At 41.6% G+C, this 63,475-nt stretch overlaps 6 protein-coding genes across 7 annotated transcripts; 2 read left to right on the forward strand and 4 right to left on the reverse strand.

Moving 5' to 3' along the window:
• Positions 1 to 15,621: 15,621 nt before the first annotated feature.
• mvk (mevalonate kinase) lies at positions 15,622 to 24,140 on the reverse strand. 2 transcript variants are annotated; one of them, XM_083978374.1, is made up of 10 exons: positions 23,822 to 24,140; positions 23,056 to 23,203; positions 22,750 to 22,894; positions 20,823 to 20,978; positions 19,651 to 19,754; positions 19,457 to 19,502; positions 19,197 to 19,287; positions 18,587 to 18,706; positions 18,271 to 18,424; positions 15,622 to 17,201 (listed from the first exon to the last, which is right to left on the reverse strand). In XM_083978374.1, exons 1-10 carry the CDS (start codon positions 23,897 to 23,899, stop codon positions 17,050 to 17,052), a joined length of 1,194 nt encoding a protein of 397 aa, XP_083834500.1. In that variant the 5' UTR covers positions 23,900 to 24,140; the 3' UTR covers positions 15,622 to 17,049. The 2 variants fall into 2 exon arrangements, with proteins under 2 accessions (XP_083834500.1, XP_083834499.1); XM_083978373.1 differs by having other exon boundaries at positions 22,750 to 22,897.
• A 183-nt stretch (positions 24,141 to 24,323) lies between these two features.
• mmab (metabolism of cobalamin associated B) lies at positions 24,324 to 26,029 on the forward strand. Its single transcript, XM_083979991.1, has 9 exons — positions 24,324 to 24,490; positions 24,689 to 24,747; positions 24,836 to 24,929; positions 25,032 to 25,089; positions 25,179 to 25,251; positions 25,355 to 25,452; positions 25,548 to 25,612; positions 25,727 to 25,786; positions 25,870 to 26,029. Exons 1-9 carry the CDS (start codon positions 24,387 to 24,389, stop codon positions 25,952 to 25,954), a joined length of 696 nt encoding a protein of 231 aa, XP_083836117.1. The 5' UTR covers positions 24,324 to 24,386; the 3' UTR covers positions 25,955 to 26,029.
• A 402-nt stretch (positions 26,030 to 26,431) lies between these two features.
• On the reverse strand, positions 26,432 to 29,741 carry aldh3b4 (aldehyde dehydrogenase 3 family, member B4; the record flags this gene model as incomplete). Its single annotated transcript, XM_083978513.1, has 10 exons — positions 26,432 to 26,624; positions 26,714 to 26,832; positions 26,933 to 27,099; positions 27,193 to 27,582; positions 27,675 to 27,756; positions 28,197 to 28,282; positions 28,400 to 28,520; positions 28,825 to 28,935; positions 29,051 to 29,246; positions 29,686 to 29,741. 10 exons carry the CDS (start codon positions 29,739 to 29,741, stop codon positions 26,432 to 26,434), a joined length of 1,521 nt encoding a protein of 506 aa, XP_083834639.1.
• A 2,198-nt stretch (positions 29,742 to 31,939) lies between these two features.
• ube3b (ubiquitin protein ligase E3B) lies at positions 31,940 to 40,186 on the reverse strand. The gene is made up of 28 exons (XM_083978864.1): positions 40,114 to 40,186; positions 39,794 to 39,925; positions 39,432 to 39,600; positions 39,156 to 39,273; positions 37,793 to 37,852; positions 37,600 to 37,704; positions 37,414 to 37,510; positions 37,240 to 37,325; positions 37,027 to 37,109; positions 36,782 to 36,887; positions 36,584 to 36,704; positions 36,301 to 36,478; positions 36,026 to 36,192; positions 35,725 to 35,892; positions 35,447 to 35,618; positions 35,232 to 35,350; positions 35,021 to 35,135; positions 34,803 to 34,902; positions 34,603 to 34,722; positions 34,332 to 34,508; positions 34,107 to 34,217; positions 33,874 to 34,011; positions 33,713 to 33,778; positions 33,562 to 33,620; positions 33,251 to 33,433; positions 32,880 to 32,991; positions 32,689 to 32,781; positions 31,940 to 32,581 (listed from the first exon to the last, which is right to left on the reverse strand). Exons 3-28 carry the CDS (start codon positions 39,590 to 39,592, stop codon positions 32,390 to 32,392), a joined length of 3,207 nt encoding a protein of 1,068 aa, XP_083834990.1. The 5' UTR covers positions 39,593 to 39,600; positions 39,794 to 39,925; positions 40,114 to 40,186; the 3' UTR covers positions 31,940 to 32,389.
• Positions 40,187 to 40,560: 374 nt separating this feature from the next.
• On the forward strand, positions 40,561 to 44,025 carry kctd10 (potassium channel tetramerization domain containing 10). The gene is made up of 7 exons (XM_083978748.1): positions 40,561 to 40,677; positions 41,478 to 41,691; positions 41,783 to 41,952; positions 42,066 to 42,152; positions 42,268 to 42,320; positions 42,444 to 42,639; positions 42,743 to 44,025. The coding sequence occupies exons 1-7, from the start codon at positions 40,675 to 40,677 to the stop codon at positions 42,959 to 42,961; spliced, it is 942 nt and encodes a 313-aa protein (XP_083834874.1). The 5' UTR covers positions 40,561 to 40,674; the 3' UTR covers positions 42,962 to 44,025.
• Positions 44,026 to 44,216: 191 nt separating this feature from the next.
• myo1ha (myosin IHa) lies at positions 44,217 to 53,016 on the reverse strand. The gene is made up of 31 exons (XM_083978743.1): positions 52,872 to 53,016; positions 52,671 to 52,786; positions 52,351 to 52,549; positions 52,170 to 52,250; positions 51,528 to 51,707; positions 51,343 to 51,441; positions 51,143 to 51,256; positions 50,981 to 51,052; positions 50,766 to 50,885; positions 50,588 to 50,655; positions 50,380 to 50,485; positions 50,217 to 50,297; positions 50,018 to 50,109; positions 49,670 to 49,764; positions 49,508 to 49,554; positions 49,297 to 49,377; positions 48,827 to 48,932; positions 48,612 to 48,729; positions 48,374 to 48,487; positions 48,216 to 48,292; positions 48,069 to 48,137; positions 47,877 to 47,961; positions 47,625 to 47,787; positions 47,450 to 47,533; positions 47,261 to 47,354; positions 46,998 to 47,053; positions 46,786 to 46,921; positions 46,622 to 46,692; positions 46,301 to 46,398; positions 46,111 to 46,210; positions 44,217 to 44,552 (listed from the first exon to the last, which is right to left on the reverse strand). Exons 1-31 carry the CDS (start codon positions 52,992 to 52,994, stop codon positions 44,526 to 44,528), a joined length of 3,072 nt encoding a protein of 1,023 aa, XP_083834869.1. The 5' UTR covers positions 52,995 to 53,016; the 3' UTR covers positions 44,217 to 44,525.
• Positions 53,017 to 63,475: the final 10,459 nt, after the last annotated feature.

Here is a 63,475-nt window from a genome sequence, read left to right on the forward strand (position 1 = left end):
TTTGCTCCTCCACAGATTACTGCCACTTCTCAAGCCTACAGGGGCTGAGTGTTTGACACTAAAAACATACATTGTGGGCAGATTATCACTTAAGTTTTCCATCAAATTCTTCACTGTTAATGCTTGAATTTTACAGGATTGTACCTAAGTAACTTGTCGCCTTATTAAAAGGCAAACCATGTGCTCTACATTTCCCCCTCTAGATACCATCTCATTGTCTGCTGAGGCACCACCAACCCTACGATTAGTGGACAACCCACTCTACCTCCTGAGCCATGGCCGCCCACTGAGTACATACATATATACACAGAGCCACGGGCAATGCACAGGGTGGCACATATCAGTTAAAGAGCTCCTTTCATTTCATGATATACAGTTTTCAGGCACCGTGAAGAGAAATGGAAAAACATGACCAAAAAGGGCTGGAAAAGTGGAGGATATGTTAAAAAAGAAAAGAAAATGCTGAAGTTAACATGCGAGGAAGGGGACACTGAATGAACATGAATTGCTCTTCTCCTTGTAGTCACCAGATCTCAACCCAAATGACCACCTATGGAAGATTTTAGAGTAACATGCACTCTCCACCATCCTATTGCCAAAAGAGGGAATATTTCTTGTGAGAATGGTATAAGTGGCTATGACTGGTAGGTATCAGCTGATGTGGAGCACACATACAACTGGATAGTCACTTGATTGTCAATGGACATTGGCGTCTCCAAAGATTTCTGAAGGATTAAAACTGTAGACAGAGCAACTAACACATAATAGGTTTCTTTCTCACTGACGACACTTTGACGTTACACAGTGGGAAATAAATTAAATGAATAAAAGCTGAATTCTACCCAGCTGCTACAGTTCCAAGGTCCTTATATTGTTCATGCAGGTTCACTGTCACGGTTTAATAAGTGTAAAGGATAATCTTCTTGTTAAGAGTCGTGTGGCTGTTGTGGTTAGTAACTCCAGAGATAATAGGACATGACGCTGCCCAAATATGGTGACTTATTCCTACTGGGGCTATCAGTGCTGAAACGCATACAGTGTACACTCGTGCCATTGTAAGCCACTTTTTTTTGGGGGGGGGGGGGGGGCATCGTTTTTGTGAAATGGTTTGCAGGGAGTGTCTCTCTACAGAAGATAGGGATGTGAGCGTTGACTAAACTAGTTCAGAGGGGACAGCTTGCATTGTCTTCTTTTACTGCCCATGATAAAGCAGTATTAGAATTCCCACTTCCTGCTCCTGTGTGCATGCCAAGGCTCTTTGTTAGACTGAATGCAGAGCCTATTCATCTCAGAGCGCACAACAGAACACAGTAATAACACAGTCATGAGTTTTGACTGATGTCAGTGAGGCGCAGGGCTGCTTCTGTAAGCAGGAAGCAGAGCTGCTATTCAGGCCCCCTTACCTTCTTCTCATTGCTCAGTTGACCACTGAGGCCCGCTGACCTCCGCGTGGCCTCACTCAAACTCCAACGCACGAAAGCTGCGTCTCCTACAGACACCAAAGACCCAACAATAACAGCCGCGTTGTTTAATGCCAAACTCAGGTTAACCTCCTGGCCCCACTTGGCGCCTGCCTTCTGTGGTCAAAAGGAGACTTGGGTTGATGTTTCTTGGAGTTGTTTTTCACAGCCAATCATGTGGAATAACATTGGTATTAGCAGTCGCGGTAAGCTTCAGCAAATTCATTTTTACATAGCAGGGTTGGTTGCTACACGCAAATAAAGAAATTACAGATGCCCCAGTTCCTCCTCATGTCCTCGGTGCTGCTGTGCATTGTCTTCTACTGTGTTTTGTTGCATAAATATGGTTGTATGGTAGCAGATGTTGCAAGCATCAAACAATACAGAATGGGTTAGGAGCTGTCATTACATGGGAACTAGGTCACCATTCAAACCCACTCGCTTGCATTGACTGTTTCGAGTGACTATTGATTTTCTGACTAAAGCAATGACTTCATTAATATCACCATTAGTCTGCCATCTGACACAAATGGGCAGCTTGGCTGCTGGGCCAGACAATAATTCAAGTGGATATGAATCAGGATGAATTAAACATACAGTGGATCTCACAGCAGATCTGAATTACACATTGTGAAATTGGAAAATGCTGTGGAGCACCTTCCACTCAACCGTGTTCAAACGAAATAACCAGAAAAAACAAAGTCAACGTTACCTCTGCCTTAGCACGCACAAGCATAAACAGACATTACCAGCAAATTCTCCTTTCATCGTTCAATTTAAACTTAATCTGTGAAAGATGAGAGAAAAATCAACAGATCGCTTTTCAGCAGGTTTTCAAAACAAAAACAACAATGAAAGAAGGATTATTTTCCCTTTAATCCGGGGGCACCAGCTTAGCTAAAACAAAAGCAAGACCATGGGAACGCATGGAGGCATGAGAAGGCTCGCTCTACCCACCAAACCCAGCTCTCCAGCAAACCACAAAAGAAGAACAATGAGTGTGTGTGTGTGTGTATGAGAGGAAGAGAGAAAGGGAAACGGGATTTGAGATCTATATTAAAACTGCAAATAGCTTTTAAAGATTAGTGACGGGCAGAAGGAGGTGACAGCAATGGGATATGTGAAAAGTGGATTGCCCCTCCCTACTGTGACTATTTTGATAGCAGTAGCGTTGACAAGCATCGACTTGATTGTGAGAAGGCAATGTGCACTGAAAAGCCTTGACAAGTTTCTTTGAGGCATGTACAGATCTTTTGGTGACTGAAAGGAACACAAATCAGGATTATGTATTACATAGCCATATTCAAACAGCTGGCATTAGGAGCTCTGAAGTGCCTGGCAAGACACTGTTGTTCAAGGATGTGCCTCCCTCTGTGTGTGTGTGCACTGTAATTACCCAGATCTGGGCTTTTAGAAAAACATTTCTTATGGATTCATGCAACCATGGCCTGAATAATCACATTCTGCACAACCTAAATGTTTCCCTGACCATTTCCTCAGCCAATTATACTCTAGATTCTCTCAAAAATTGAAGTCTGTGATTCAGGTTTTTTTTTTTATTATTATTATTTCTTTTTTTTTTTTTAATAATAAGATAGTCAAATTGTCATCACAGCACATGCAGCTTTTATGTCATGAATACATGAAAGTACGCCCTGTACTCTGCACTTATTTAAACCGATCACCATGGTCATCGCAGGCTGTGTAGTTGCTCTGTTGTCAGAGATGTGTCTCACTCTGCAGCATTTGTCAGGATTAGACAGGAGTAATCCCTAACCAAACTCCAGAGGATGTAATTTGGAGATATGTGCTGGAACTGAAACTGTGTCGGCTTACTCCCGCAAACCCCATCTTCCACCCCATCTGAGCCATCTAACTCCTTCTTGCCAGCCCTCAGACACATCCAATATTTTGAAATGGTAGAAAATGTGAAATATGGATATATAAAAAAAAAAGCTGGAGGAAGTGGAGCTGCCAAGTGCCCTTCAACTCACTTACTCATCCCACTCCTGAACAAACCCTCCTCCAGGCAGGTGGGGTGCTCGTGATGTCAGGCCCCATCGCTGATATCTGTTCTAATATCCCTCAACACTTGGCTGTCGCATCACCACCCACCATTAAGTCAATGCTTGTGTCCGACACAGGGGCTGATCTGTGTGCTCTGGCCCACTCCCAGCCCCTGTGCCTTTATCACACCCCAACCTCTCTGTGACAGACAGGACTGATCTCCCCTGCAGCAACCCTCCACCCTGCCAGTAAAAGGACAGCAGTGGAAAAAGCCCCCTAGGGCCCACTAAGGATGGACTCATGAATCAAACATGCGCCCGAAGCCTCCTTCTTATCACTGAGGTCAGCCCAGGCATTAATACGCCATGGCTCGGGGGAGCTACCTACTGTGACCTCCCCCAGTTCCCCTGAACAGAAGGGCACAGTCCTCAGGAGCTGGTCCAGTGAGAGAGGGCCTCCCTCCAACACAGTCACTTCACATTACGTCCACACACTGAGAGAGGGGGCGACAGAGAAAGATAGAGATGAGAGAGAACAAAAAGAGGTGCAGAAATGAAGCATGAAAGATCAAACAGACAAAGAAGGAGAGGAAAAGAAAAACAATATTCCTTGGTGCAATGTTGGGCAGGGAGTAACACGTGGGTAAAATCGACTGTGTATACAGACCCTTTCAAACACCACCAATCTTCATTGGCCAGACGGGGTGTGATATATGTGACTGTCTGCCAGCGTAAATTAGGCAGTCCAGCCCGCTGTGTGGTAAAGCATGACGGGGCCGGACAGTGCACTAACTCAGGCGGCCTGGTGCCATGCACACCAGCTTCTCCCTGCTTTGCCGTGCCATAAATCACCAGCTGGGGGAAATGAATCGCTGTCCGTCCGAGCTGGATGCACCAGCTGGCACCGCCATCACCTGACCAGCAGGAGCCCATGCCGACACTGAAGCGGCTGAAATCAAGAAAAATGAGGCATGGAGGCAGACGGAGCCATACCCCTGCGCTCTCTCATTAGTCTCCTCTGGGCTTCCTCCACACTGAGCTCGTCTGAAGTGAAAGGGCACACAAAATATATTTCAGAGTGTCACCTGAGGGGAGAAAAAAAGGGGGAAGAAATGATCACCCCTGGTCCCCTCACAAATCTATGTAGAACTGAACTGGCAGACAGTATTAGCGTTGCTGAACCCGGAGCTCCGAGAGACAGCAGGAGGGACTGCGGCTCGGGGGGAAAAGCAGGGGCTGCGTGTGGGGGACAGCTTTGTGTTCGCTTTTATTTAATGGAGTTATTTTACTGAAAGTAATGACTCAACCCAATTGGGGATTCCACTCTGCATTCAGATGTAGTTAACGGAAAAACATGTTGATGAATAGATTTTCACTTTTCAATATTGCTGAGTTGCTGGTGGAGAGCCCACTTATATGCTGACCGGTGCGATTATGAGAAGCTGTGTGGGCGTCAGAACTGAGGCACTCATCAGGAAAATGGGTTGAAACTACATCAATACAGCCGCACAGAGAGTTGGATATCTAAAATAATATGTAGGCCTACTTGATCCTCTGCTGTGGACATAGGGCTGCTGTTTACCTCGGCTGTCCCCCGAATTATGGATTCAAAACATTTGCTGCAGTAATCTCTACATCACATTAGAGAAAGCAACAATTTTGCAGTGAGAAGGCAATCAAAACCAGAGACAGATACATTTGTATTATGAAAATAGGGCAGAGTAAATGAACAGATGCGGGCTGGATTGACATTAATTTTGAGGCTGGTGGTACAACACTGGGTTGCTGTGTATGATTGGCAAGGCCAATTTCCTGTGAACCCCCACAGCAGTTTTAGCCTAATTTCATCAGTCCTGCAGCAGTCCTGTGGAGCAGCAAGTCTATCACTGTCTCAGATATAGAGGATCAGCTCCTCTTTCCTGCACAGATGAATTTGCCTGTCATGGCCTGGTGATGAATGGCAGGAAGGCTGAGGAAATGTACTGTGGGCTCATTGGAGGTGGCGAGGTGAAGTCTGGCCTGGCAGCCTGCCCCAGGCTTCCACTCCACCGCGGCTGTGACCCCCCGAAGATGTCCAGGTGTACGTTCACATATCTGCAGCCAGCTCATCAGTCGGCTGGCCGCTCAGTAATAGACCACAGCATCAGTTTGACATCTGTTTTGACAAGGAATCCGATTCCATCAGCGTGTATCAAGGTCCCTGGATAGAGCAGCCAGTGTCCACTGCTTCTCCTCCATCCATATGAAAAGGGTATGTTTAAAGGTCAGGCATAGTTTAAGCACCTGCACCTACCTCCGGCTCAGAGGAGGCACATTGGATCTTACGGTAGATAACAATCTACTGAAATTAAGCTCAGTTGAATCTGTTCTTTCATAAAAAAGTAATGAGGAGAAAAAAGGCTGCAAGTTATTGAAATGTAGTTACATCAAGGTCAGTTTTATTATACTTCTGCCTGGCATCAAGGTATCAGTTCTTTCTCATCAAAAAGATTCTCATCATGCCTCTGTGGATGTGGCTCGATGGCAAGAAAAACAACCGCTCTCCATTTCCTGTCTTCTTCTCTGCAGCTGTTACTGTCACCACCTTCCACCCCCAGCCCGACCCTCACCACACCTCCTCCATTTCAGCTGTAATCATGTGACCATGCAAATGCTCTGCACTGAGAGGTTCATGTTGCTCTCTCTGGGACATCATTCCCAGCTGCCTGAGCCCTTGAGTTGACCACTCAGGGGAGGGAGAAGAGGAAGTCATTACTGCTATCACAGTCAGGCACAGTCCCTACACTGCCAGACAGCCCCTCCAACTCATAAAGTCCTTGACGACTTCACTAAAACATCCAATTTCAGTCGGACTCTATTTATAATGACGAATAGAAATCAATCACTCCAACTGCTTCACACTCCTCCTGAATCTGTCTGCTTATTTGGCTGCCCAAAATGGCACAGAAAAAAAAGGAATCTTTTTTCCCCCTAACGCTGGTATCCCATCCACATCTCCGGGATATTCATAATTCATCATCTTCGATTCCTGACATCTGCCACTGATTGTGCCGACGGGCTGGCTGGAATTAGCCACTCCTGGGAGCGGCGTTAATGCGCTGGTGGGCCAGCACATGCACCCTCGGCTCGGGAGGGGTTGAGAGTTGGGTGGAGGATTGAGGCCGGAGCGGCAGGAGCCTTTCACACTCCTAATCTGTAATTAGGAGCCATTTTGGAGCGCTGCCTTCCTCCACCGAAATTAGCTGCCTTTTATTAATCAGGCAGGCCAGTTCAATGGCATGATGGGTCTCCCTGTAATCTAACACAAAATGTTGTTTTTTAATTACAGAAGGGGAAGAGACAGCAGAGAAAAGAGCTGCAGCTCCTGCATGCACGATCCCCTCGGGTTCAATTTCTGGACTGCAGAGTGAAAAGCAAATTGAACATGTACTGCAGAATGCCGGTCCACATGCTATAGCCAAATCAGTCAATATTTTGTCAATCATTCTTCAAACCTATAAGCATTGCAGGCTGCATGCCTTCTACAACGGATATATAGGCTACTGTACATCCCGCCAAGCACGCAGAGGGCAAAACTCTCACAGCTACACAGTCATGAAATCCATTTGCATTTGCCAAACACCAGCTCCACTTGAATGAGAGATCATACATATTATGTGATTACAAGCACTGGTCCTCCTTTAGAGAGTTAAGTGCTATGACCCTGACCACGCTCATCAGTGCTGATGCCCTCATGACTACAGATGAGGACTAAATAGTTTGGTGTTCATCCTCTGTGTCGTTTCACTTCATAACTAATGGAAAAGATCACAAGTACATGAAAAGCAATCCAGGCAGGGTGAGGTAATCATTGGATTTCTGTTATGTATGTAATATGTGATTGGTTAAGACATGAGACTTTAAAATGAATTCAGCAAGTGTTGAATCATTTTCTGCTTAAAGAAATCACTAATCTCTCGAATGATTAAAGTGATTTGAATTGATTATCACTTCCTCAAAATAGAACATGAATGTTTAACTGCAAAAACGCAAAGCAGTGAAACAAAACATGACATCTCAGTGCAGTCCATTAAAACATTTCTCTAGTATTGGAGGTGTAAATAAAAAAAGCTTTATCAGCAGCTTATGAATGTCATGATGTACATGGATGAATCCGAGGAGCATGCATGTACATCAGGTTAAAATAATCCATGTCTGATATCGTATACAGGAGCTGACTTTCCTATTTTGCTCTTTTATTTCTGATACAGCCGCCAGTACTAGAGAAATAATAATTTCTTTTTTTTTTAATTACAAAAAGATGGTAATTTATTTAATATTTGATGTTTACATTGTACTGTGTGTTACAGGATATTTGATTTAATCATAAATGATTCCATGCTTCCCGGACAACATCAGTATGAAATCATCCGAAATCAGATTTTGTGTTAACTGCATCCATTTAATTAACATTTTTTAATCACATTTAATCCATACACTATAATCCAAGTACACAATCTTATAGGCATCCTCCACACTGATAAACAGTTGCATTCCTGTTTTTTTCTGCACCAAAAGGTGTTTTTCTTCCACAACAGTCAAATTGCTTCCACCAGAATATTATCGCCCTGTATGTCTCTGTAATCATGCAGAATGGTCACTTCTCTGTTTCTAGTGTTAAACAAAACCCAATGCATATTTATGAATATTGTTGGAGTACCAGCTATCCCTATAATCTTCATGGGAAATGCATGGAATAAAAATGACAAAATCCTTAAAATGGCTACTTGACAAAAGTTTTGTTGCCAACAAAAGGACCCTAACAGCTGATTAACAAACAATCAGCACACTAGGAGAAGGCCCACCACTAATTTGGCGTGGATGATAAAGACCTCTCCTCGCCTCCTCATGGCACTGCAGCTGGACGATCACAAAACAGAGGTCATCTCTCACTGCAAGGCCGAGGCCGCTTTAGCATTCGACAGAGCGTTTGAATGAGAGGGTAGCCTGCCACTCAAGCTTTATTGATGGAATCCAGAGGAAAAAAAATCTTATGCGGGGTCAGTGAGTGAAGGTCCTGGCCTATCTCTGCTCAGCTTGAGACGGTGTCCAGTGGAACAGCAGCTGTCACAAAATGCTCACACAAGCATGGACAGTTCAGAGAAATGGGAAAATGTCAACACAATTTATGGATATGCAAGACCTGAAGGCCAGACTGTCACTGAATCATCATGCTCTAAACTTATGTAAACACAAACAGGAAGCCAGACTTAAAGGAAAATGCCAACTGAATTTAATAAGATCAAACAAAAATAACAAATCATTAAAATATCAAAACGTCATAAACCCAAATTAAGCTGTTATAATCCTCTATTCTTTCCAATTGGGCATCATTAAGGCTGGGTTATATGGTCAGAAATTATTATAGAAATATGAATAATAAACTGTAAGATGTTAAATAATCAAACTGATTTAGAGCAAAGAAGCATCATTAGTCTCATGATTCTTTTTCAAAGTTAAAAAATAAAAGAAAGGATCCCGAAAACAATACTTTAAATGTTGCCTAATTCACAGTAGTGTATCATTGACTGTGTTGGAGGCAGTGTACAATCACAACATAATTATGTTACTACTGTAAGAAGCATTTTAATTGAGGGGGAAACAATTTTACTAATTTATGGGCAGCTGGGTTTTAACAATGGGTCATATCTTATGAAATTATGTTGTTGTGATTTATCCAGAATGTTTATTTGCAAAGAAAATAGTGACTTTACCTGTAACAGGAGACTGTAACAATAAAAAAAAAGTAAAAAAGAAGTACATTTCCCTTTGAAATGTGGAGTTGAAGAATAAAGTAGAGGAAAATGCTGAAACGTAGGTAAACCAGCACTTAAACTCTGTATTTAACAGGGATTTTTTTTTTTACTTTATCACCTATTACTTATTACTTATATGAGACTAGAAGAAAATGTCACTGACTTATTTTGTTATTTTTTAGTGCAAACCTACATTCAACTAATCATTTGGACAAATAGATTTTTGGGGTTTTAAAACTTGCTTTTCTTTTAAAATTACACTCCAACTGGTGTTTTGGAATCAGCTTTAACATGCAGTCTAAAGACTGAACATGCACTAACTGAGGTTTTTGACAGCTTTGTCTCATCTAAGCTCTGCCTTTGGTCTTCTCAACCTCCTCTAGGAAGAATCTGTCTCTTTAGCTGCTTCACCAACTAAATGTGTCTGTCTGCTGCTGCTGGTCAGGTAGTCGTAAGTCCTTTTTTTCTCTTTTCAAGAAAAACTGCTACGTCATGAGGATGAGAGAAAAGCTAAAAGAGTGATAACAAACAAAACGGTAAGATCGCAGGCTGTAAAGCCACAACATTGAGCTTAGAGACATAACTTAAGCCACTGTTACCGGAAAAGCGTTGATCAGCTTTAACCTGTTAATCATCGGCTTTACCTACGGGGGTCTAAACAGCACAGTGTCAGTGCTCATCCGACCTAATGAACTTTCATTCTCTTATGCTGAAACCTTTTGACCTCCCTCAGCAGGATCAGCCATCACTCAATTTAGAAACATGTCCTCCTTCTTTATTTCTCAGACAGAAGCCACAGAAACAGTCACAATAGTGGGAGAAGTGTCACTGTAGCAGTTGGGGTGTTATTATAAGCATTCAGAGAGAAAGTGGCATCATGTGACTGTTGGCAGAGTTTCTAAGTTCTGGCCCAATGGACAGAGAGTAAACTCTACAGGGGATTCCCCGGGGAGCGAGATATGCTGGGTTATTGGACTGTGCCGTCTCTCTGACTGTAAGCCACTAGGGACCAGAGCAGAGGTGCCTGATGGTGCACTGAAGCCTGAGTGTGACACCTGGGCTGTCTGTCACGGCCACAAACACAGACAATGTGACACTTGACAGGATAGGAGCTGAGGCTGCAACACTAGAAGTCAAGACCCAGCTGACAGTGAGGATGAGGGGCGTGCAGTTCAACTCAATAATTTCCCTGACGCACTTAAATCGGAGCCTGTTTGTCTCCTTCTTCCTTTCTCCTTTCTTATCATTTCTTCCGCGCTCATGGCCCTTTAAATAAATCAGCGTCCTGAGGAGGCTGAACCCATCAATTAGTCGTCTGATGAGACTGTGTGTGTATTAATCAACAGTGTGAGGCGTGTGACAGGCAGAGAAGAGACAGGATGAAGGGCTGCGGTGCCAGAGAGCTTTAAGAGGGGCTCTGACAAACAGGCTTTTAAGATGAATTTCCCAGTATGTATCGCTAAACTAAACTGATATCCAATTATGTTCTCCACATCGACAAGCTCGCGGAGCAGCTGTGAGCAGCATAGGCTCGCAGTGTCAGAATTGGCCAGGCGCGAGGCAGAGAAACCCAGGACCTTGAAGGAGATGTCACAAGGAGGCCGGAGTCAGCCGCTTGAGTGAGCGATGGTCCACACGCTTGCCTGAAAGCATGACATTGCCGAAGGGGGAAAAACACCATTTTATCATTCAGTGCGGTTCGCACCCTCTCTCCCTGTCAAACATGCCATATGTCCTCGTCACAGGTCGTCTTGCTGGCTTATCGAGTGTGACAGGGCTATTCACACACTGCTCCCAATCAGACACCATCTCCTGCAGAAAAAAATCACCACCATAGCACAGTGACAGGCTGTCAGGCAGAGGGCAGCAACCTCCACAGGGCCCTGGTTGAGAGTCTGTCCATCTGGGGGAGGGGGCAAAGGCCAAGGGTTACAATGGGAGACAGAGCGCAGGCATCCAGACATGCACACACCTCATCCACACTCACACTTCTCCTGCGTTGTTCAATAACTACGACGGTTGAGCCAACATCCGAGTCCACGCACATCAAAGCATCCGACAAAAGCTTTAATTAAAACTTCTAACGCAGCTTTTATGTATGAGAACTTTTAAGTTTTCAAACCAGTCCCCTTTCATGTTGAGTCTACATGCTGCTCTCAGCAACATTAAAACAATGACAGTTGCACTACTCACACTGTTTATAAAACTCTCTGTGAAATGCATTTGACTTGACATTTCACTGGATGATGTGGATCATTGTGAAACAGGTTATTTGCCTGACAGGAAACTAAAGTGGTATGTAAACCTCACCTGGGACTTTGCACTGCGACTGGCCACCAGCCTATTTTCCTAACCACTAGACCATACGAGCCCCTCATGTGTTATGCCAATCTGAGGCTACAAGTCAGGACAAGCAGAGGTCACTGAAATCCATATGTAGGACGCACAATCTCAGAGGTTTGAAGATTTGCTTTTCTCGGTGCACTTCTGGAGTCTGCAAATGTTTACTTTGCTGCCTCTCAGTGGTACTTAGCCACTTGGCTCCAAACACAATAACACTGCAAATGCTGAATATATTCACTAAGTGAGCAATCAGTTGCAAAAATTACACTTATCCCCCTCCCATGATGATATACATAGGGAAATAAAATCAGCAGCAGAGGGGGCAGAGGGGCAAGGGAGAGAAGTGATATCACCTGATCTGTCTTATCTTAAATAGCGGCAGGATGTGTCACCTCAACTCTTCAGAAAAAGAGATAGAACCCTCCTGGCACATTTTTATATGAAAGATTTCTGTGAAATGATTGCTAATCTATGCAAAAAAGCAATCAGTGACTCATTCATAATGCATGAGCAACGAGATACCAATTTTGCAACGCTTTCAGATTATTAGATGTTATCGTGAATGCAGCAGATGAAATATGAACACTCCTACCTGTCCCGCTGTAATTACATGACTGCAGTGGTCGAGAGACATACTGGAAGAGGGTGTGTGTGTGTGTGTGTGTGTGTGTGTGTGTGTGTGTGTGTGTGTGTGTGTGTGAAGGAATAAACATACAGAGAGACAGACAGACAAGCAGATAGAACATCCTGACTGCAAATAGCTCTAGATGGGAATATTTGTTTCTAACAGCTTTATGTATCCATTTGTGCCATGATTTATCAACCTAAAAGCTGTGGTTTTAAGTACATCTGGCTGACATTTTAATGGTCCATCAATCACACAGTGTCATTTGATAACATTTGGAGATCATCCTCCTCCCCGAGCCTCTGATGAAAAAAAGAAAAAAAAAAACGGAATCCAATAAATTGGCTGCAATCCCAGGGAAATGATGAGAACCTATTTCTAATTCAAAGCAAGTTCAAAGTATGAATGTTAGATAAGCTGCTTCTCATATTAATGCAAATCAAATTTCATTTAGGATATTTTTGTTCTATATAGACCTAATGTACTGAATATATTTTTATGCCAGTTTCTAAACTGCAGTTTAAAGCCTGACAAAAAGAATTACCATTCCTGTTTGGATTATTGGATTCAGATTATTTCATGCAATATATTACCGAGGGATAATGTGATTCTTTTACCGTGAATGTCATGAATGCATACACATCATAAACAAAAAGACTGATTTAACACATCTTCTCGCGGCTATAGAAACATAGAACAATATACTGACAAACCTCTGAATTGTCCTAAAATACTGGACACACCTTTTATCTCTCAAGGTCAGTGCATTTTAACAAAAACAATCAAAAGAGGCAGAGCAAGATAATAAACTGGCCTCCCAGGGTGTAATAACACCACCTCACATTTAACTGGTACCATATGAGACAGAGACTTGCAGAACATAGCACAGGGCCTCTTCCCCCCTTTTCTGAATGAAGCCTGACTTTTTAAACGTCACTGTTAACATGCCTTGGTTGCACCTGGAAGCCTTGTGAAAAGCGCTGACAGATTTCATACTTTTACATTCTGGGCAACTTCGACACAAGGGATTTGTTCTTAAAACGGAGCACAGCAAGGATGAAGGGTGGTATAAAAATCAATGAGGCTCTTCAAAGGCAACAAGAAAAAACAGCACCTTAGCCTGCAATTAAACAAGATCGCTCGTGGCACTGAGGGATGACAGAAATCTTGCAGGTGCCCTCAACTTCACAAGATCAATTACAGGATCAATACAATGACATGATACAATTCCATGGAAAATGGGACGGGGATGGGAGTCGCTCTGTGTCATGTGTTTCAGATGTTTACACTAACACAGCTCAAGCAGGGCTACATGCTGTGGGCCCATTTTATAAACACGAAAGAATCCCAGTTCTAGACCAAACAGATCCTCCAGGTGGAAACCTCATTTGAAATATTTTGTCTAAGGGTAGGAGTTAAGAGGGGGTCGTAAGCACCACAAGAGGATACAAAATAAATCTGGAGGGTCAGAGATGATAAGCAGGATGGGAAAGGAGGAGAAAAAATCTCCCACACAAAATAATTTGTTTTTTGAGCCGTCCCTCTAGTATTTGTCGGGCTTTTCTTCTTTTGGCTGTAATATGAGCCAGTCCGACAGTCACCCTTTAATCTAAACTGAGACAATTCTCAGCATAGACATTCATGGTTTCCAGAGGCTGTAACCTGCAAGTTCTCCTGTAGCACCACTGTGAGGTTGAAATCTGTAGTTTTGAGTCAACGAACGGATTGACATGAAATCTGGTCCAAACATCCATGGCTCCCTCAAGATGAAAACTTAAGAGTGCTTTGACTTTTAGGGTACTAAATTTGGAAAAGAAAAAAAAAGTAGGCTGTGGTGCATTGTTACCAGGCTACTTGTGTTAGCATTGTCACTATGAGCAAGTTAGCATATGCTAAAAAGCAGATATTTCCCTGGATAAAGTTATTATTCCAGCAAAACAAAGAACATATTTATTTAAAACTGGTAGACATAGTAGACACTACTAGCTCATTTCACTATAGCTTTGGCTGTAAAGCAGATACTGTGGCCACTAACTACAACTGCCAGATCTGTAGCAGCATAGCACAAGTTGTGAAAAGTCAGCACACTGACTCAATGATGTCAGGAATATTTCTTGAAGGTTTGCAAACATAAGCTAATAATAATCACTATCAGCCACTAAGTGAGTCCGGTTGTGGCAGGTTACACTTACTGGATGACGCAATGGTGCATTTTATCGCTTATGAATTTAATGTTTGCTTGACGAGTAAATGGGCCATTAGGTGCAGGGACTGACAGAACAATACAATCTCTCCCTAAAACTAAATCCACTGAGTTCTTTGACAGCACCCTTGTACCCTGCCGGCTCAGTCGGACCCCTGCTACTAACACCAGCCACCACCCCCCACTTATCGAAAGGGCAAACACCCCCAGGAGGATCATACAGCCCATCATGACGGAGAGAAGCTCATGATGTTGATGGTGCCTCTGTCAGTGTGTCTGTATGAATGCTGGGGAGAGGACGGTAGCACTGATCTTCCCTGCTGTGGCCAATTCCACGTCCTCCTTTGACACAGATATCATGACATAAAATACAATCAACACACAAGTAATTTTCCATAATAACAACCAACGACATACTGTGATCCAGAGATCCTATTTATGTAAATCAAAATGCTCACTGTAGGAAGTCGCACACGCACTGAATCCCTGTTAGCAAAACCAGTGGCCACGAGCAACATGATATCTTGTCAGTCAAGTCTAATTCTGTATTCAAACATAATGGCTCCTGACAAGCATTTCAAGAGTCGACTGACGGAGCAGAGGGACTGTGCCACAGTGAGCGTGACCACTCAGCAAATTCACATTTAACATTTCCTTCCTCCTGCTTGGACAAAATGAATTATACATCCTTGATTCGCCCACATTGATCCACGCAGACAAAACTCCCTAAATGTTACATGTTAAATGATTTGTTCATCTCCCTCCTCACTCCTGGGACAGCACACAGTTTTCACTGTATCTCTCCCAGTCTGACATTCTCCCTCTATCCTTGACCCCCTTTCCTCACTCCCTCTGTTATCTGAAATAATCTCAGGGCCTCCTTACATTCTATTCATCAGAGCAGAAAGAAGCAGGCGCTGACACTGATAAAAAAAAATACCATCTGTGCCTTGCAGGGGTAAAAGGAGTGAGAGAGAATAAGACAGAAAAAGAAAGAGAGGGGCTTCAAATGAAACAGGCTCTGTTGTCTCCCTCTTGTCCCCCTTCGTCAATGCCATTTCAATTGAAAAGCGCAGTGGTAATTAAATTCCAGCAGGGGTTAGGGGCAACTGTGCAGCGCGCTGACGGGGGGCTGCCCTGACATAAAGATGACACAATTCAAGAGGACAGAGGGGGCGCCAGGCGGAAAAGGAGGGAGGGTGACGAATGTCATTTATTCACGTACACTGCCAGATTTGTACTACTCAATCTTCATGACATTTAAAAAATAGAAAATGAAATGGATATTCAAACTCCACTGAATCCCACAATGACCTTTTCCCCAAATCAGGGATATTCTAAACGGATCCGTCTTCTGTATCTGCGGCATTTGCAGAATATTTTGTAATGCTTAGGAGGATGAGCGATTAGGTGGAGAAGAATTTGGGAAAGCTAGTGTGTGTGTATGTGTGTGTGTGCATATGTGTCAGCACAAATGTGTGACTCACTGAAGGACGCTGGTTGTTGTTGATTCACATTATAGTGGCGCTAATCCAGAGGCTCCAGAGAGGCCACACACTCCTGCTGTCCCCCTCTCCCCATCCTCTACTAGCACAACAAATCAGCCAGTTAATCTTAAACAACACACACACAGCTGAAATAAGAAGAAAGTTTTACCAAATGATTACAGGTATTAAAAATAGTCAAATAGGTTTTCGCATTCATTTACATTTCAACATATCTACATGTAAAGTGTAGAGCAAAATTGAGGAGCAATGCAGAATTATACAGTTGTGTGCTTAAGTTAGGTTTGAAGCGGTCTTGATAATTCTGGATAATTCATTACAGTGAAGTCTGACATTACATGTGAATGATTCTCTGAATATATTCATGACATTATCATTTCCTGGTCTTGAGAGACATTCTCACCAACACTGTTCTTGAGAATAGAAATATTAAAGCACGCTTACTTTCTTAAATCTCTTTGAAGTACTGTGGAGACTAAATAACTGAATAATTGTCATTGTGTTTTGTTGATGCCCTTGACCCCTTCAAAAATTGTGTCAAACTTTTCCTCAATTATAGTTATTAATACCATTTTTATTGCCAAAATAAATCCTACATTATTGCTCTCACTCCTACCCCACAACACTGCATGTCATCAGTGATAATTAATGGCTGACAATAATCTTATACATTAAAATATCTTGACCCTATTACTTCAAATATTCCCATGAAAATAGAAATTAATCCTACCTGTGCTAAACTCCCATATTAATCAATTTTAGCAGACAGTCTTAATACAACTTTGGTTTAGTAAAAAAGCACTTGTGTAACTTTGCTGCCATCTAGTGGACAAACACATGTTTGAAGCCCACAGTACATGTTAAAGCAAGCACCTGACATAGTTGACTTGTAATGTTCGTAGATTTTGTTTGGTGTTTTGTTTGTTTGTCGTTTTGATATAGTTTTTCAGTCAGGAAAATCTATAATAAATCAGTCTGGGCAGCTCTGTCCACCCCTGCTCAGTGTCAACCGTCCCGTGGACCCCTCCATGAGTTCAGCACAACTCTGGTACGAAAAACCAGAAGAACACTCCCGTCTGTCCTCTTGTTTGGCCACAGCCACAGCAGAAGAGTCAGTATCGGTTTAAAATCTCCAAAACTTCGGTCTTGACAGACAAAGCAGAGTGCTGCTGGACACCTGGTCCGCCAATACTCGTTTCCCAGCAGTCATAGCCACGGTCTTTCAAGTCCTGTATTGTACTCTGGACTACGGCGGAGTCCGTTTCTACAAAATAAACAAGTCATGTCAAGTTGGTATTTAGTTACACAAAAAGAAAAACTGTATTACTGTAGGAAAGATGTTGTGAAACATTTAAGAGGAAAAACAAGTCATTTTGACTAAATGTGTTAGAGTGCTGCTTTCAAGGACATAGAATAAGATCGTCAGGACTTGTAATGTCTGTTTTCTGACTGCATTAGGGAAACGCTGGAGCCACAAAACAAACTCAGAAACTCAATCAAAGCCATCAAGTCCATTAGAATAGAATATTAACTCTTCTGCAGAACCTCTGCTCAGCAGGGAGGACACAGTTGCACAGCAAAACTCGTGCTAACCACATGTCCAGTTGAAATTTGAATGCAGCTTTTGATGCAATGATAAAATAACTTAACTTAGCACTTGCTTAAAAAAGAGCCTTATTATAAAGACTCTGAGAAGATTACAGAAGACAGATAGTAGAACATCTATTTGAAAGCAGATGCAATTCACACAGAGGGGAAACACTTGCTGAGAAAACAAATAAAAAACATTTGGAAATCTATTTGAAGGATTTTAGACTTATTAAAATTCAGTATGCTACAGGCTGCAGGCATAAACAAAGACTCAGCTCACAGGTTCTTTGCTTGTTTGCTTTGTCAAAGGGAGGATGATACAAAGTTTCCTTGTAACCAATTGCACTGTGGTACCCACACACCAAAAGACCCTTCTCCTGCAGCCTTCTCATCATTTCCTGTCACTCAAACCATTGCTTAAGAAAGGAGGAGTGAGGGAGCGTTTGTGGTAAAATTGAACATTTGTTGTCAGCAGGACTCTGACAGTTTGGCTCGTCAAACTTCTCTCGTCACACTGAGTTCGTCATAAGACAAATTCCTCAGAGGATTAAGTATAGCTTTGACTAAATGAGGGATTCACTTTAGTTATATGCATCATTTAAACTGGAGAAGTAATTACAACAGCAGACACAGTATGTTCCTCTGGGAAAAACTAGACAAACCTTTAACTTTAACCCTTCGTAAGAACATTTAAAATGAACACTGTTATGACATTTAACAGCAGGATGATTGGCCCACAGTACCTGGTCTCAGAAGTGTTATGCCACAGCCTCCTCCACCTGCACCTGTTAGCTTGCTGTGGAGCCCTCTGCTCAGCGTGATCTGGCACAGTGTGTCCAGGGCCGGGTGTCCAACCCCCATCACATTCAGATGGTGCTGGTTAATGTCAATGAGCTCCTGTAAGTGATATGATATATTTATACCTGTTGTTAATACATGGGACTTGCAGCGTGGATATAATAAGTATGTGCCCTCTGGACTACAAGCAAGTAGTTACATTTTTATCCTCTCAACAATCTACAGCACAATGCGCTTTACACAGTCTATTAATATTGGTACCTCTAGAATATTGTAGTGCTCTCCTGTAATAGGCTCAGAGGTCATCTCTGAAAGGACTTTCTCACAAGTGCAGGAAATGGCATCAACTGAGTCGAGCACAGGGGTCATGATAGAGGGAAACTGCGGGGGAGTTGGGGAAAGAAAAGAAATCATCATCATCTCCAACACCACAGCAGGTTTCCACATGCAGGTTATATGCAAAGAAAAGGTGCGTGTGTGTGTGTGTGTGTGTGTGTGTGTGTGTGTGTGTGTGTGTGTGTGTGTGTGTGTGTGTGTGTGTTCCAAACATTGGAAAGGGTTTATGATGGATAAGCTCTATACAAATACAGACTGTAAAATGTCAGCTTTGACTTTCAGTCTGCTCCAGCCTGATCACAACACTGCCACAACACCATGGCAGGCCTATCTACGTCGGAGGCAGGAATCTGCACACCTGCTGGTGTCACCAAGGCAACAGCACACAGGGGTGCTGGCTAAGAGTTTAATTTCAATATTTTATGAAGGCACTCAACGCCAGACTCTGGAGTATCTGCCATGCAAAAGCACCGACTATTATATTAATTACAGTGTCGACAAGTAACACACGGGGGAGGAAGAAACCATTTAGTACCTTGTTAATTTTGTCCTTCACCCTGGCAACAAGTACCTTGGTGCTACGTGGTACTTTGGTGTTAGTGAGGAGGATTCTTAATAATGGCACCCTGCAAGTAAAGCAGAGATCAACAGGGTTCATCAACCGTTTTATTCAGAGGCACTCATTTCACTAAGACTATATTTGTTTTCTGTGAGCAAAAAAAAAAAACCTATTAATGTATGAACTCACTTGTTTTAAACTCAATAAAATTAAAAACTGTTAATCAGTGTCAGTACCTGCTCAGTGGTATTATCTTCCCAGCCAAGAATCTCAGCATGCCCCCTACATAGAGGGAAATCAAAATCATTAAACAGATAATCATCAGATGATGGTGGTACAATACTCTGATGAATTCTCTAAAAAGTGCTGAGTATCCACAGAGACAAGGGGAAGTAAAACACCATAACAGCCAGATAATTTCAGGCCTCACCCCATGTTCCTACAGCGTTGTCTACTCCTGAAGGATTCCCGTGGATAATCATTTCCCCTTGAAAAGCCCAGCTGTTGATCAGCTCCAGGTCCTCCTGACACCACCTGCAATCATGTTAAAATGAGAGGAAGAGCATTAAAGCCAAACAGACTCTCTGACCTGACCTCTAGTTTAAACCTCATCCTCTAACCAAACACTATTATATGGGCAGTACTAGGTTTGTTGTGATATGCTGGTATTTGCAATAATCATGAAATTGATTTAAGCGATATACACAAAATATGCAGTTTTGATATTGTGATGGCGTTTTAGTCCCTGTGGATCTTTTGTTACATCTCACTGTATTTTAACCCTCCATTAAATGCCACTGTACCTTCGGTTTTCTTTTGTACAGTTATGGCTGCAGACTGACCGATAGCATGATCTATTTATTCTGTGAATTATTTTCAAATTCTCTATAGGTATTAATAGAAAGATATATGATTGTACTGTTATCATGAATTCTTTAGGCCACAATACTTGTATAGTGGAAATATGATATCGTGACAGCCCTCAGCGACACACACAGCTGAATGTTCAATAAAGGATTACACAGATGTTCGAGATGAAGCAGTCTGATTCTACATAAGATCACAGGATTTGCAGCACAACGCACTGGGACAATATCTCACTGGCAAAACATCTGAACATTAATGTGCATTTTTGATTTTTCCAAGGCAGTTTCTTTCTAAAAAGATTTTTGCCTTTATGTTATTAGATATAAGATTGCCATCTGCAGTTATTTCCCCTGTTTCTATCAAGAACCAAAAACAGGGACAATGAAAGGATTTTATCTAAAATGTGACATTTTGGATACACAAATTGCCATCCACACCTTACATGATAATGGCACATGACACATTCATTTGAAGATGCAGCATTTTACACCTCTGATAGTATTTATAACCATGTATATATACATATCTGCACATCAGAATTGTACAATTAAGATTAGGATCCAAAGCCTGTAGTTCTCCATTGTTTCTATTCAAGGAAAACTGTTGTGACTAAATAAATACGTTAGTTTGTAGTTCAGTGTATTTTTTATAGTATATTTATCTAATATACAGCAGTCTGTGTACACACAGCTGGAGACCTATGTGTTTTTTGTTTGTTTATTTGTGTCTTTTTACCTGCTGGTTTGATCCCACTCCTTGAGAGGACTGGCGATGGCTCCATTTGCAGTGAGCAGAGCTGCAGCTAAACACACTGAGTAGGCAGCACTTGAACCCAGTCCCGCTCCGGTTGGCAGCTCTGACCACACAGACACAGTCAGGCTGGGCAGCTCACTGAGAATAACACAAAAAAAATATCATTCCCTTGTGCAAAAACACTTAAATACTGACTTAGGAACTTGTTGCTACATCCACAACCTCTGGGCATTTGTTATTTGATATACAAAATAAATAATAGTGAGTAAAATAATAGTCATTACTCACAAACACCAATTGTGAATGAATAAATAATGCATCACATGCTCTCCTTTATGATCACATTAACTGGAGCAGTTACTACGGTAGTTTCATAACTAGGTTAAGTATAACAATCTCTACACTACTACATGCAACAGAAACTTGCTTGTCACTCCCGTGCATGTCTGTCAGGGAAGCGGCTTTTGGGCAGACAGGAGAATACTCTAAACTAATTGTCCAGCTCTTCTCTCAAGGGAAAAACACATCCAGACTTGTTAAAGGCTGCAGTGTGGCCCGGTGCCAGACTCTCATTAGTGGCCATACTGTCAGAACCCATCACCTCTCTCAGACACGCCAGCACTGTGTCAGCGCAGATTAAACCTCTTGACAACCTGCAGCTCTAATGTTCCTGAGCATCTTCCCTGTTCACAGCTGCTTGTGCTAAAAAGCCAACATCCTGCCTTCCTGTCCGTTTCTCTTTAATATCTTTATTTCCAAGTGTATGGACTTTTTCTCTTTTTTTAAAACACATCTTTATCCAAAATGAGCACATTATTGCAAATAAAGTTTTTTTCAAAAGCACTGCAGAGAGTAAGAAGATAGAAAGAACACCAAAAGGTGACGGTATAATTAAATGTACTAAACCTGCTGATGATGACAAATACTTGTGACCATGTCATGTTATTGTTTACAACACAAGAGCTGAAGACTACAGTCTAATTTCATTTCAAACACACAGCACAAGTATAAAATGTAATAAGATTATAACTCCACTGTGGCACACTACAGTTCACATCACTGCACAATGCACACGATGCTACACATGAGCAACACAGTGGCATAATTTAATTTGAACTAACTGTAGTTCATATGCAAATGTACAGTCTTGCAAATTCAGGTCTAACAGGCAGCTGACTTTCATGGTGAACATGTTTTTTTTAATGTTTAGGGATATCTGATTTTATATCTAACACTTGTTTTTAGTTCAACTTAAAAAATAGAAATGCACACATACTTGTTAGATTATCCTCCAGAGGACATAAAATGCAGATAAAAACACTAAAGCTTCTGTCCTGACCAAATGCTTTTCTTGATTTTCTAAATTTATTTTATTCCAAGATCGTAGAGAAGCATTAAACGTCTTCAGGACTTAACTATCAGACAAGTGAGTTTCAAATGTCACAACATTAGACTGAGAAGCATGAAATAAATGAATGTCAAATATCTGACATTGAAGACTTTTCCTCCACTTCCCAAAGTAGGACAGTCCTGAGGAGCAGAGGCCTGATGACAACACTTCAACACCTGACGATATTCAGGAAAAATATTTTATACTTTTTTTACATGCCAAATTCATTCACACATACACACAATCATTGACTGTGAAAAAAAGACATTCAGCTGCAACACCTTTTTTTCCTGAAAGTGGAGGATGAAATGTCAATTTTAAATGTTATTGCTTCCCACTGTCTGTAGATAGAGCACAGTGAAACTGCTTGCACTACATCACTTCAACTGGATTTGGTGGGCTTCATCTCTGGTTCTCCTTTTGTACCGAATCATTTGTAATGTGTTACTCGAGCTGACAAGCTGTAATACAATGACCCAAAATGAACAAATACTTAGAGGAACAGTAGTCCGGTCTCACCTTGATCCAAACAGTGAGAGGTAGAGGTAGAGGAAGGATAAGGTGGCCATGTTGCAAGTATCCAGGTTTCCATTTGTCACACCGGTAAACTCACGCAGTCTCCTCACAATTTCAGGGTCCAGACGTTTCACCTCCTCGCCCTTAGCTGCTATTAGGCAATTAAAAGGCATAGCAATCAACAACACACACTTACACATTCAGATGTATGAACGGCATGGACATTTTTCAGTGTGTGCTGGAGGACTATGGGATGTATTATATAACCTTAAAAAAAAATACAGCCGCCAGTGCTGCATCACCCCTTACCAGACGAATATGGAATAAGCTTCTTCAGCTCAGACAGGTCCCAGTGGAGAAATGTGTCAATATTTGGGAGGTTGATGCACACTTTGCCAGTAGTAGTGGCCTCCAACCGCAAATATGTCCTCAGGTTCAAACTGACAGCAAGAGCCACCTGTGAAGGAGCAACAGCAGAGGTCAAAGAATAACCACACACAGTTTGACCCTTGCCTGGTATACGTTCAAACTATATTTGTCTCTACTACCAAGACCCCCACCTATTAAAATCATGTTTTTCTGATGCTAGAGGACATATCAGCAGAAAAGGAAGCGCAAAAATGCATTTCTGAGTATTTCTGCCCTCAAATTTCTGTGAACCAGTGGCAGGAAAGCCCTGGAAAACGGCACAGGTTTTGTGATTTCGGCTAAAAACTTCATAATCACAATTTAAAGACCACTGAGAACGCTTTAAAATAGCTTAAATAGCTAAAAAGGAGGATTGGAGTGGGTCTCTAAAACCAGGCACCACTGGAACGAGTAGTAAAAAGCCCTGGGAACAAGACAAACTGTGGTACAACAACAATCTTTTTACAGTCTATGGGTACAACTAACACATACACAAACTTTTATGTATAGTGTCTGGAAAACTGTCTCGCAAAACTTCTACAAATGATAAAATACAATGTTCTGTTGACATGCTGAATGGCGTAAGTTAGTAAGGAGTCGCCATAAAACCTCATGAACTCGGTATCTTCGTCGTTAGCTTTACAACTTTCTCCTTGCAGCAGGTTACCTTTCCATGCACGACTGCATGCTCCCCGTGTAGGATGGCCTTCCCGGGAGCAGACACGAACAAGTCATTGGCCTGCATTTTCTGTAGCCAAGTGCAGAAGGTGTGTGGAGCTGGTTTAACTTCTCACTGACAGTGTTGTTGTTTCAGGCCAGCTCAGCCACCTCCAGCCAATGCTAATCCTCTAAAGCAGCAACGGGCAGTCGGCAGCTCGACCCCACAGCTCAGCGCTTTTCATGAACGCCCGGCGAGTGTGAGGGGCTTAGCGGAGCACTTCTACGGTCTGAAACAGGGGGATGCTCTGACAACAAGCTCCTTTCAGGCGGCGTGATGAAACCACGTTAAAAACACACCGCTGACACCGACAGAGGTTCCGTTCCCAACAACCAATCAGCGCCGCAGCTACGTGATCAGAAGTTCTCTCGTCCAATCAGCGCCCGGCGCTCTGCCACCAGCCGGTGAGTTGACCAATCGCGCGATTAAAAAGGAAACGCCCACGAACTACGGACACCACGGAGGGACAACACATGAGGCGTTATGTCATTAGCTGTTAGCCATTAGCTCGAAGATGGCATCGTTTATAATCAAACCTGGCCACCTCCGCTGTGTCGTGAGGACAGGCCGGCTCCTGAGCGAGCACCGGACCAGGACAACGTTGTGTTCAGACAGAAGGTAGCCGTGCATCCCTGCTCTTTGTCACAGTACATGTGCAAAGTGCTAAACCCTGTTCATGTCAGTCATGTAACTGGTGAAGTGATAGAGTGGCAGCTTCTGTACAGGGACACAAATGTAGACTAATGCATTAACCAAAGGAAATTTTAGTTATTTAAATGTTGTGTGAAACTGAAGAACTGTCTATTTCCTTTACAGCTATGCCACCGAGGGAGACAGCAGGGTTCCTAAAATATACACCAAAACTGGAGACAAAGGTTTTTTTCTACTGGGAAAACAACATACCGTATTTTACTAGACTGTTGCAGTAGACAGATGATTTGATTCTTATTGTACCCCTCGCAGGTTTCTCAAGCACATTTACAGGAGAAAGGAGGCCAAAGGAAGATCATATATTTGAAGCCCTGGGAAACACAGATGAGCTGTCGTCAGCTATAGGGTAAAAGTTCAATTGGTGAAATGTCTTAGCTATTTAAAGAATACCAGTGTGTATAAATGATCTGCTTCACCTAAGTTGGTCGTGTTAAATTGTACATTACAGCTTGGCCAGAGAATTTTGCCTTGACAAAGGCCACACGTTCACAGATCAACTGGACAAGGTTAGATTTTCATGTTGCATTTATTAACTTCCTCAGTACTGTTATGTTTACATTCACCAGAAATAAGATTTCTGACTACATTTTTGTAGATACAGTGCATTTTACAAGACGTCGGCTCCAATATCGCCACCCCTCGATCATCTGCAAGAGAGAGTCACATAAGTATGCACATGTTTGCAAATCTAAAGGAGTAAAATTGTCATTTTATTGAATCTTGTGTTTTAAGACGTTGCATTTTTTCTGTTTGTTGTTTCTTTAATGCTAGAAAAAACATCATTTTCTACCCAGCCAATAACAAATCTGGAAACCTGGATTGATAACCTCACAAAGGAACTCCCCCCACTGACCAACTTCATTTTACCTGTAAGCCCATTTTTGCATCTGTAAACTTCTGAAATGAAATTCTTGTATCTCAAAACTTTCCTGTTGCACTAACATTTGGACCTTCTATTTTCCAGTCTGGAGGGAAGAGCAGTGCATCTTTGCACTTAGCTCGGACAGTCTGTCGGCGAGCTGAGCGCAGGTCAGTTATTGCATGCTCCTAGGCTCTAATATTATCTTGAACACATTTTATGCATCATATTTGTCTTGTTTTACTGGTATAGTTGGGTCTGACAGCTCTTTGCTTGTGTTATAGTGTTGCTCCAATTGTGCGGTCAGGGGAGGCTGATCCAGATGTTGCCAAATTTCTGAACAGGTTAGTCTAGTGCTTTACAATTAAATATGACATCATGGTTTGCCCACCACACACATGATTAATGTCCCTACATTTTCACTCAGATTGAGCGACTACCTATTCACTCTGGCCAGATATGCAGCCATGAAGGAAGGAAATGAAGAGAAAATCTACAAAAGACCTGAATGACCAGCTTGTCACATTGGGATCACTGATTCAAACACTTCAGTTATATTGTAAATATATGAATAAATATGATGTCAAAAATTATATTCATGCTTTGATGCAACTTTTGTCTTATCAAAACTTGAGAACAGACCATAACAAATGCAATATCTGCTCAGTCTTTGACCATTCAGCCAGAATATGTGTATACAAAATACTGGTATCCTGTCATTTAATTGTGCACAGGTTATAGTTATAGTTATATACACACAAGGTAGCTCACCAGAGAAACACTGAATAACTTAGATTGAACCCCTTTCTTGCTGGTCCCACAATTGTTATCCCACACTGATATTAAGCTACTATGGAAATCCTCTGTCAGATATGCCCACAGATTTATTCTAATGCACTAACAACATATTTGCATGTCAAGATTTATTCGTGACCCAGGGTGCACTTGCTTGTTTTCCAACATGGCTCTGCTACCACCCTCCCACACAGTCACAGGATCTGGCACCAGCCCTGGCTCTTCTGGGACAGGGTACTGGCCCATGTCATCAGAGACAGATTGCGGTCCTCGTAGGGCGGATATCGCAGATAGGTGACACATTCAAATCGTGTGCCTCTTAGCAGGCAGGATTTCTTGTGAGAGAATGTATCAAAGCTGTAGCGCCCGTGGTAGGAACCCATTCCACTGCCACCTGTCAAAAAAAATAACATGTTGTGAGAGTGGACAGATTGCTAGAAATATTATACCACCACTACATTTGACACATTTAATACTGGGACATAACAGACTTGCCTACTCCACCGAAAGGCAGAGCCACCATCAGACTCTGCAGGACGCTGTCATTGGAGCAAAAGCTTCCACTTGAGGTCTCACTCATTAGTCGTGAAATTACCTGCAATGCCAAGAAGGCCAACACATGGTCAGATTGCAAGTTGGCTACACAAGCAGAACAATTAATACGGCATGTTTTGACTGTAATTGTTGTGGTGTACCTTACTGTTGCTGGAATATGCATACACACAGAGGGGTTTGTCTTGCTTATTAATGAAGGCTATTGCCTCGTCAACATTATTGACAGTCAGAACAGGGAGAATTGGGCCAGAGATGTCCTGTTGCATGATGGGGTCTGATTCTGCAACGTCTGTCAATATTGTTGGAGCTTCAGATGAACAAAAAAAAAGTGAGTATACGACAGTATAAGATAGATTGTTGCTGGCTTTATTTCAAGGAATCCAACATTGAGGATTCTTACCAATGTATTTCTCTGCTTCTATCACTTGCCCACCTACAGCCACTTTGCCTGACCTCCACAGAATGTCTCTTGTGCGGTTAAAGATCTCCAGGTTGACCATGCGGCCGAGGCTGCGGGATTCTCGGGGATCAGAACCATAGAACTGATTCAGGCAACACTTCAGGGCCTGCACCAGCTTTTCTTTGACATCCTCGTGGCACAGGATGTAGTCTGGAGCCACCAAGCTCTGTCCGGCATTATGGAAACGAGCCCAGGCAATGCGCTGTGCGGTGGTGGTGAGGTCGCATTGCTGGTCAACATAACACGGGTTCTTGCCTCCCAGAATCAGAGTGACAGGTGTGAGAGTGCGAGCTGCAGCCTGAGCAATTCTGCTTCCATCCCCTCTGTTTCCTGCAGGGATTGACAGCCATTCTTTAACACATTCAAAATAATTCACTAAAATGTGCATTACATTTATTTTTGGATTTGGATTTGATCCTTACCTGTAAAAAGGACATGATCAAATTTGAGGTCCACAACTTCAGGCAAATCATTTGTGCCTGCAATAATTACATGGAAGCACTCCTTGAGGAAAATAAGAATTTTGTATCAGATCATTACATGTTAACAATAGAGGATTGCAGTACAACTTCAAAATCATCATAAATGAGTTAGCTTTTCAGTCATTCTGCTTGGATAACAAAAGGTGGACGTTTCCAGATTTCACCACATCTAAAAATCCTCATTTCAAATCAGTAAGCTTCCTACCTGGAATCCACAATGAGACAGAGGTTTTGTTCTGATACCAAAACTGACAGGCCTCAATTTATCTGACCTCATTATGTGTGATGAGTGTAATCAAACTCCAGAACCAATTAATCTAATAGTATTTCCACTTAAGATTTATTAGATTAAAGAAACACAATCGTTATTCTGTGATGCCTCAAGGGTCAAGCATAATTTGTAAAATAACACTTATTGGATCAATCCATCCTCCCTACCCATTTGAAGCTACCAATACTCACATTGTCCAAGTAAAAAGGAAAGAGACGATGGAGCAGCTCTGATGTGTGAACGGTGCACTCAGAGGGGCCGATGATGGCACAGTTTCCTGCATAAATGAAACAAACATCTTCACTATCAGATCCCATCTTCTGCTTTTGCGTAGAAAAACTGAATGATCATGATTTAACTACATACAAACAAAATATGCATGTAAAAATTGCACCTGCTGCAATGGCCCCAACCAGTGGTACCAGACACATTTGGACAGGGCTATACCAGGCCCCGATGATGAACACCACCCCGAGCGGCTCACTGACAACCAGACACTCATCCAATGTGGTGGACTAAACCAAACAGACAAAATTAGGTTAAGATTAAGAATCAACAAAAGCACTGAACAGGAGTTCAGTTTACAGTTTTTCCAAGTAAGAAGGAGTAAAAGGCATCAGCCAACTTATATAACTGATTGTTCATATAAAAAGGGCAAGGCGACTTAAGTTTTAATCTGCTTTGGCAAGCTCAGCACAATACATTTCTTTGTAGCACCAAGAGGGAATGTTCTCTCAAAAAGGTTAGTCATGAATAATCCCAATGACATTGTGGAGATGTTTTTGGAGAAATGGGCTTTAACAAACAGAACAAGCTCACCAGGTTTCTCTCTACATGCTGCGGCTGCATCCACTTCTTCAGGTTGTTGATGGCATACTGTGCTTCATTCTTCACAAGCATCAGTTCAGACACAACTGTTTCAAATCGAGGCTTGTTAAAGAACAAGAAAAGTAACAAAAATTACTATTTGGACCATTATGTTAGCACTCTCGGCTTTAAAAATTAGATTATTACACAGCACACAGGCATTTCCTCTCCTCCTCACCTTATGGAGGTCCCTTCCAAGGGCGTCCACAAAGTCACACTCATGTTCCTCCAGCATCCGCACCACAGCCTCCAGCTGAGCCTGTCTGAAGTTCTCCTTGAGGGTACGTCCAGCTTGAAAGGCAACTCTGGCCCTTTCCAGCAGATGCACGCACTCCACAGGGTACGTCTTCATGCACGGCTCCCCCAGCCTGGTCCTGAAACAGCAGCCAAATCACTGCTTTTAACGCTCTACAAGTCAAATCCAACACGTTCTCAGTCTGTCTCATTACTGTACCTTCTGCATGTTAACCGGCCATTCCTCTGACAAGCAATGCACGCTCTCACTTTTAGACTCATGTTTACTCCAGTCAAGATTTCTCCACTGCTGATCTCTCTGAATGGAGTTACTGTGCAGTTAAGCCCATGTACCAGTGGCAGAGAGGATAGTGAGAACTCTAATAACTCCAGCCAATCAGCTGATGCACACAGACAAACAAGTCTAATCTTAAACCCTGCCACCGCAATGCATCATGCAGAGGAAAACCAAGGACAACAAAACTGAAAAATTGCTAAACATTAAAAAAAAAAAAACTTGACTGCTTTTCAACTTTTGGTTGACTCATCACTTCAATTAAAATGTTTTTTTTTAATTACCTTCGCAGGGCTTTGAACCATCGGCCTGGAGACGGGCTTGGCGGACTGCTGTTCATGGATGTTCTGCAGGTTCAGAGGTTGTTAATATAATGTTGTGAAAAACCTCACAACAGTGACTGTTGTCACCTCACAGTGAAGGAACCGAGCACAATGAAGAGTATGACTCAGACGCGCTACTTTCACACCATAATCCAGGAAAAGCAGAAAATGTGGTGTTGAGAAAGATTCTCAATCCTTTAACCTCTTGTTTATGTTTTAAACTGATTTCCAGAGCAATAAAACACTGAAGTCCTGTACAGCTCCACAGTGGAGGTGTGAGCCTCCTTCCTCCCTCAGCAGGTGTTTGCAATAAACTGATTTGATTCCCAAATGAAGAGGTGAGGCAATTGTGACTTGTTCTGAGAAAAGACAAAAACAGTCCATATGTGTGAATGATTTAAAGAAAATGATTTATATAATACTGGTAGACATGATTTAACATTACAGGAAAAAAGTATCTTACACATGGACAAATCTTACATGAGGAATCTCCTTTTTTTTCTTTACAACAACACACTCCATTTTGTAGTGCATCCAGTTTTGAAGATTCAAAGGTAAAAAGAGATGAAAACGTTCACAGGAAGGGTGGGAACATTTCCAGGATCATCTTTTTATTATTTTTATTTTGTACTAAAAGAGAGAATATCCAAAGTCAGCATCAGCAGTCCACACTGGTACATTTAAAGTTTAGCCTACTCTTGACATCATTTTAAAACAGATGAGTGACCTCATCAGACGACACGGACAAGCTTGTGAGGTATCTTTCATCTCTCTCACTCATGAACACACGCTTAGTGTTGTATGTGTCCTGTAAAAACCCATTTGCAGTGTTTCCATTTCTTGCTTTAATAGATGGAGGAGGAGGAGAGCTGAAGCAGGATCCTCCTGGCTGATTTGTCAGATTTGAAAATAGCTTAATCTCATTAGTAGACTGCAGGTAAATTCTATACAACCAGTGATAATTAATTTATATTTATATATATGTATAAGGGTTGCATTTTAATTATAATATTTTTTCTGTTAGTGGCCATGATAATATTAGTTAGAAACATGGCAACAATGAGCAGTATGTTCTATAGTTTATGTTATTAACAAAAGTATTCATACTCATTCATGACAGAAAACATTGTTTTGCATAATAAAGTACTTGGTAAAGATATTTTCTTTCAACCCTTTCTTCTAAAGTTGCAGTTAACTTTCTGGTAGATGACTAAGAAGTCTCTTTCTTAACTTCATGATGTATTTGAACCCTGTGTAAAGTGATATTTAGGCTTATAAGGTTAACATTCACCCTCGTGTCCCCTTTCCAAAAAGCCACAAACAGCAGAAACGTGTGCAACATTTCCATCTAAAGGGAACATCAGCTCGCGCAGTCACATTTTGGTTGATGAACCAGTCCATGACATCATGTTGAAAGGTTTTTTACGCCTCAGATTCTTTTTAGCATGGCTTAAGAAGTCCACAGAGATCGGAGAGCGACACAGTAAGAGCCTCCTCGGTTGACGTCGTTGTTGTAGTGGTAGTACAGTGTTTGGGTTTCTGTGTCTTGTTAATAGTAGCAGAGAAAAAATCCAGGTACATAGCCCCCATTTGTATGGCTTGTTTCCAATATACGTGGTTACTGGTTACAGCTGAAATACAGTCAGACGTGACAGCGAGGGAGATGGAAATACATGAGGCACTCAGCATTATTGAAAGGTGTAGTGACAAATCCTTATTTTTACATTAAGTACAAAAACTAACATCGCTGATTGTTGATTTTACACTGTAGGTCAAGAATAGGTGTGACATGGACACTTCGCCTGTGGCTGCTCCACAAGGTAGACACAAGTAGGGACAAAACATTTCCAATTCGAGAGCATATTCTCTAACTCAAACAACAGAATGGTCAGGTTTTTTGTTTTGTTTTTTAAATCACAAAATCCTCTTCTGCTTCGACACAACTGAGGCAGATGTTTGGTTTTAAAACACACAAACCAGCGGGTGAACATTTCTCAGGTGCCTGCGGTGTCTTTTAGAGGGCAGAGATGGAACAGAAATGGGACATAATGTAATCAGCGCAGGATTACTGTTGTGAGCCACTCCTTCTTCGGGGAGGTTGAACACAAGACATTGATTTGTCTACCATTTATAAAAGATGCATTATGTTCAACAAAACATTTTAAGACTCATCCAATATCAGATAAAAGTTGCTTGGATAATGGAGTCCAAGCACGTAAGTATATTAACAATGCATCGCTTGGTTACACTCGAGTGAGTCAACCACGTGTCTAATGGCTTGCATTGCATCTGTATTGCTTTCCAGTTCGCTTAAAATGTGTCAGGTCCAAGAATAATTTTGTTAAGCCTGAGAAACAGAGATCTAGCCACCATACATCCACATCTCATCAAGTTGAATATGCAACATATTGGATTTTTGGAGTGGCAGAGGGAGATGCTTAAAATTGGATTGTGCTGCAGAAACGGCATCTCCTTTAATGTGAGGGAGTGAGCTGTAGTAGAGCTGAGCTCTTCCAGTTTTAAAAAGAGGTCCGGCACAATGCCCCTTTTGTTTAGGTGATGCCCCTTCGACGTTGCAGGCTGTTGTCCAGGTAAACCAAGCCTCATGCTTGGTTCAAGCTGTTCAACACAAGCCTCCTGTGCAGATTGTCCTGATGCACCGGAGTTAGGAGAGCTCAAAGCCTGTGTTCATACTGATAGCATAGCGCAGCTTGTCACGCAGGATGCTCTTCTTGCTGTAGTTTGGCAGCTTGAGCAGGTTGAAGCAGGTTGATGAAGTGGGAAGTCGACCGCCGGGTTCTTTTTTGCGGATAGTGAAAAAGCCCCTAAGAACACTGCCGAGGGTGTCTCCAGTGTCCTACGCACAGGAAAGATTGTGTTAGTAAAAATGTAACACATGCCAGCTACAACACAACATTACAACAGCTTGTAAGCACCATCAGTTCGCTCCGTTTTCATCCATACCTGGTCATCTGAAACTTCCACACAACGGATGGAGAAAGGTGGTTTGAGGTAGGCAAAACCTAGAAGAGGTGGCCTTGAACAGCTGGTAACAAACTGAGAACACATATGTACGCGTATAAGAGACAATGGTTAAATCATCTTGTGTTGAAAATTAAATAGCTTTTCGCTGTGACAAACAAAGGACAGCTTACTTTAAGGAACATAGCCCTCTCTTCAGCATTGAAGTCACTGGACAGGATGTCCCACAGCCAGATGATGACACGATGGCTGCTGTGAAATCCTCCATAGTAGACTGTGTGTTTCCTGAGAAACAGAGGAAAACGGCGGTGATGACGAGCATATTAAACTCTTGACAGCTGAACGAATGGGGGAAAGATGCCTCTCTGTCCTAAGTAGATAACTGTAGTGATGGAAACATTTGCTGTACTTGAGGTGCATTTCCATAAGACATAATTTGTATCATTGTTGTGATAAGTGGGTGCAATATGGAACTTTATCAATCTAAATATATTAACCATATTAGAGGCATGATGGTAGAAGATAAAGATGAGATGTTACATACTTGAGGTCATCTAGATCAATCTCAGCGTTGTCTCCTGAGACAAGACGCTGAACCTCGGGTGTGGAAAACATGTGCAGCCACTCTGGGTTGATGATGCTGCGGAAGCCTCGGATAAAAGCAGCAGTTTGCTCTTTAATCTGCGTGTGCATCCGGAAGTGAGCCATGAGGTGGATGTAGCTGATCCTGCGAAGACAGGGGAGATGAGGTCAGTTAGATGGAGATTTCCACTGGTCAGACAACAATCAGCAGAAGGTCCAACAAATGGGTCAGTACCCTACTATTAACTTTCACTTTTATCAGTATTTGCATACTTGTTTTCATTGGTGACTGGCATGGTTTTCCCCCCAGGTATCAGTTCATGACAGACAAGCTGTTAGGGAGCACAAGAAGTAAGTTTTTATATAACATAATATATTATGTATAGAGGCACTGCTTCACATCCTCCACATTTTCCATCCGTACCTGCCCCATGACATCCTCGTCATAGGATAACGTCAATCCTAGATCGCCTACATCTCCATCATAGCGCTGAAAATCAAATGTGAAATGTCCGTTTGTTATAAGACACCAAATACGACAAGGTGAAAACGATTAGTGGCAGTCCAGGTGTAATTTCCTCTGACCTTGATGGACGTGAGGTTCTTGTAAAATTCAGAGTCCAGTGAAGGGAGTTCGTCGATGGAGCTGTAGAAAGTGCTGTGGTGGTGACCCAAGACTTGACTGAGGAAGAAGGAGGCGAACGGGACGTCCACAACGATGCCCTTAATACAAAGACATAATGAAGATACAGTCATGTATCATCTAAAACAACGCCTTCAGAGTGAGAACAGGAAATTAGGCATTAGATGAAACGCACCTCATAAACAGCTTTCCCGAGCATCTTCCCCACAAACTCAAACAGCTGCAAATGGTTCTCGTGGATGTAAGAGGTGGGTGAAGGATACAGCCTCTCATTTCCACTTGTAGTCTATGAATAAATAAACATAATATCATACAGACATATACTGTATAAACAAAGTCAGCAGCAGAGGTGTGGTGATTTAAAAAACAAACAAACTAGCACACTATTTGCCCTAAATACCTTAAACAGGTTGAGAGCAGGATTGAAGACTTTCTTAATGATCTCCTCTAGAAACTCTTTGAAGACACCGTCCTGGTCGATACCGGCCTCGTCCACTCCCAGGTCATTAACAAACTTCACACGAATAACGCCCTTTATAGAGTTCACTGGCAGTCGACGGAGCTGGTCATATCCATCCTAAGATGAGCCAAGTTATTATTATTTTGGGATGACTGATACAGAAGAATACATTCATATGCTGCTCTTAAACTTTATCCGATTTGTTTGTTACCTCCAACATCCGTGAGCGACGAATGGTAATATGGGTGACGTGTGGTGAGGCAGAGCTCGTTTCTACCAATCCAAGACTTTCCTTTTCCTTTGTGACGATGTTCCTGAACAGCAACACCCTCTAAGGTTGAGAGAGAAACCGGTTATACGACTGAAAATGCGAATGACATAGTCATCAAATAAAGAATCCTGATAACTCACGTTTTTATGTGGAATGACATGTGGGATGTACTGCAGTAGAAGTTGGGCTCTTTTCTTTCCTTTCTCCAGCTCTTGGAACAACAGACTTGGCTTCAGGTCCCTGAAGGCAACACCACAAATACATAAAGGTGAAATGCAAAAAAAAAGCAGTCTTTCCTGAAACAGAGGGCTGGTGTCTGGGATGTCAACAGATATTCTGCGTTCCAGTGTTTATTTACTTGCGTAGCCAGTGGTCATCAGGGGTGAACCTTCGCCTGCAGTCTCGTTCATAAAGCACCATGAGCCAGCCATGAACGCTGTGGAACAACTCTAGTTTCTCTCCCTTGGCATTTTCTATATAACACACAGCTTTTCAGTATTAAAACATACACGTTTCAATTAGTCACAAATCATCACAACTTTGGAAATTCAGCGAGGTCACATGCTTACCTAAGATGCCATCCCATACCATCTTGAACACAAATGTGTTCAGAAATGAAGAGATGGTGAGGAGTTCTTCTATCTTGAAAGATGTTTGTTCTTCATAAACTTCAATGTCATCCAGAATTCTGTAAAATGTTTACAATATATCACAAAATGTTGCAACAAAAAAAGGGGCCTCTTATCTAACAAATACATTTTTTTTTTTAAATCTGTGAAATTACGTGATGAGGTGGCGTGAGCAGTCACAGAAAAGCATGAGCATAGACAGGAGCTGCTTGGACTCCTCAGTGTCATTGTTCAGACACTCCATGAAGAGCTTGAGGCCTCCCTGAGGACCCAGCTCGCAGATGAAGGCCCAGAGTTTGGGCAGAAGATCATCGAGATGTGTCAGGCCTGTAGGAAAACAGAGAAAGCACAGTGAAAATGAGATTTCCAGGTTGTTTCAAAACTACTGAATAACAATTTTAAAAAAAACACATCTAAGATTCTTTGTGCTGACCTGTGAGGATCTGGAGGCGTATTTGTGTGAGCGTCGACAGAGCCGTCTGGTAGAGCACACAGATGCTGCAAACCTTCTGAACTTCAGCAGAGTCGACTCGTTTCCCTCCTACTGGTTTCAGGATGTTTCTCACAGAAGCCGACTTCTGAAATGCTCGCTTGAAGAGGTCTGTCAACACACAGGGGATGGAAAAACTTTCAACAAACTTCCAATGTTTTTTTTTTATTTTTTTTTATCTTAACCCCAAACATTGTATTCATTTAAAACATTGGAATAGGTTTGGATTTATACTGTAACTCACTTTTAACTGGTAGATTGTTTTGTGATGTGCTCGGTTGTGGAGGCGGGGGAGTGGGCTCCTGACTCTCCAGCTTTTTAGAGAGGACATCACTGAAGAGCGTACGGATGACAGAAACGCCCCACAGGTACTGAAGCTGCTTCGTGACCAGCGGCATCGACTCATTTAAGCTACGGAGAAGAGCAAAGGCAGTGTTGATTATATCTACCTATCTGTCATCTGGAACCATCATGAAGTCTGATCAAGTAATTCAAGTAAACAGTGTCTCTTTTACTGACCCGTAGTCCACTGTTTGTGAGAACCAGCCCAGGACAGGATGCCAGTGGGTCAGGTTGGACTTCTTTTGGGATACATATCTCTGGCAGTAGGACAGCATGTCGGTCAGGTCCTTCACAAAATGCCCGGCCTCCTCCTCCAGGACTTTCTCAGTAAGGTAACCCAGGTGAATCAGGTTGCCTATCACACAGACCAAGTCACAAGGGTTAAAGGACGTGCAACGATTCTCTCATTCATACACAACAAGATCAGGTCAGTGAAAGTGCCAAATCCTAAATGTTATACCAAGTAAGCAGAGTGTGTGGCTCCCCTCGAGACAGACACAGATGTCTGAACACTGTTCTTCCCGACTCAGAAACAAGATAAACTTCCGCAGGAGGCCGTGCGTCTGGATGGAGCCCATACACTGTTAGGACGAACAAAATGTTAAAACCTCCCCTCTAACAGTTCAGATCATTAATGTTGATATGACTAGGGTTTTACCTCTGGAGTGAGCACATTGAGGTGACATATAACGGCTGGGACTGACATGATGTGGATGAGGAATGATCTTAGCAGGTTGTCGGAGAAGTGAGCAGCGATGACAGGCCTAGAAAATATTATGAACAAAAGATTGAAAACACAGATATTACATGTCTCCTGCTCTCTATCCATCGAAATCTGAATATACCGTTTGGTTTTATTTTGAAAAGCGGTTCCATCTGTAAAATCACTAACTCCCGACTCACCTTAGTGACAATGTGAAGACAGCCGTTAGAGTGCCTTTGGACAGAGATGGTTTTGAACGAGCCAAGCCATTGGTCAGCAAGATCTAAATAAGGAAAGTTAAAGGGACATACATTACGGAAATTTCAGTTGGCTTCAGAGAGGAAAAAAGGTAAAGACACCGTTTCACTGATTCTCTTGGTAAAACTGAAAAAGTATGAGCTCTAATACTGAACCTGCAGTACTGAGTAGAATCCCTTTTGATTGAGGTGGCCCATGATATTTTCACAGATCTTCATCAAAGGAGGTCTGAGAGCTTCTCCTAAAATAACAAGGGGAAAAATATTGTTTTTCTTTGCCATGCCCCCCAATAACAAAAGATACATTTACAACAACAACTTGAGACATACCCTTCCCTCTGACTATTCGCCAGGTTGAAGTGTCTGTGAAGGTCACCAACATGGTGAGGTACAGAGTTACCAATTTATTGTCCTGAAGTATGTCAGGCTGCAAATCACAGAAGACAGAGTTATCCTGTGTACAGTGGACATTATGAGAGGAATATCGAAACACATTTTCCACCTCAAAACCCAAACCTTTAAATTTTTCAGTAGCTGACAGCAGGTCCACAGCACATCCTTTATCTGCTTGAGCCAGGGGATAGTGAGGTCTTTGGAGAGAGCCAAGGACACATACCAGACCTGAGAGCCCAGTGTGAAAACAGTCATGAGACAAAAATCACACATAAGTATGACTGAAATGTGAAGGGTAAAATGTGAGCGCACTCACCTTAGGCTCATTTTCAACTTCCATGCTGGCAAGAATAGCACGACAAAGCTTCTCGAACCTCTGTATGATGTATAAAATTAGAGTCATTACAGGACAAGAATATAATCTGTGTTTGTTATGTTTAAACAGTCTGTCAAAGACAAGTAATGGGGTCAGTGACAAATACGGGTTGGCAAGATGAGCAATTAGGAAATATATTAAAAAAATGTTTTAAAAGCATGCATAGTGTTGCATTGCAAAAGTGAATTAAAAACACCACAAACACCACTGTTCGTTAAGGAAATGGACGCTGAAAATCAAATATGGCGGTCAACAAGGTTAAGTGAATTTTTTTTTTTTTAATGCTATTTCAGTTTGGGAAAAAAGGAACATCTGGCAATAATGAAATGATTTCTTCTACTGTAACAGCACAACAAGACATTTCCCTCTTCTTTTCTCTCTATTCTCTCTACTCTCTCCAATCTCTCCATTTACCTCCGTGGATATACAGCATATTTCCTGTGTTTTTCTGCCACGGGAATTCAAGTGCAACTGCGTGACCATGACGTCAACTCTGAAGTGGTCTAGTGATTTTATTTTATTTTGGTTTCTATAATGTATTATATTTTAGTAATGAAATGGCAGAAATGTGAAAGTTCAAAAGTATTTATTCTCTATGATACATATTTAATTAGCATCATAACCTACTAATGTCTAACAAAATTGGCCTCTAAAAGAAAGACTTTTTACATGCACACCTATGTATGCACATGGGCCATGGCCTTGGTCTCAATATTTCAAACATCATTTAAAGTAATTATTCATTGTTATGATTCATATTAATAATTGATGTTTTGTAGGGTCATACCATTTGACATGTGAACTTACCAAACTTAAATTTATGAGTAATATTTTAACTTTGTCTTTTAACCTTGTCATGCAGCAGTTATGATCATCGTCTTTCTCTGTAATACCATGTCCTGTCACATGGTCTTCTTTACAATATTAAATGGTAAATATATCAATAGTGGTTACATTGCTTGACACTTCATGTAGTTTAGCCTACTTGACTTACATGATTCCCCAATTTAAAACGTTATATTTAGAACAATTGTATTCCATTACCTTTATCTAATCCAAAAAGTACTGACAAAACACCATGCCAAACTAGTTGATAGGTGTTTGATTGAGAACTGTAGTGATTTTAAGCGAGTTTAATTATTTAGACACTTAGACTTTGTCATAATTCTCCAATATATTCTCTTAAAATAGATTAAAAGCAGAAATTGTATATTGGGTCCAATACCTATATAAAAGTGAACTAACTTGTACACAAACCATCATTATTCACGTTTATACTTAATCAGCACAGCTAGTAACTCACCATCTTATCCTCTTGGCGGAATACGAACAGTAATTTCCGAGCAATTTTGAAAATTGAAAGTGCATTTCTTTTTGACGTCCCAGTTTCAGAGGGCTGGAAATAGTCATCAACCTCTTTCCTAGTGAGACACAAAAAACATAGAGCCTACAGTTATGAAAATATAAACCCAATATCTCTTAATTCACCCATGAGGTCCACAGCAAACATCAAAATCAAAACTTTTCTAATCACAGATGACTGACAGATGAAATCTGGAACTGGAAAAACTGACTCCACCTTATCTGCTTCTGGAGTCGGCAGCGACAGAGAAATCTCCTGACCAGAGACTGGATGTTGATCGCCGCCCTCTCCTTCTCCTTCTGCCCCTTCCTCTCCTCCCTGGCCTGCCTGGCTTTGTCCAGGAACTCGGACTTGGAGCTCTGAGTTACACTAAACATCGTGCACCCTAGGAAACAGGGATATATAAAACGCTTGGTTGCTGTACAACAAACTTTGAAACTGATAAGCCAGCCTATCTGTATTTGACATTTTGACAGTGGCTTCAGAGCAAATGTCTGTACTTTACTGTTATTGTGACACCCTAATAACAACTGCACATCTTTACATTGTCTGGGTTGGAGCTAATAGTAATAACCTACCTGCGATGATCCTCAAATGAAGTTGTCTGGCCTTCTGGCTCACCTGACGCTATACCCCCGCAGTCATTTGGTTATCCTTGAGATCCGAGCTGGAGGAAAGCCAACTGAAACGCCAGGACTAACTTGTCATCTCTAGAGAAACGGGACGACACAGTAAAGATGGAGCTGGGTTAGTTAGCACACAGGGCTAGTTCGCCGCTTGTCGGCTTGATACTGCCTCGGGGATAATCTTGTCACGTTAATTTAGCGATATTTATTATCTTTGCGCTGTTAGGTTTGGTCCTGTATCAATGACATTCTCAAAAACACGGGGAACATACCGTTTCCAAATGTAAACAATGAGAGCAGATCCGTACATTGACTGCAGCCATTAATCCCATGTGTCGCATTAAATGACTCCGGGTAGCGTTTGTCCTCACGTATAACTCGTTAAATGAAACTATTTCTTGTTAAAAGGTCTGGGGTATGCCAAGCTATATTTATTCGAGCTGTAATTATAGAAACTTTGTATTTTTGGTGATTAATAAACCTTTAAATTAGAGTGTTTGGCGAGAGGGACTGTTATTACTGTTACTCCTTTTACACCGGAAATGAGTAGGCTAACATTAAAACAAATGAAGCTATTTTCTTTTAAAAAGTAAATTAAAAGTGGCAGAATGGAAAGTGGACTGAAGTGAAGCAATGCGTTCTTTTGTCTCATTTACTTTGTGCTGGACACTCTGTTTAACCTGAACAAAAGTATGTGAACTGTCCCTTTAAACACAGCAGCAGCGCAGGATGGTTGACGTCATTTTTAGAAGTGCGCAGCCTTGACCGGAAGGAAGTGGGTGTTAGCTGACTGACGTTAGCGAGCTACATTTACAAAGTCTGCTGCGGCTTCTATGGTAAATATACTTTGGTTTTTACAAGAGATAGGTTTAAACACGATGATAAGATCACATAGAGAGTACTTTATAATTATAGACCTGACATGTGTATTATTTTGTTGCCAGATTTGTAATAATTCAGGTTCGTTTAGTTGATGCTAACTAGCCTGCTCGCTCTGTAGCCGTCCTGTCTACAATGAATTTACCACTGACTGGGTTGAGAGAAATGGTTCAGTGTTTTACTTTATACTGAGAAAGGAGAAAACTCGCGAACGTAAATTACGCTGAAGAAAGAAAAGTAACCTGGTAACAAAAGTGTGTAGTGCTGTTTTTGGATTGCCTCTAGTCCGCCCAAAGCTTTATCACGACAACATGAGCATAAATGCTATTTTTCGTAGAATTGTTCTGAGAGAATTAAAGTTTACATTGTATACGTTTTTAACGTAGTTGTTTTTGATATTATATGAACAACAACTGCATCCACCCTTTTACAAGTGTGCGAGTTGAAAATAATTACTGACTACGTGTCATTTTGTTCCTTTATCATAATGAAGTCATACTGATACTGAGTCGGTATACTTGTCCCTGTTTTGATTTAATTGATTTTAATGGTAAGTAATAACAACTGGGTATGGGGCGTGAAGCCACAGACTGTTAAGGGAAGTCACAGATGATGGGGGATGGGCTAGACTTAATTGATTGGGAACATTTTCTTTAAAAGAGGAATGTGTATCTATATTAACCGTAATACAAACTAATCAACTGAGATTGTTGTCATAATACAGGTGCCATTCATGCATTATCTTGTTCTACCACAGGAAGAGATGTCAGGAGAGAGCGTGGTGAGCTCGGCAGTGCCGGCAGCTACAACCCGGACTACATCCTTCAAGGGCTCCAGCCCCAGCTCCAAGTATGTGAAGTTAAATGTGGGTGGGGCGCTGTACTACACTACAATGCAGACTCTAACCAAACAGGACACAATGCTCAAAGCCATGTTCAGTGGAAGGATGGAGGTCCTCACAGACAGTGAAGGTGAGCTATTACTAGAAAAATATTTTAATTACATGTAGGTTAATCTCTTCAGTCGGTTACTAAACAGTAATTTACTATTTTATACTTATAGGTTGGATTTTGATTGACCGCTGTGGGAAACACTTTGGAACAATCCTCAACTACCTTCGAGACGGGGCGGTGCCGCTCCCAGACAGCCGACGGGAGACCGAGGAACTGCTTGCTGAGGCCAAGTATTACCTCGTCCAAGGCCTAGCTGATGAATGTACAGCTGCCTTGCAGGTACAGTCATCACAGTTGGCTGTCAAATATATCGATGTTTCATCTACCACCATGTTATCATGATTGACAGGTGAGACCTTTTTAATACAAAAAAAATTTATGTTTTCTTCCAGAACAAAGAATCTTATGAGCCCCTTTGTAAAGTGCCTCTGATGACATCGTCTAAGGAGGAACAGAAGCTTATTGCAACATCTAATAAGGTATATTGTCTGGATAATGTGTGGGATTATTCATAGTCAGTATCAGAACAAATGTCATTCATATATTTAAAATAATAATAATAATAATAATTCAGATATTTCTTTGTCTTTACAGCCTACCGTCAAACTGCTGTATAACAGAAGCAACAACAAATATTCATATACCAGGTGAGTTCCCGTCAACTAACATCTGGGAATAGCATAATCTGCTTCAAGAAGAAGAAATATAACACGGTGAAATCCTGCAAGATGTGTTACTGATTGATTGTACTGTAACTTCTCACCTTTCAGCAATTCTGACGACAATATGCTGAAAAATATTGAGCTGTTTGACAAGCTTTCTTTGCGATTCAACGGCCGGGTCCTCTTCATCAAAGATGTTATCGGGGATGAGATCTGTTGTTGGTCATTTTATGGCCAGGGGCGAAAGATTGCTGAAGTGTGCTGCACCTCCATCGTCTATGCCACAGAAAAGAAGCAGACAAAGGTGAAGACTTTTTTTTTTCTGAAGAGTTGGTCACTTTCTTGTAAGCGTACTTTATGCATAGTTGTCTCCAGTTTCTCATACAAGTCCCCACTTTTTCTCCTAGGTTGAGTTCCCTGAGGCACGCATCTATGAGGAGACCCTCAACATCCTGCTGTATGAATCCCATGATGGGAGGGGTCCCGACAATGCCCTGCTGGAGGCCACAGGGGGCGCTGCAGGACGATCTAATCATCTGGATGAAGACGAGGAGCGTGAACGAATTGAACGAGTTCGTAGGATTCATATCAAACGACCGGATGACCGCACACACCACCACCAGTGACCTTCCTTCCCCGACCCGTCAGCCTGTGTCTCTGACCCTGGACAGTCTTTGCATCACGCTTGTGCCTTACAACACCCAGCGCCTCTCTGTCTCACTTCCACTCTTATTTTAACAGCTTTCTCTAGGAGACTACTATGAGACGAGTGTTATACAACAGTGTGTAGTGGTGAAATGATTTTGTGTGTGTTTGTGTCCACTTGTCATCTTTCATGTGTGGTCTGACAGGTTGTGATGTTTGTTAGTCCTGACAACTCCTATCACTGTTTTTCTGCTAGAGTGCAGAGGCCCATAGGCATGGATGTTTGCATTCAGCACTGCTGGTGACCCCACAGTTTCACCTGTGTGTGTGTGAAGAGAACAAAAATTTTATCAGTATACATTTCCTAATTGAGGTCGTACCTAGATTACATCCAAGAGCGCAAGAATTATCGAATATAAGCAGCTACAAATTGATGCAGATCATTTTTGCCTCGTTATGAGATTCTGACGGGTCCACTGTTAAGTTCATCAGTGGATGAACTAGATGTTCTTCACAATGGGGCCACATGGTGGCACTGTTTTATTCTTAGAAGATGTTACCATGGCTATTATATGTAGCCTGCAGATAAGAGCAATTACACCTTTTAAAATTTTTTATAATTTTTGATACAGTTATCACCGGTGGATGCAGCATTTCACTGTAGTGCTTCTGCTATATTTAGTTTTAACATTATGTATTTTCCCTTCACTTCACTAAATGATTATTATTTTCAGTGGAGGCAACTTGAGCTGTGACCTGAGGTGTTAAATGTACTGGGGTGATTGAATGGTGGATGCTGAGGTTGAAGTGAATGACTGTAACCAGAGCTCTCCCAGGCAGGAAGGGAATCCTTTCTACAAGCTTTTAACAGGGAGAGAAATTAGACCCGTCCTTCACCACAGCATTCATCAGAGAATGTACTGTTTGCACACAATAGGTTTGAGTTGAATTATGTCTAACAATCGCAGTATTTGTAGGTCTGTTGTACAGAAGTGAACATATGTATGTTTTATATTTATACCTACTTTATCACAAATAAATTTCTACAAACACTTTTGTTCTGTGTTTAATTCTCACATTCACATTATTAGTGAACATATAAAAGTGACATATGGATTTATACTTAAGAAATCACAATTACACATTCTTTGAAGTAATTAATGAGTATTGTTGAGGTCTAGAAAACTATTTTAAGGTTAAAATAGTTTTCTAGACCTCAATGTGACAGATTTGATTTGCAGTGTCAGTTCTTGCTTTGACTTACAGTGATTAAAACCACAAAGATAAACTTGCTTATACATGAACTGATGTGGAACTATATCTTAAATTGCTATTTAATATTATTTGGTGGAAAAGTACATTTTATTGGTAACTGCAAGGTGTATAAAAGGTGTTGCTGTCCTCAATCAGGATTAATCAGGATTAACCAGGCTTCCTAACATACAGCTGTTGCTGCTCAGTTGTAGACATGTTGATCGTCTCAATAGGGGTCTCCTGATGAAATATGCAGGGGCCTCTTGTGTTTCTCCTCCTCAGCCACACACATCACCGTGTCCGTACCCGAGTGGCAACCTGTGTGGACAAACAATATGATTTAAAGTGGTGTCTCTTTCTCTTCCTTAATTCAACCCCCTTTTAAAGTCTACACAAAATAGTTAAAATATCTGTGACTCTGGATTACGCAAAGCCTAACTATAAAGACCTCGCTAACCAACTTCCTTCCCCTGATAGCCAGTCTGTAAATAAGGGACTCGATGTGTTTTTCTCTTCATGGAAGGATCAGTATCATCATGATGAATCACCTAAATTTGTTAATCCGTTTTAAAATCCTCCATATTCTTCTTTAGCAGGATAGATATGTTATAGTAACGTTTATGTTGAATTACAAAAACATGTAGCCTACATAGAATGCACATTACAAAAGCCTTGTTTCCAACATAAGAGTGTTGATATCCTTGATTAGTAGGCTAGCACACATAACAGTTGCCTACTTTATTGATAAGCCTTGTAATACATTCTGGATAGATTTTTTTTTTTTAACCACTGACACCGTTATGGAGCAGTAGGAATTTGGCTCAAGTTTAAGAGGTCATTAGTTTAATTGCTGAGCTTTATGGCCTTACACCCTGATTGCTTCCTCTGTCCTCTGATTGTTGGAGTCTGTATTCAAGTTAACAAAAGGTATTAAGAAGATTATAAGCAGCACATACAACCTTCTAACTCTGTATAATTTGACAACTTTAAATCATCTGAAAACAAAGGGGAGTAGGACTTAAATGAATAAATCCCAGATGCAGTTTGGCAAAAGAAAATTATCCAAAGGATTTGCTCATCATCCTTTTTTCAACAGCATGCAGTATGACAATACACAACAGTACACTGTCTCCGCTGGTCAGAGGTTAGGTCATCTAGAATTAGAAAGTAGTTAGACCTTTCATGTGACAGGTGGAAGCTCTTGTAAGCCTATTACATACTGTATGTTCAGGATAAGTCTGAGACTACATAATTTCTTGCTTAGGTTTTAAGACTCTCAAAAACACTTAAATAATCCAACCAATCCATGCTTCTATGGCTTTATTTGGCAATCATTAGTGCAGCATATTGGTCTTTTGCACTTTGCTGGCCAGGCAGCTCATGTTCAAATGGAAAGACCCTTCCCCCACCTCCATATTCTCCTTGGATTAAAGACATTATGCAACATCTCAGCCAAAGTAGATAAGATTCTCTCTGCTTTATGTAATTTAGCAGTTTTTCTTGATAATTGTAAAAAAAAGAAAAAAGAAAAAAGAAAAATGGAAGCAGAGAATAAATGGAGATCGGACTTGTTTTTATTGTTATTATCTGTTTGATTGTTTTTTGATTTGTGTTTCTCCTAATCAGAAAGTGTGTAAAATGTGGTGCAGCTCTGGTGGGTGAGTGGCTGGGGACGTGGGTGGTTAAATGGGTGGGTGGGTGGATACTTGGGATTAGAGTGGTTAGCTACAGTTTACTGCTTTCATTTTGTTTTTTGGTAAAATAAACAGACCTTGGTCAAAGTGCTATCGCTTCACCTGCAGATCAATTTCATATCAGAGCCTTAAACAGAACGTATACATAAATTCTTCATTGTTACAGGGTTTGTTCAACTCACCACCATGAGGTGTCCATTCTTGGCTTTGTATACCATGGGCTCCTGTCCGATGCTGAAGTCCACTGCGCTCTCTTTTCCTGCCTGGATTTCAATCTTGATACTGAGAGTCAATGCAATCACATACAAGTGTTTTAGATTAAAGCACGCTTCAAATTTGACCTCCACATTTGTGACATAGATACACACTCACCTGCCCTGGACCACTTTGACTGCACTTTGCTTGTTAGCAATGATACTGAGTTTGGTCAAAAACTCAAACAGGTGGTCACACTGCATTACCAGATCCCCCTGAGACACCCACAGAGTAAAACACAATCAGACAAATCGCCTTTATTAAAAAAAAAAAAAAAACATTGTGTGCTTGGCTTCCACTTATATAGCTTAAAAGATTACTCTGTAATTCAACTGGTCTCTGTACCTCCATTTAATAGTAACAAAATATCAAATATGTTTACAAAATAGACCATTCTTACAAACTCAAACATTTACTGTACATTGGATATCTACATACCTTTTCTTTAGGGTCCTCACATGTTATATGGAATACAATTACGCCATCGCTCAGATTACTGACCGAAATACCTGCATTGAGTCAGACAAAATTAATCAAATATAAGAAGAAAAAAAAAACATCCCCACTGGCAAGTAAAGTGTGTAATATCATCCTGATATGACCTTTCAGAAAGGTGTACAGCACTCTTTGTTTGATTTTGGCTTCCTCCACCACATAGGCGGCTGTCTGGGTTAGGATGACCTGTCGTGGCCTCGGCTTGAAACCATTCCTGTCGTACTTGATCACTGGGACGCTGTACTACAGAGACACAGAGCACAACACGGTCAGCTGTCGGTGCTGTAGTTCCTCTGGGTGTGTGATGACATTTCATTACCTTGATGTGCTCGTTGCGGATCATCTGGAGAACCCTCACATTTATGTCTTGTTCACCTATAGATATTCAACAGTGTCAAAAATGAGGTTCAAAAAATGGTAAATGGTAAATGGTGTGTGAATGTGTGTGTGAATGGGTGAATGTGATGTACTGTAAAGCGCTTTGGGTATCGTTCAGGTATAGTAAAAGCGCTATATAAATACAGACCATTTACCATTTACCAAAAAAGAAGCAGCACTGTGGGAATGTATCGTACACTTAACTGATTCTGGTGTCGACAAAAGGCTGAGCGACACTCTGTGGATAACTCTCCTTTTTGCCCTTGAAGATGGAGCTGGTGACAAATTTCTGTTGAAGCTGAGGGAACAAGAAATCAAAAGCTCATCTCCAAAGAAAACAAAAAAAAAACATGATGCTCCAGTTTGATAGAAAGTGTTTGACACAGGAGTTACCTGGGCTTTTTTCTGGGGTGTTATTCCTCTCACATACTTCCTCACCAAAAGACGGTAGTGAAGCTTACGCAGGATCTCTGATGTCTGACAAGAATGAAAACGTGCACAGGGTCTAAATAACACATGAGTTGTTGTTGGTAATCTCTTTTACAGTGAATCTGATAAATCTTTGAACCTCTTGGAGCACAGCTGGAGGAGATTGCCAGGTGGTTTTATCCAAAACGGTCTTTGGCAGATTTCCTTTGAGCCGGTTCAGGTAATTTTGCCTCACAAAAGCCAGGTACTCTGAGTTATCAGTGGTTTTTGCTTGCCCTCTGGTCATGTAACCTTTGATGAATCTGAAACAGGTTGATAGATATTGAAGTAGTAAAAATGTGACACTATGAGATGTGTAATGAAGCTGTACAACTTTGCTCCTCGTTCTCACTTCTTGATGACTTTTACAGCCCATGCTCTCTTCTCTCTCTCCTTCCTCGCCTGCACTCCTCTCCAACAAGTTTCAATCTTAGTGGCTGGGGGGAAATATATATATAATGTGTGTGTAGTGGATGTTTGACTTTATCTTACTTACATAGCACAGGAACACATCCTAATCTAGATTGTGCATCGTGACACTCACCAGCTTCTTTCTGTTTTCTGAATTCTCCCTTTGCTCTGTATCCTTTATATTTGGCCTGGAGTCTCGTAGCTGCAGATTCAGAGTATGAAATTAAATCACCGCAGGTAGAGATGGCTAAAAGATTCTCTTTTGCTGATTTGCACTCACCCAGTTCATGTTTACATCTTTCATAAGCATCTTCTGTGGCATAAAGAGTCCTCGGATGACGGATGAATATTTTGGTACTAAAACAAAAGAAATGCTTTTTGGTTACCCTTGGCTCAAAGTAAATTTACATTGTTATATTCAGGAAGTGTTGTGCTCACCGCCCCATTTTGTATTCATATGGCAGGTAGCCCAGATGTTGAACCAGCACTTCCACTCCATCTGCAGGCGCTCCTCTCCAGTGAGGCCAGGTGGCCGGGCACAGTGGTTTATATCTGTGTGAGACGCAGCAAACAAACCCACTCAGCACGTTAATGTAGCAGAATGGAGTCACTCCATTCTGCAAGATTTTTCGTTTGAAAATCAAGCATAAACTCCGAGCACCTCGCTCCTTTGTACCTCTTTAAGAAAACATCAAATTTGCGTCTGTAAGCAAAACCAGCACGTCGGACTCTGAGGTGCTCCATCAGACCCAGGTACTTCACCTGGTGCCTGATCAGTGCTTCGTCAAACTGACCTGTGAATAGTGTGAGCCAGAAAAAGGGTAAAGGTCAAACGACACCATCCTCTTACCACAACAACTGCACGTGCACTACACTTATTAATTAAAGTACCTGGCTGCTTGGACTCATTAGATTTAAGACAGCGTATGTACCAGGCCTCTTTAGCCATGAGGATCTCTGTCAGCTTCAGCAGACTGCTCTTAAACTGGGTCGCCACCTACAGACACAACATGAGGGTCATAATCCCCAACAGTTCATCTGTCAAATCCATATGGCTTAATTGATGACAGAGTCAAACCGCCACCGACGTGATAAAAATGACTTGTTTTTGTCTCAGTGGTCACCAGTTACTCATTTGTAATCTCTACTGTGCACATTTTTTCTCTCTAAGTGCATTGCAACAGATATTAAATTGTGTATCATCATGCCGTATGTCCTTGTACATAATATTTAGATCATTTCCTTTTTCCCCCACTTCAGATAACGTCTATGAAAAAATATATTTCAGGTTTTATATGACATTTAACTCTTAACTATAGCATGTGATGCTGATGTGGTGTGATACAGTTGACCATACTCACTGTTTCTGGTCTTCGCCTGCTGTCTGGATCCATGTTGATGAAACACTCTCTGACTATGTCATTTTTAGACTTACACATCAGCTATGAGAAGGTGGGACAACACACATACATACAAATTTAACATTTAACGTAATGTCAAACTTTCATCAAATACCTTCTAGTCCAATATTCTCTGTCTCATATGACATTAAGTGCAAAACTGCAAACTTACATCTTTTATGTTTCTGTATAATAGGTCATTATTTTTGTCCAGGAAACCTAGAGAGTCACAGCAACAACAACAACAACAACAAAAAGATGTCATAGGACTGTTTCTCAGCTGAAAATGAAAACATTTAGATGTCTGAAGGTCTTAGAGAGTGATTCCTTTTACCGACAACACAGTAGGTGACCTCCCCAGCATAATGTAAAAGACGGAAATCTCCCCTCTCCAGAGTCTTACGTGTCATTTTGTCAGCCAATTTGTGCCTGCGCTCAAAGAGGTGGAGATAGAGACAGACGGATGAAGAGTGAGAGCCTTTGTAGACGAATCCTAATCCTCTATCTCTATCGGCTCATTGTCGACACCAGTGAGCACAATGTTGACAGTGGCACAGTATCACTTAAATGGAGTTTGTATTTAATTAAAAATGATTCACTACCAAATGTGAATGTGGAGTGATACAAAAGTATTCCATGAACAAGTTTTGTGCTGACAGATTCATATGTTAACTTAACTCACGTGACAAAGTGAGGGTGGTTTCCCATCTTTTCTTCCAGTCTCTCCAGGAAGGTGAGATCTGTGGCATCTCCCGGCCTAAGGCACTCCTCATCCTGCAAATCAAAACACCATAGTATCACATGACAAGATTATTTCACAGTAGCTGCATGTTTTGTAAGCCGCTGGGCAGACTTTCAAGTCTATTTCAGCAAGTACACACCAGTATCGATATGATTCCTCTGTGTTTCTCCTCAACCAGATCACAGATGATCTTGTTATTGAAGAACTGCACTGGCTCCCACTGGAGAAAGGTTATTATTATTTTATACGAACTGATGTTATCACATTATCACTCCTCTTTTGTCTCAGGTTAACAGGGGTACCTCGATATCCTCCGCCTCGTATTCTTCCTGCTCGGCCTTGAGTGTCAGCTGGATAAAAAGCTGCTGCAACTTTTCATTGCAATAGTTTATGCAGAACTGCTCAAAACTGAAAAGAAAGGTAAATACAAAGAGTTCAGGTATAGAATATTCCGAAACATTTTCCCCAGTGGAATCAGTTATAATTGGTTAAAACATCGACTGCTCATACCTGTTTACATAGAACACCTCAAACCCATATATGTCCAGAAGCCCCACTACAGTTTTTCTTGATGAGTCCTGCCAGGGAAAAGAGCAAACAGATGAGAGTTCAGATGAGAGTTCAGCCAGTATAAAGTTATCTTCACCACCTTCCCTTTGTGACACTTGTTGCACACTTTTCTTCACACCTTGTTCTCCATGGATGCATTTATCCTGTTGACCAGCCAAGTGAACGTGTGTCCATAGATGGCTTTAGCCAGGGCATCTCTGACGTAGATGGCGTGATCGATTGTGAACGGGCTGAGGACCTTTACAGAGGGACAAAGTCACGGCTGTTTCTCAAACGCAACATTGGAGAGTTTAAATCTTTAATACATTAAAGGACATTTTCACATGCATGCACCTGATCTGTTTTGGCTTCGATCTTCCTGTAGACCAGTCCCTCCTGGAGACCGTGAGCATCAACCCCTAGTAGCTGCAGGGACAAATAACATTAGGCGACTTTCTGCTTTGACATTTTTGTAATAATGCTACATATCTGAAGAACAGCCCACCATTGTCTTACATTTGAGACCCATCGCAGCTCTGCGTTGTTGTTCAGGAGGGCATGGCCTTTACTGTCAGAGTCAAACTGAATGTTCCCCAAGTGAAGGACGCTCGCAACAATCTCAAACAAGTGCTGCAAAGAATAAATATTCATAAGATGCTAAACCAAAAGCAGTGTGAGTGAGTCTGTCAGAGCATTATTGACACCATCCAACTTACATCAGTGTTAATTTCATCAACATCGATGACTTGCAGTGCATTTTTGACAGTTTTCCAGTCATAATTGTCATTAATGGAAGACACAATGGCACACTCTCCCTGTCATAAGAAACACAGTCAACACAGTACCATGGCACATTATAACAAGTGTACAATAACCTCATCATCAGAATGTGGTCACATACTTGCGTTAGATAGTTGTAATGCTGGCAGTCTCTCTCCAAGCCCAGCCGGCGAAGCAGCTCATCCTCTCCTCCCTGCACAAGCTGGTAGAAGATGTGGAAGTTTCTCTCCCCGTGATTCTGATGCACGACCCTCGACTTCTCCAGCAGGTAGTTCAAGATATGGCCTCCGACAGCATCCCCCTATGGGCATCATGATCCTATAGACAGCAGCTCTACAACTTGCAGAAAAAACATAGCCTGTGGTCCAGTGGCCAGATTTTAAATGATTTTTCTAGGATAAAGTGTGTTTTTCCTTGAAAGTTTCTTTTTCAGTTAAAAGAAAAGTTAACACTCACTATTTTGCTGAACTTTCTTCAGTACGAACAAATTCATCCTTCAAGTTATACAATTCGTGATATGAGTCATTTTATGCATCTAATTCATTTTTACCCATTAGTTCAATTAAACTGAGCTTTTATATTAAATAAATAGTTTAGTTTTTGGATGATAGTAAAGTGAGTTGCAGCTCAGGAAGCTAGATAAAGTGATATTGCCGAGAAGATTTAAACATAAACATAAATTTCCTGTTTTTTTCTTTCTCTTTTATAACTTATTGATATATTTGTCATAAGCATTTCTGTGAATGTGCCACATTGTTCTTACCTGGCTGTCAAACTGAATGTCCATATACTTCCCAAACCGACTTGAGTTGTCATTTTTCAATGTTTTGGCATTCCCAAAAGCCTGCAGGAAAACACAACCATATCACACAGTAATTAACAACCTTTGACCTTTTCGGCGTGTCATTACATTGATGGAACATTAAGTAGGCTATAGACCAGACCTCAAGGACGGGGTTGGACTTGAGCATTTTGTCCCTGACAGTGTTAAGCAGAGTGGTGCTTGGACAGCTGACAGCGTAATACTGCAGAATCTTCTTGGAGGCCTCCGTCTTTCCTGCTCCGCTCTCACCAGAGATAAGGATGAAGTGATTGTTGAACTCTGTCAGCATGGTGTGGTAGGCATTGTCAGCCAAGGCGTAGCTGCAGGGGTTGTAGAGCATCCATCATATTTCACAAATGAACTTTGATGAGGTGAATTGCATTAAGAGTTAGTTTATCGTTTAGGTCATATTCACATAATAGATCCAGATCATACACTCACACGTGTGGAGGAAGCTCAAAAAAGTTGACACCCATGTAAACGTCCATTTGTTTCTTATTGTAGATGTCCAGCTCTTTATAAGGATTGACAGACACTAACAAAGTGCCAATGTAGGTCTAAAAATGAAAAAGTAAAAGTAAAAGTTGACATACTTATTTTGAAAATGCACATTTGTTCAATATAGTGCTTCCTCAGACTCACATAAATAAGATCCTTGCTGAAGCGTTTCTTGAGGTTGCTGAGGAAGGCTGTCTCTGTGGTTTCATCCAGGAGGACAAAATCCTGGATTCCCACTCGGTCCCTGGCAGTCAGGGCACCCTCCATGTCCAGCTGAACCTGTGCAACAAGTTGCACCAGCATTAAGGAAAATAATGTTTATTTTTTTAATTTTCAAGTCCAAATTTCTGTTTACATACTGCAGAGTTTTCTACTTCTAAAACACATTTTGCTTCACAGTCATACATTTGAGTTTTGTTGGAGTTGATAACTTTATAAGTGTTTATAAGTGTGTGTATTAATCGGTTAGATTAATCCTGAACATTAGAGGAAGCAAACTTTGCCAAGGTAACAATAACAAGTCGAACACATTTTTTGCACGCATAACAATGATATCCAAATTCACAGCCACATATTTTGACAAATGTGGCTGGATGAATGGATGTTTGAATAAATAGCTCCATGGGGGAGGACGGCACTGAAAAAAGGCACCAAAAAAAGCACAAACATGGTCCCTGTTAGTTCAATTGAAATAAGAGGTCTAGAGGTCCTATGTGTCTTTGAAGCAAAGCTCTGTGATTGTGCAGACGAACAGACAGAAGCTAATGATCACTACACAGCACACAGGGACCTTGGCTGGCAGCCCATAGTTCACTAGAGCTGACGCACAGAGCAAACATAACACACTGTGCAAATGGACTCGGGGTGCCCAAAACAGCGGCACATTTAAGAAGCATAGTGGGAAAAATTCCACCAATCTGTTTTGCATTCGCAGCACCAACACTTAGACCAAAGGTTTTCACAGCTTTTGTTGGTTTTGTATTTTCTCTCTCTCTCTCTCGCTCTCCTTTGGAAGCAGAAGTCCTTTGATTCTCAACTCTCTCTGTAAAAACATTAAAAAAGATAATCCATTGGATCTAATTGACACAAAGCCCTCCGTCCCCCCTCCTCCCCTGCTTCTATCCTCCGCCTATGGCCCTCATTTCTTCTGAGAAAGGCCAAGTGTTTTTGTCCTGTAAATACCACGGAGCAGAGACAAAAAAGACGTCTTTAAAATGCAGTCTACAATCCATTACACATATTCCCCCTGCATATCCATTCAGTAATTATTCATTAGAAAACATTTAACGTCACAGTGAATTTCACACTAGGCAGTCGAAACACAATAGAGGAGATTTGGCCTATTTTGGGGTGAGGAGTTGGGGAGGGGTTGGCTGTACAGAGGAAGGGTGAAGGCGAAGGAGGGAGGAGGAGGGGAGCAGTATTTGTCTGATCTGAGAACCTCTGAAACGGGGCCATCTTGAGACAACGGGACAGACTAAATAGTGCAGTAACGGTCTGTGCCCCGCTGCTTGCTGTGACACTCATTTAGTGTGCCCCGAGGGGGAACAATAGAGGCTTGTTCTTAGCAATCCTGTGCTGTAATTTGGACTTCATTACTTTGCTCACACAGGGGCCCATGGAAGGATAGAGGAGGCTAGTCAGATGAGAGTGTTTTTTTCCACCTGTCAGCCCCACACCCCCAATGCTCTCACCCCTCTCCCCAACAATACCCCTCACCCCGTGTCCCCACCAATAACCCTCACCCGACCCCCTTCCCATACCCACCCCCTCCCACCCACCCACTTTAAGCCAATGAGACAGGTGAACAATATCATTGAAGGAACCCTTTTTTGGACGTCAGAATCAATCTGGCGATGTAATGGTAGTGGTGCTGGTGTGGGGTATCTGTGACACCCCCTTTCTTCATGGGAACAAACTTCTCTCGGGGCAGCACAAGCAGACAATATGCTGGGACAGCGTGACTTAGGGATCTGCCATACAGTATTACAAGTAATAACATGAACTGATAAGCTCCTGTCAGGAGGAGGATTCATGGATTCAGTTGTGATAATAATACCAATGTCTTAGGTTTTCATTCAGTGTACTGACAAAATCTAAAGGTCTGTTGCTGTTCATTCAGGCTTCCTCTGGTGTCCTGCAGGTATTTCTTTTGAAGAAATGTGTCTGCAGCATGCAGAAGTGTTTCTAATGACTCTGTGCTAAAAAAGCTGAACACTGAATGGGCGTTCAGACTTTCTTGTCCATGACAACAAGAATAGTCTGAGTCTGAGTGGAAGAAGGCGCCTGACTATAGAAAGAAGTTTTCCTCATGCATGCGTTATTTGTGGCTTTGTATAATACAAAGTGGCCTGGATTGTAATTCCGGTTATAATTAAACAATCGACGGCCCAATCTGATGCACAGCGGAAAGAATGATTATGTAATGAATCCACTAAGCCATTGTCAGATCAGGTGAATTGCCTTGCTACCTCAGAGCACAACCAATTGTATTTTAATTAAGAGATGGTCCCTCATCTTGGTCTAGAGTGTCAGTGTTGCCTGAGACAGAGTGACCTCATCTGTGAGAAGTAGAAGTAGCTGTAGACCAAGGAAGGAGGGGGGTACAGCATTATACTGACTAAGTGACAGGAAAGTTCTCCGTCCCTCTTAAAGAGGATTCTGCCTGATTATCTGGTGCATTAGAAAAATCTCCACTTGACCCCCAAAGGATTCATTTGTCCATAAAACTAGAAGTTATTCCCTTTACTTTTGGCTCTGTATAGTTTCCCTGTTTCGCAAACGCATCTTGAAGCAGTAGTTCCAACATTTGTGGAAATGTGCTGATTCACTTTCTGGTAGAGAGTTAAAAGAGAAGAGTGACATCACTCTTATATCTGAGCAAACATAATGAACAGATATGAGAATGTTATTGATCCTCTCACCTAATTCTCTATTAGAGAGTTAGTAAAAATCACAGTAAGACTAATGATCAGTTTTAGCCCAGATTAAGATTATTTTAGCCTGAAATGCCCTTAGGAAATGAGGCTCAGGTCACAAACCCAAACTTTCAAGTTTTATCAACTGTGAAATTCTTTGACAGCACCTATATGAAGTGAAGTGAAGTGCAGTAAGTAGATTTAAATGCAACAAGAACATATGACACATTTTTACAGCTTAAAAGAAAACTCTAACCTGCATTTCCAAAGATGTGTTTTGCTGCTTCCAGATGAGGATCCACACTGCAACAAATGTCCTTCTCCCCAGAGAAGTTAGACAATAATCGTGTGTCCTCCTGTGTCTGCTTGCATGGAGATGATCAGTGAACCTGTGAACGCTGGATTATCAACTGTAGTCCATTAAATTAAAGTGATTAAAAATTTAAGAAAAGACACATTTACTGTCCTCTCTGTTCTGTCTGGTGGTTCATTCATTCATCCTGCTGTACAATGATGGTGATGTTGCATTGAGGCCTGTGCGCACATAGCTTCTCCACACCGTCCTGACCCAAGCTCAGGCCACCTAGGTCCTCAATCATTCATGTCGTGGGAGGTGAAGGGACAGAGATCTTATTCAGTGCTAACCTGGGTATCTACTGCTCTCCTGAGTGTAACATAAGTTAACGATAGAGAAACAAGATCCAAACCAAACCATCCCCCTTTCCTTCTCTTCTTTTTCTCTGTCTCTCCCTCTCTACCTTTTAGCTCCATTACATCAGTACCAGCAGCAAAGAAAAAGCCAACACAGTTTCTTTCACCTTGCCATCACAGCTCTAGATCTGGTTACTGATCTTTGATTAGGTGGATCAATTACCAACTAATCACCAACTGCTTTATTACTGAGTATAACAAAGCTTGTCAATGGAGTGCTATTGTTTGGAGCTGCAGTGTGAGCTGCCAAAGCATAGTGTCTCTGTAAAATGCTGCCGGCTTGAAGGCCAAATGCAATTAAGTCATTTTTTGCTTGGGTGAAAACAATTAGCAGATAGCAGCTTCTCTAACTGAAGCGCATATGATAGCATTCAAATGTCAGGTGAGGTGAGTCAGTGTTACTGGGGAAAATGTTATGTACTGTGTGGATGTGATAGGAAATAAAGGAAAAGAAAATAAGCTACAAGCAACAAAGATCATTGGCATACCTGCACTGTGAACCTTTTTTGATTTGAGGTCTTAGCTGTGAACTCACAGACAGTCAGGGTGCTCCACAGGTCTGTAACTGGCCGTCAGCTTCAATTCAAGGAGAATTAGTCTTGAAGCCAAGTGAAATTCAGAAGCTAGCCGTAAGTTCACCTAACACGCTAGGTCACTGATAGTGAGAGTCTTGCTAGTGGCTCAACTGCTTTGAGCTGGATGTTTAATATATCAGCATGCTAATGTGCTGATGTTTAGCAGGAGCAATATCTTTCATGTTCTTGTCTTATCTCATCTTATTATTTGGTTGCACCAAAACCAAAATGTAGTTTTCATGGTGCGCTGGTACATAACAGAATGACCAACACTCCTTTTTCACCACAGAGGTGACCACATAGGTTTCTTGCTTGGTGAATAGTGATTGATCCGAGAGTATTCATCTGACCTAACAGCAGGCATGTAAGTGGCAGACTCAATACCACAGGCCTGGAATATCACATTAGAGTTTTGACCTGGTGCAAAAATTCAATTTTTTTGTGAATGTTTTCTGTGTATTAAAATGTCAATGCCTTAAAGTAGCTGCTCCTTGTGGTGAGATACTGGGTGGGAGCAATAATGCTGTGTAACCTGGTAACCATCATTAGCAGATACACACTCCCCCGAGGTAACACAGGTGTCCATTTTCTCAGATCTAGTGACCTAAATTTGTGAAACGCTCAAGTTTCACCCATTTTATGAGTTGATTAATGTTTGGAAAGCTTTCAGTCATTTGTCTATTAAGGGTGACCAGTTGAGTGTTCAGCATATTTGAATTATTCACTCTCCACTTGAGAAAAGTTGTCAAGGTTACCTCTGCCGTCGGCCCACCTCTCCCCCGGCCCAGCAGCCCAGCAATGCTTGTCCAATCTTAACAAGCTTTGTGCTACCCACTGGGCTCTGATTCAGCACGAGACCCGGCAAATCCAATTACACAGGAGTCAGAGAGGTTGATTTTCCCATTATAGATTCCATGCTGAGAATGAGAGCTGATGATAACACTCACATCACACCACTACTGCCCCCTCTCCCTCTCTCCTCTGCTTCTTATTTTGTCTCCATTTCACTGTGTCCCTCCTTTTATTTCTCCCTCTCTTCCTATCTAATTCCTCTTTTCCCAAAGACTGTCTTTCTTCCCCTTGTCCATTTCTTTGGATCTCTCCTTCTTTCATTGTCCATGATTCTAATTTTTCAGAGCAGCGTAACGAAAGCTGGGCCCTGTCATCATTTCAGACCCGAAGTGCTGGGTCAGTGAGGTTGCTGCATACTCCACATTGGATTTTTTTTTATTATTATTATTACTGAGAAATGAGAATAATGTAGACATAACATTATTATGCCTCATCCCTTATGGTTCTCATATTTACTTTGTCCCATTTTGTTCACTGTTGCTTTAAAAATCTCATTGCAATTGATTTATTTCTTAACACAGTCCCCATCCAGAGCACATATTTGTCAGTATGGATAACGTTTTAAAGGTCACTGCAAAAACTAAATACAAATCAAGTTAGACAACTTGACTTAGGGGTGTCCGAGTGCCATCCTTAGGGGACACCATGTGCCTGCTGTGCCACATAAAAACTAAATGAGAGCTCTTTTGGAAATGAGGCTCTTTTACACTCAATGGTCTGTGAAGAAGAAGAGGACTTTTGCTCCATCTTAACCCTTTCGGACACTAAAAAGGACTGACCTCGCCTCAGACCAGAGGCTTTGGTGTTGACACAGGCCACTCAGAGGTCAATACCATTGACCCCTCTAAACCCTGAAGATAGGGTGTTCTGTGATCCATCAGGACAATGGGATTGGGAAGTCCAGTGGTCTGTCCGTAGAGGTCGTCGGCTGCTGAGGAAAAGATGGTGCAGCTCAACCTCTCTACTCTCAGTTTGACAGAGTCTGAAAGGCTGATAGAAGTTGAAGAGCTTACTTATCTATAACCTCTGCACTAAAAGTTAATGATATTTAGAATATACCTTTAACTATGTATTATCAATAAAGCCTAATCAAAGATCATTAGACCAACAGAAAAATGCACCCCTTCACTGTAATGCTATTAACCTTAACATGTGTATATGTAAGCATTCTATCGATTAATATATTGGATAATAGGATCTACAACAATATATCATATTTAATTTGTATCTGTTATTTAAATTAAGCAAAAAGAATGAAAGGGAAATACTTACAGCAAAAACAAATGTACTTAGTTACATTTCAGAACTAACAATTGATGAATAAGCAGCATGTTGATGGTCAACTCACCAAACAACAAATATGTTTCTTCATTCTACTTGTGGTATCTACAGTAATTACTAGTTTTTGAAAAATGTTGCTCTTTTTGCACATTAAGTGTAAATAATAGGATTTATGATGACTGAATACCATTTAGCTGCTACAGATTCAGGCTCCTGATACTGTGCATGTTGGCCATGGCTTAGTGGGACATGTAAATAAAGCAGACCCACAGTTAATGTAATTATTGACATGTAGATTTCTTCCTCTATGACAAGACATGTCTATTTACATTTTGAATTCTTATTTTTGAGTATTTCTGTAGTTCACTGTGGAGGTTGTTACAGTGATGTTACACAAAATTAGCAGTGGAAATAAATGTGGCTGCTGAATTTGTCAAAAACAATCAAGCACAACACCTTCACCACTGCTGAGTAGCAATGTAACAGTATGAATTTGATCTAAGTCTGGGATTTGAGAGACTTAGATTTGAGTAAACTGACTCCAGACCCTGCCTGGAGATATATACCAAACACAAAGTTTAATATTCACAGCTGTGTTGAGCTTCAATTAAGGTTTAAATGTCCAGTCTCAATTTTCAGCTTGAAAAAAAAAAGATGTAAAGTGACCACACACAGGTAATATCAGATGCACAACCTGATAATGTTGTTGCCATTATAAATTTAATCAGTATACTAATCGTTGTGCCAAGACGTCCCTCTGTGAAGGTGTTACTACACGAAAACCTTTGTAACAGGTCTCTGCCTGTCTGACCTTTGACAGGGCAACCTGAAGCCTGACGGTCTGGACACTCTGCTCCCTCTGGGTTGCAGCCTCGGTGAGAAAATAAAGTCTCTGGCAGGACACTGGTGCTGCTCCTTGGCTGAGCATGGCAGCTTCCTCTGTGTGGCCAGAGGGTCACTCTGGGTGACATGCTGTTCTGGGGGGACACTGTGTCTCTGCCTGCAGAGGAGATTAGAGGGGTGAGCTGACCTCGTTCTCAGAGGGACCCATGTGTTTTGAGTAAACACTCGGTGCAAGACAAAAACACAGTCTACAAACACAGGCCAATCCTCAGGCGGTGATCCCATTGTTTCCCCATTACTCCTGAACAGGCATGAGGAGGAGAGCTGTCTCTCTGTGTTCCTGAGTTGCAACACCCACAGCCAGGTCAAGCTCTCAGATCGGCCCACAGGTCAGTGCCTTTCCCTTAATGGTCCCACACATGCCAATACCTGATCATATAAAGCCAGTTGGTAAATAATAAAGGTGTTTCTTTTACATGCTGGTGATGTCAATTTGATGCATGAAGGTGACCCCTAACTTAAAATTTTAGGAGCACAAACAGAGAATTTAGGGGCACAAAAAGCAAATATTCACGTTTCCTTTTCAATCAGGATCCTCATACACCTTGGCTTGTCATCTGTAATGACAGATACCAGATTATTTGAGTGCTACCAAAAAAAAAAAACAGCAAATTTACTGGTTGCACAAGTGCAATAGGCGAAAAACTTACTTGGACCGTCTCAAATTTTAGGGACAAAATGTCCCCATTTAGGGACAGTCTGGAGCCCTGAAGCTACACAGATGATTTAACTTACATTGAAAGCAAAAGAGTTAGTTTTAAAAGAAGCATGTGATGACTGTTTTCATAAGGGGGTAATGTCCAGCAGCATTCAGTGACATACAGAGGTCAGACAGAGTCCATAAGGTCACAGTTTGAACGGAACTGGTCCATCAGTTGCAAAACACTGCAGAGCTGTGGTGCAGAAAAAAGACTAATGCAACAAAACATAATTTACTGAAATTAATATTGGTCATATACTTATATGCTGATGTTATATAATATTTTTATCACAACACAACAAACATAGCTACTATATAAGTGACTATTAAACTGACTTGAAATTCTTGCTGAAACATGACTTAATTGAATTCTGTGAGATGATGAGCACGCTTGGCACGCTGCCGCGTAAATCACTGAAATGGTGAAATATATTCTACAAAATTATTATATAAAGTTATTTTTGTTTTAATATATGCTGTTTAATTGTTGGATTCTGGGATGTTTTAATTAATGTATTGTACTTCTAAGAGGTGAAAGAAAGCCAGAGAGAAAAGCATTTTTACTGGTGTGACTGAACATTGCACTGTTAAATTATAATAAGTCAGGTTTCTGAGTTGAGCTTTAGAAAAATGTTTCTGTTATTTTGTCCAGCCCATGAGAACAACCTATATGCACAGTGGGTCAGTGACCTGCTTAGTCCTGCCTATTTGGATATAAACCTGTGGCACTTTTCATCTTCATCATCAGCCACTCTGTCCCTCCAGTGTGTCACAGTAGCCTTAAGTGAGCTCCATCCTCCCTGCCCCACAGTGGTCCCTCTCCCTCCTGTTTCCAGATCACAACCCTGCGGGCTTTAGGACCTCCAGGATCTGCTCTGAGGATGGTCTTGTTTTTGTCCGTTACGTTCATGCATGTAATCATTGATTGAGCCCATTGTGACAGGCCGATTTACCATCTGTAGGGTCCCATGGGCCTGATACTGCTGTCACTGGTCTCCCCACAGACTTTAAGGAATTCCCCTTTAATTTCCGGCCGCAGATTTAATCTCGAACAGGTTTCACATTTAAGCCTGGTGTTTCAGAGACCGTACCTGCTGCAGCCTGTTCACTCACATCGTCTCGGGAGCTCCGTATTGGAGGGTTTTAGTCATTCTTGGTGTCCTATCAAACGGTTTAACAGGTTAAAGGGAGAGATCTAATAGAGAGGACCATCTTTTTTTTTTTTTTTTTTTTTTAAATCACATAATATAATATCGAGATATAACTTTTACCATGGTGGGAGCCCCGGGGGTCCTTAAATATGAGAGTTAGACCTGTTCATTTTCTTTTTCTCAAGCTTTTACAAATGTTTTAAGTTGTTTATTTAATTATACAGACGTAAACTGAAAGGACACAGACTTTCTTCCTTCCCTAAAAATAACCACTGTATGTATCTACAACTCAGTGGAATGGTTTATTATAATGAAAAGCAGCAGTTGGAAGTGGGATTTCACTTTATTAGAGTTTGAGTGAGGAAATGATGACAGTAACTTTCTCACCGCTTTAACAACCAAACAAGACACAGCTCCTTCGTGCCTCTCTCTCTCTCTCTCTCTCTCTCTCTCTCTCTCTCTCTCTCTCTCTCTCTCTCAAGTGGACTTGCTCTTCAGGCTGGTGTGAGTCTTTGCCGCCTCCTGCTGTAGCCCACCCGGCGCCCTGCCCTCCCTACGCGCCTCCCCGACTCTTTTTCCCACTGCAAAGAGGAGCAAGACGCGGCCACAGCGGCGGGAAGCAAATTATCTACAAGCACTTCCCTAAAAAAAAAAAAAAAGAAGTTCACACTCACATACACAGATGCCACCACAAGCAGCGACTCACATCGTCTTAGACCTGAACGAGGGAGCTCACTAGGAATAACCTGACAGGAGGATATAGAGGAGCAAAATGGATATCTTATGATTAATCTACTTTTTTATTTTATTTTAATTTTTTGTTTTAATTCATTTTTCAGTTTCTTTTATTGTGCAGACTCTGATTCAACTATTTTAAAATACTGAACTTTTTAAAATCACTCTAGATCAAATAGGCTATTAAGAAGAGGAATTAGGCCTGAACTCGTGAATTTTGTGTTTTATCACAACGTATAGTGCGCAACCTGTGGAACAAGCGCACAAGACGGTGTGAGGCAGACAGAGAACTTCTGGTCAATACCTCAACTTATCCCTTCAATAATCATCCGCCAAGAAGACTACAGTGTATGGAGGGAGTATGGCCTGACTTTTAACGTAACAAACGTGTGACTGCTGTTGGACGCAGCGGAGGAGCGCTCCGCGGACGCACTTCGGCACCTCAAAGTCCCCAGAAACCAAGAAAGAAAAGCAAAATAATAGCCTAATAATAACAGAATAATAATCTCAGCATCACTGCTTCTGCCGTGGTGGGGAAGAAGTGTGGAAGCTGTCGGGACTGTTAACAGGAACTGCGTTAACAGCAGCTGTCAAACTCATGAGATCCTCCTGCCCCCCGGGCCACTGGGCGCTCCGCTGAGTTCTGCACTGCGCATGTCACAGCGCTGGACAGCTCCAGAGAGGGAAATTTAAAAACGGTTTTTTGGAGAATCAAGTGCAACACAGTGAAATACAGTACTACAGGGGCTCGCGACCGGCTCTCACACTCTTCAGTATCACCCAAAACAGGTGAGTTTTTATCACTTTTTTCGTTCAGTATCACACGTTTGTCGGACTCATTTAATATTATGTCAATGGACATTTGAATGATTTTAAGCTTTTAAGCGCAGTTTCAGTGGAAGGCTGAATGATAGGCTAAGCC

The sequence above is a fragment of the Trachurus trachurus genome, assembly GCF_905171665.1.
Source record: "Trachurus trachurus genome assembly, chromosome: 9".
NCBI classification, from domain to species: domain Eukaryota; kingdom Metazoa; phylum Chordata; class Actinopteri; order Carangiformes; family Carangidae; genus Trachurus; species Trachurus trachurus.

Bases quoted from the DNA above. Each gene is read 5' to 3' on its own strand.
- mmab (XM_083979991.1), top strand. From the start codon at position 24,387: ATGGCATCGTTTATAATCAAACCTGGCCACCTCCGCTGTGTCGTGAGG. The intron at 24,491-24,688 runs GTAGCCGTGCAT...TTTCCTTTACAG, and splicing joins ACGTTGTGTTCAGACAGAAG to CTATGCCACCGAGGGAGACA. The intron at 24,748-24,835 runs GTTTTTTTCTAC...TACCCCTCGCAG, and splicing joins CACCAAAACTGGAGACAAAG to GTTTCTCAAGCACATTTACA.
- kctd10 (XM_083978748.1), top strand. The intron at 41,692-41,782 runs GTGAGCTATTAC...TTATACTTATAG, and splicing joins GGTCCTCACAGACAGTGAAG to GTTGGATTTTGATTGACCGC. The intron at 41,953-42,065 runs GTACAGTCATCA...GTTTTCTTCCAG, and splicing joins AATGTACAGCTGCCTTGCAG to AACAAAGAATCTTATGAGCC.
- mvk (XM_083978373.1), bottom strand. From the start codon at position 23,899: ATGCAGGCCAATGACTTGTTCGTGTCTGCTCCCGGGAAGGCCATCCTA. The intron at 23,204-23,821 runs GTAACCTGCTGC...GCTCCTTCACAG, and splicing joins ATGCAGTCGTGCATGGAAAG to GTGGCTCTTGCTGTCAGTTT. The intron at 17,202-18,270 runs GTACTGTGGGCC...TTTATTTTGTAG, and splicing joins CATAACACTTCTGAGACCAG to AAACGGACTCCGCCGTAGTC.
- myo1ha (XM_083978743.1), bottom strand. From the start codon at position 52,994: ATGGAGGGTGCCCTGACTGCCAGGGACCGAGTGGGAATCCAGGATTTT. The intron at 51,442-51,527 runs GTATGTGACCAC...TTCTTATGACAG, and splicing joins ATTACAACTATCTAACGCAA to GGAGAGTGTGCCATTGTGTC. The intron at 49,378-49,507 runs GTAAGTTTGCAG...ACCTTCTCATAG, and splicing joins TATACAGAAACATAAAAGAT to CTGATGTGTAAGTCTAAAAA.
- ube3b (XM_083978864.1), bottom strand. From the start codon at position 39,592: ATGTTTAGTGTAACTCAGAGCTCCAAGTCCGAGTTCCTGGACAAAGCC. The intron at 39,274-39,431 runs GTGGAGTCAGTT...GTGTCTCACTAG, and splicing joins CGACTCCAGAAGCAGATAAG to GAAAGAGGTTGATGACTATT. The intron at 37,110-37,239 runs GTTCAGTATTAG...TTCCTTATTTAG, and splicing joins GATTCTACTCAGTACTGCAG to ATCTTGCTGACCAATGGCTT.